This window comes from Ranitomeya variabilis, chromosome 6, assembly GCF_051348905.1.
Source record: "Ranitomeya variabilis isolate aRanVar5 chromosome 6, aRanVar5.hap1, whole genome shotgun sequence".
Classification (NCBI taxonomy): Eukaryota; Metazoa; Chordata; class Amphibia; order Anura; family Dendrobatidae; genus Ranitomeya; species Ranitomeya variabilis.
In genome coordinates this window covers 18,205,667-18,277,755 of record NC_135237.1, presented here as the reverse complement: position 1 = coordinate 18,277,755, position 72,089 = coordinate 18,205,667, and the positions used below count along the sequence as shown (strand labels likewise).

Genomic DNA, 72,089 nt, shown 5'->3' with positions numbered 1-72,089 from the left:
CTCAGCATAGCGGTGGTGCCCAAGGAAGGATTAGAAGCGAGATAGATTGTGCTGAGTGAGAAACGAGATCAAAGCGACAAGGAGAATACCAGTAGGAGTCGTGCTGTGAGACCGAGGCAAATCCTACTGAGGCGCACAACCGGCGGCAGGAACGCCGAGGAAGTATTTATAAATCTAGCTTCAAGCAATACTTTAAACCAACGGCAGGACAGTCAGTCATAGGCGGGCTGTCTCACCTAAATCACCTACGAAGACATAGGGGGCAACCTGTGGAGAGGGGCGACTCTAGGGTCCCGGAAGAGCTCCGAGCCTACCCGTTATACGGGTGCCGTCCTAACCGTAACATCAGGGAGGGACGGAAGATTAGCAGAACATCATCTAATCGAGTTGTGAGGGAACTTAAGAAACAGACACAACAGTTGTGGGGACTTTCCGTAAGCACAGCAGGGAAGGACCACAACACATAGCGCTAGCAGGAAGGCACAGATTTCCACCTGCAAAGGGAACTCTGGAGGTGCCATTGGACCGGCCGGACTTGCGCAGCCTGGTTAACCGTATTCCGGATGGAGGACCCAGAGATCTTCAGTAAAGAGGTAAAGAGACTGCAACCTGGTGTCCTCGTTATTTACTGCACCACACCACCACCACCATCCACATCCATCATATCATTTACTGTACGCCCCTCAGCAGGGTCACGGACCGGGCCTAGCCACCGTGACAACCCCAGAGCAGAGACTCACAGGCCCGGTACCGGGTACCCCTCGGCCCTGCGGCAGTGGGGGCGCTACAACTTGGCGTCACGAACAGGATCTACTTAAGCCTGAAGAATCAGGTCATGTGTGCCTTGGAACTGTGATTTATTATACTTGGACTGTACTATATTGCAAAGACTGTGCCGCGCCATTTACCGCCAAAATCCGCCGCCATTACAGCGCCGAGGAGAGCGCAGGAAGAGAAGAGGGGCGTGGAGTAGGCATGGACAAGCTGAAGAGCGCGAAGGACAATGGCCGCCCAGTCTAAATATTTCTGCACTGTGAGGACGTGTCCGTCAGCAGCAGAGATCCGCCTCCTGATCCTCAATGGAGGGCGGAGATCGAGAAAACGACACCGCCCACGAAGGAGAGAGCGGGAAAAAGACCCGGAAGCGACCCATGTGGGGGACGCCATGGCCAGCAGCTCTGAACCCGAAAGTGGGGTTGAAGCGGGAGTCTTCCCCAACTACCCGGAAGAGCGCAGCAGCCAGTTCTTCGTGGACAGCACCGAACTCCTGCAGGTCGAGATGGAAAGCTTGCTCGACCAGCTCCTTCAACTGAATGTGAAGGCCCAGGCTCCGCACCAGGCGGCGCCGGACAGCAGCCTTCCAGCATCGGATCTTATACTGCTGCGGAAGTCCTCACTGACACCGCCAGAGGAACCCGCCGCGGAGGAAGAGCCTGCATCGGCTGGTGAGTCCGCCGACCCTGTCCCGCCGGCCGAGGGCTTGCTGGTAGGCCCCGTTGCGGCACCCCCTCTCCCTGGGACCCATAGACTTCAGCGCCTGTTGCTATGGGAGGAGCCCACGGGTATGGACCACCGCCTGAAAGCCCCGCTTCGACCCACTGCTCTGCTGTGTGAGGTCCGTGCAGAGCGCACAGTGTGCCGCTGGGTGAACCCAGGATCTAACCTTATGGGGTTCCCCGGGGTGAAGACCCAGGAGGGAGAGATGGTACAGGCCCTAAGCTGGGAGGAATACCAGGTCCAGCTAGAGCAGCAATGGGAGGAGAAGCAGAAAGAATACCAGGCCGGGCTAGAGACCTACCACCAGAAAGATTTGGCGGTCAAGGATCGGGCCCGCAAGGACCCCGCCGCTCACCAGGCCCCACGCAGGCAGGGCACCATCGTCACTTTCAGGCTCCGCGGAGGTTGGGGCTTCATCAAAGAACCGGGCCTGTATGCGGAAGTGTTTGTTAATCGGAGGGATGTCGAGTCTCACTTGAGGGAGGGTCACCCAGATCGGGACCTCCACCCCGGGGATGAAGTTACCTACACCCGGCACTTTGGGGAGAAGGGATGGTTCGCTTTAAATGTCCACAAGAAGAAGCTGGTGGAACCCCCGACTAAGGTGCCGGAGAAGATCTCTCCCGTAGCCAAGGTGCCCCCTTGTGGTCGGCCCACGAAAACCACTGAGGCCACCATGGTCACCCCGACGGGCATGATCATGAAGGCTACGACTTGCCGCGTTATAACCTCCACCGCTGTCGGGGCCACGCAGGTGCCTCCTCAGGTGACCCGCGTGTCTACTGCCCCAGAACTGAAGACTGTGGGTACACAGACCCCCAGCTGGGATAACAGACTCCCTTATGCAGTGCCGGGCGGTTCGCAATACCCAAAGGGGTTGCCTCCGCCGGTACTGCCTCCTGAATGGTTCAAATAAATGTTCTAGTATTCTGAACATGTACATAGTTCTTTAGACTGTTTGTTTCCTGCCTTTGCTGCTAAACCCGTTTAGGGTTAACTCTTAAAGGGATCCCTTTGTTGACCCGGGATCCCTATTGTTTCTGCTTTTTGGTTGTTTTCTATTTTCTTCTTCGCTACCAAGAACTGCCGCAATCATGAACAGTGCATGATACAAACTGCTTGTAAATAGTTTGCACCTTCTTAAAGGTGCTCCCTACTGGTTTTACTTAAAGAAGGACTCTTTGCGAAGATACCGCACCGGAGCCTTTGCTGAGTACGGACTGGTAGCTTGAGAAGATGTGCTACCTCATACAGACTGGATCCCCTCTTAAAGGGGATGTTCACTTGTTGCACTTAAAGAATGGTATTGCTTTAAGACAGATAGATAGCAATAATGTCTTGACAAAAAGAAAGTGATGATGATGCTTACGTGTAAAAGTTATATGTATCCAACTAGTTGATTGTAAGAAATGTTTGATAACGTTGAAAGAAAAATGAGGACAGAAAGTGAACCCGTACGGGGTTAGTCAGTGAGTCCTTAGGAGCCATGTAGGGATGGCTCAGTGATTTCAAACTGAAAGTAAATGTTATGTTCTATACTGTGTATAGTAGTTGAAAAGGCAGTAAAGGGGCGGTCCTGTAAAGAAAGGAGAGGCAGCAGGCCTGGAGCAGTTAGGACAGGCGGTCCTGCAGATTTAACGAAGGAGAATGAAAGAGAAAGAGTTAATTAATATTATAATGTTCAGAATAATTCTTTAGTGGATAGGAAGTGTACGTCCTTAAGGACAATGTTAACTTATTATTCAAAAGTTTGCACAGAGTAGGATACCCGGTTGGGTAACAGGAGTTGTTTATAGCCTGTAATTTATAATGTTTAACCATGTTTGTAACGTTCAAGTGTCCTCACCTCCCATAAAGGGAAGCTCTGTTCAAGCTTACTTATTGTTATTGCATTTTTAAAATTGTATGTCTTTTTGCTAACCTGTATTGTTGTTTTCTTCCCAGTCCAGGAGTACTGGATTTAACCGGGGGGGGGAGTGCAGCGCCCCAGAGTCCTGGTCGTTGCAGTACTGTGGCTCCGCCACTAAGGGGGGCTATGGTACGTCTGATGGCACTGAAGGAGTTCATCTGACCAGGTATCACATACACCAATACATTTCACAGCCGGGCCTCCAGGGGGAGCTAAGGGTGCTATTTATTAGGCCGCTCCTCACCGTGTGGGTAAACTGGGGGTCAGGCAGGAAGTTAGACAGAAAGCTGACTGGGTTGGAACCAGGCAACACCTTGTGGCAGAGGGTGTTGTGGGGGAAGATTCGGTAGGGTCCCTGTCAGGGGTGGGATCCTGACAGAGGCCTGGCAACTTTATTATTATTATTATTATTATTATTATTTATTATTATAGCGCCATTTATTCCATGGCGCTTTACATGTGAGGAGGGGTATACATAATAAAAACAAGTACAATAATCTTGAACAATACAAGTCACAACTGGAACAGGAGGAGAGAGGACCCTGCCCGCGAGGGCTCACAATCTACAAGGGATGGGTGAGGATACAGTAGGTGAGGATAGAGCTGGTCGTGCAGCGGTTTGGTCGATTGGTGGTTACTGCAGGTTGTAGGCTTGTCGGAAGAGGTGGGTCTTCAGGTTCTTTTTGAAGGTTTCGATGGTAGGCGAGAGTCTGATATGTTGTGGTAGAGAGTTCCAGAGTAGGGGGGATGCACGAGAGAAATCTTGTATGCGATTGTGTGAAGAGGAGATAAGAGAGGAGTAGAGAAGGAGGTCTTGTGAGGATCGGAGGTTGCGTGCAGGAAAGTACCGGGAGACGAGGTCACAGATGTATGGAGGAGACAGGGTGTGGATGGCTTTGTATGTCATGGTTAGGCTTTTGTACTGGAGTCTCTGGGTAATGGGGAGCCAGTGAAGGGATTGACAGAGGGGAGAGGCCGGGGAATAGCGGGGGGACAGGTGGATTAGTCGGGCAGCAAGGTTTAGAATAGATTGGAGGGGTGCGAGAGTGTTAGAGGGGAGGCCACAGAGCAGGAGGTTACAGTAGTCGAGGCGGGAGATGATGAGGGCATGGACTAGGGTTTTTGCAGATTCTTGGTTTAGGAATGTACGGATCCGTGAAATATTTTTGAGTTGGAGGCGGCAGGAAGTGGAAAGGGTTTGGATATGTGGTTTGAAGGAGAGATCAGTGTCAAGGATTACCCCAAGACAGCGGGCTTGTGGGACTGGGGAGAGTGGGCAGCCGTTTACTGTAATGGATAGGTTCGTTGGGGAGGTCGCGTGAGATGGGGGAAAGACGATGAATTCTGTTTTGTCCATGTTAAGTTTTAGAAATCTAGCGGAGAAGAAGGATGAAATAGCGGATAGACATTGAGGGATTCTGGCTAGAAGGGTGGTGATATCTGGTCCAGAGATGTAGATCTGTATGTCTTGAGAGAACGTCACGGGACCGTGCCTGCTCAGCATAGCGGCGGTGCCCAAGGAAGGATTAGAAGCGAGATAGATTGTGCTGAGTGAGAAACGAGATCAAAGCGACAAGGAGAATACCAGTAGGAGTCGTGCTGTGAGACCGAGGCAACATCCTACTGAGGCGCACAACCGGCGGCCGGAACGCCGAGGAAGTATTTATAAATCTAGCTTCAAGCAATACTTTAAACCAACGGCAGGACAGTCAGTCATAGGCGGGCTGTCTCACCTAAATCACCTACGAAGACATAGGGAGCAACCTGTGGAGAGGGGCGACTCTAGGGTCCCGGAAGAGCTCCGAGCCTACCCGTGATACGGGTGCCGTCCTAACCGTAACATCAGGGAGGGACGGAGGATTAGCAGAACATCATCTAATCGAGTTGTGAGGGAACTTAAGAAACAGACACAACAGTTGTGGGGACTTTCCGTAAGCACAGCAGGGAAGGACCACAACACACAAGCGCTAGCAGGAAGGCACAGATTTCCAGCTGCAAAGGGAACTCTGGAGGTGCCATTGGACCGGCCGGACTTGCGCAGCCCGGTTAACCGTATTCCGGATTGAGGACCCAGAGATCTTCAGTAAAGAGGTAAAGAGACTGCAACCTGGTGTCCTCGTTATTTACTGCACCACACCACCACCACCATCCACATCCATCATATCATTTACTGTACGCCCCTCAGCAGGGTCACGGACCGGGCCTAGCCACCGTGACAACCCCAGAGCAGAGACTCACAGGCCCGGTACCGGGTACCCCTCGGCCCTGCGGCAGTGGGGGCGCTACATACACACATCTGCTTTATATACAGATACATCCACATCTATATACACACCTACTATATATACAGCTACACACATCTATATACACACCTCCTGTATATACAGATACACACATCTACTATATATACAGATTCATCCACATCTACAGTGGGTACGGAAAGATGCAGACCCCTTTAAATTTTTCACTCTTTGTTTCATTGCAGCCATTTGGTAAATTCAAAAAAGTTCATTTTCTTCTCATTAATGTGCACTCCGCACCCCATCTTGGCTGAAAAAAACAGAAATGCAGAAATTTCTGCAAATTTAATAAAAAGAAAAACTGAAATATCCCATGGTCATAAGTCTTCAGCCCCTTTGCTCAGACGCTCATATGTAAGTCCCATGCTGCCCATTTCCTTGTGATCCTCCTTGAGATGGTTCTTCTCCTTCATCGGCGTCCAGCTGTGTGTAATTAATCTGATAGGACTTGATTTGGAAAGGCGCACACCTGTCTATATAAGACCTCACAGCTCACAGTGCAGGTCAGACCAAAGGAGAATCATGAGGTCAAAGGAACTGGCCAAGGAGCTCAGAGACAGAATTGTGGCAAGGCACAGATCTGGCCAAGTTTACAACAGAATTTCTGCAGTACTCAAGGTTCCTAAGAGAACAGTGGCCTCCATAATCCTTAGATGGAGGAAGTTTGGGACCACCAGAAGTCTTCCTAGACCTGGCCGTCCAGCCAAACTGAGCAATCGTGGGAGAGGAGCATTGGTGAGAGAGGTAAAGAAGAACCCCAAGATCACTGTGGCTGAGCTCCACAGATGCAGTAGGGAGATGGGAGAAAGTTCCACAAAGTCACCTATCACTGCAGCCCTCCACAAGTCAGGCCTTTATGGCAGAGTGGCCCGACGGAAGCCTCTCCTCTGTGCAAGACATATGAAAGCCGCATAGAGTTTGCTAAAAAACACATGAAGAGCTCCCTGACTATGAGGAATAAGATTCTCTGGTCTGATGAGACGAAGATAGACCTTTTTGGTGATAATTCTAAGCGGTATGTGTGGAGAAAACCAGGACCTGATCATCAGGCCCAATACAATCCCAACAGTGAAACATGGTGGAGGCAGCATCATGCTATGGGGGTGTTTTTCAGCTGCAGGGACAGGACGACTGGTTGTCATTGAAGAAAACATGAGTGCGGCCAAGTACAGAGATATCCTGGATGAAAACCTCTTCCAGAGTGCTCTGGACCTCAGACTTGGCCGAAGGTTCACCTTCCAACAAGACAATGACCCTAAGCACACAGCTAAAATAACAAAGGAGCGGCCTCAGAACAACTCTGTGACCATTCTTGACCGGCCCAGCCAGAGCCCTGACCTAAACCCAATTGAGCATCTCTGGAGAGACCTGAAAATGGCGTCCACCAACGTTCACCATCCAACCTGACGGAACTGGAGAGGATCTGCAAGGAAGAATGGCCGAGGATCCCCAAATCCAGGGGTGGAAAACTTGTGGCATCATTCCCAAGAAGACTCATGTCTGTACTAGCTCAAAAGGTGCTTCTCCTCAATACTGAGCAAGGGGTCTGAAGACTTATGATCATGGGAGATTTCGGTTTTCTTTTTGAATAAAGTTGCTAATTATTTCTACATTTCTGTTCTTTTTTTGAGTCAAGATGGGGTGCAGAGTGCACATTAATGTGAAAAAATGAACTTTATTGAATTTACCAAATGGCTGCAATGAAACAAAGAGTGAAAAATGTAAAGGGGTCTGAATACTTTCCGTACCCACTGTATATACACACCTCCTATATGTACAGATACATACACCTCTACACTTACCACCAATACATCGGTATCAGGGGTGAACATATAATTGGTGCAGCCATGACATGTATCACCACATACAAGGGCGACTCCAGTCTGTGGCTGCTATACTGGATCCTCTTACCTGCCGGGGTCCGCAGTTCTCGGGGGTCCTCTGTATTTTACCCCTGGTGGTTTATTATTGACCTTATCACATTATTTCACACCATCAGGATATGTAAGAGGGGTTCTCGCTCTGTTCATTTCTTTTCCGCCATCAGTGCGCCGTTAAGTGTTCCGCGCTGTGGACGCGCCATCATGCCGTACCGCCATTCATACAGTGAGAATAATCGAGAGGCCGGGGGTCTGTTAGTACAAGCTTATTTTATTCAAAAATCATCCCCAATATATTTACAATACTGACGTGAGGGATAATGACAGAACATGGCAGCTAATCAGGAGAACCATCCTACAGCAATCAGTCCTACTGTATCCCGGCAGCTGTTGCTGAGCAGCGACCGTACGAGAACTGCAGCCTCATCCTGAGAAGTTTATGGTCACATTCACACCAGTATCCTGGAATGTACAACTAAAGGAAAGAAAGTTCTACGGGTTCTATCTGCAGCCGGAGGATCGCTCTGTGATTACTCCAGAAACAGCTCAGATATTATAATTAATGTCGTTAGGTTTTTATATATATATTGTATCTATCTGTTTTTTTCCAGTAAATTCATAAGAAAATGTACAATTTTTTTTATACTTCCTGATTTTTCTTATCCTGCCCATATCCAGAGACGCGCCTCTCACATTCTGGACCGGTCCATCCTTATCTCATAACTCTACTTTTGTGCAAAAATTCAAGTAAAATGAAAAATAAAATGTAATTTACTCCAGTCACAGCCAAAGGGGCATTCAAAATGTGGAATGTAACTGGCTGCCGTTACTCAGAACGTCCTATTCTGTCAATCAGGCTTTTGGGTTCAATGCATTTTTTTTAAATACCGTAATCTGTATTAAAAAAACAGTCTTGCAGTTTTTACACTGGTCACTGGGGCTATTTTTGATTCATAGTTCCTATTCTTTCCAAAAAAAACTTTTCAAAAGTGTGATTACACTGGTCAACAGCATTTTTGGTGCCAAAGATATTTCATCGAATTTAGGGTATTTTTGGGGTGCTGATTCTGAATATGTCATCAGTTTTGCCAGATTGGCTCAAGTTTTTGAGATTTTTGGTATCTTATTTATAGCACTTGTTGGTAAATGCGACGCATCATCTCATTAATTTCTTTGGATTAGTACTTGAACTGAGCAGTTCTCAATATAGTTTTGTGTTAATTAGTGTTCTAAAAGTTTGTTCATAGCTTGATTTTTGCACTAACTTTATGTTGTTGTCTGTTTTCCAGTGAAAAGCATGAACTCATCAAGAAGAAGTTGTCTTAACGATCCAGACTCATTCTGTTACATTTGTGGTGAATACACACTGCCAAAACATAGAAGAAACATAACAGACTTCGTAAAAAAAGTGTATTTTGCCTATTTTGGGGTTATGCTTGGGGACAAGTTTTGGGCACCACACATAGTGTGCAAAGCATGTATCGAATTATTACGAAAATGGAGCAAAGGACAAAGAAAAAGCTTCAAATTTGGTGTTCCAATGGTGTGGAGAGAGCCAAAAAATCATCATGATGACTGTTATTTATGGTAAACACAGGTACAGGCACATCTTCACAATGAGGGACAGGCCTTCTTGCAGATTCCATGTTACTCCCATTTTCGTTTCTTATGCTTATTGAATCCTTGCACTTGCACTGCACAGAAATAACAGTCATCATGATGATTTTTTGGCTCTCTCCACACCATTGGAACACCAAATTTGAAGCTTTTTCTTTGTCCTTTGGTCCATTTTCGTAATAATTCGATACATGCTTTGCACACTATGTGTGGTGCCCAAAACTTGTCTTGGTCCCCAAGCATAACCCCAAAATAGGCAAAATACACTTTTTTTACGAAGTCTGTTATGTTTCTTCTATGTTTTGGCAGTGTGTATTCACCACAAATGTAACAGAATGAGTCTGGATCGTTAAGACAACTTCTTCTTGATGAGTTCATGCTTTTCACTGGAAAACAGACAACAACATAAAGTTAGTGCAAAAATCAAGCTATGAACAAACTTTTAGAACACTAATTAACACAAAACTATATTGAGAACTGCTCAGTTCAAGTACTAATCCAAAGAAATTAATGAGATGATGCATCGCATTTACCAACAAGTGCTATAAATAAGATACCAAAAATGTCAAAAACTTGAGCCAATCTGGCAAAACTGATGACATATTCAGAATCAGCACCCCAAAAATACCCCAAATTCATTAAAATATTTTGGACACCAGAAAAAAATTTTTTTTTTGTTGACCTGTGTTATCATCACAGACAGGATTGCAATGACACCTCTATATACAGCTGATAACACAGGATCGACCATTCACAATAGGGAATGTCACAGCTCACCTCCTCCTCCTGTACAATGACTGATAACACCTGCATATACAGTAGATAACACAGAATCCACCATTCACAATAGGGGATGTCACAGCTCACCTCCTCCTCCTCCTGTACAATGACTGATAACACCTCTATGTAAAGTAGATAGCACAGGATCCACCATTCACAATAGGTGATGTCACAGCTCACCTCCTCCTCCTCCTGTACAATCACTGATAACACCTCTATGTAAAGTAGATAGCACAGGATCCACCATTCACAATAGGTGATGTCACAGCTCACCTCCTCCTCCTCCTGTTCAATGACTGATAACACCTCTATGTACAATAGATAACACAGGATCCACCATTCACAATAGGTGATGTCACAGCTCACCTCCTCCTCCTGTATAATGACTATAATACCTCTATATACAGCAGATAACACAGGATCCACCATTCATAATAGGTGATATCACAGCTCACCTCCTGTTCCTGTACAATGACTGATAACACCTCTATATACAGTAGATAACACAGGATCCACCATTCACAATAGGTGAGATCACAGCTCACCTCCTCCTGTACAATGACTGATAACACCTCTATATACAGTAGGTAACACAGGATCCACCACTCACAATAGGTGATGTCACAGCTCACCTCCCCCTCCTGTACAATGACTAATAACACCTCTATATACAGTAGATAACACAGGATCCACCATTCATAATAGGTGATGTCACAGCTCACCTCCTCCTCCTGTACAATGACTAATAACACCTCTATATACAGTAGATAACACAGGATCCACCATTCATAATAGGTGATGTCACAGCTCACCTCCTCCTCCTGTACAATGACTGATAACACCTCTATATACAGTAGATAACACAGGATCCACCACTCACAATAGGTGATGTCACAGCTCACCTCCTCCTCCTGTATAATGACTGATAACACCTCTATATACAGTAGATAACACAGGATCCACCATTCATAATAGGTGATGTCACAGCTCACCTCCTCCCCCTGTACAATGACTGATAACGCCTCTATATACAGTAGATAACACAGGATCCACCATTCACAATAGGCGATGTCACAGCTCACCTCCTCCTCCTGTACAATGACTGATAACACCTCTATATACAGTAGATAACACAGGATCCACCATTCATAATAGGTGATATCACAGCTCACCTCCTCCTCCTGTACAATGACTGATACAAATCTATATAAAGCTGATAACACGGGACACGCCATTCACAATAAGTGAAGTCACAGCTCACCTCCTCCTTTGTTCACAATACCATTTGCACGCTGTCATTCGATGCTTCAATGCTAAAGATAAGGTCTTCGTTAGTCTATTGATGCTAATACACATGCAAATTTCCAAAAAGTTCATGAAGTTTGAGTCTAGATTGGCCCCAGTGATCACTCTAGAAATTGCAAGATTTACATTTTTTTAATACAGATCGTGATGTGAAAAATAAAAAAAATTTGCCAAAAATATATATAGAAAGACAATTAACATAAAAACCCAATTTAATAAAATAAAACCCCAGTAAAAAATGTCTGTATTTTTTACTAGCTCTACAGATACATAGGATCAGCTTGTTTTCCAATCTCATGACTTAAATGAAGATCGTTTTTAATTTATTGTGTGTAATACCCTTTTTGACCATTTCTCTCAGTGGGGGCGCTGTTTTGTCATGTTTTTACACTGTGATTCTATTAGATCAAGTAATATCGGATTCCCACCTCCTAATATATCTTATGATTGAGCAAATATCTATATAAGTGCATCTGTATTACTTATAACCCAAAAATAGTTTTCTGCTTCCTCCCACCCTCACCCAGGTTAGTGGCCCTCTATTGGTACTGCAGTGTCAGCCATATGTAGCGCAGCATGCAATCACCTATGAGAAGCATAAAATCTTACAGTACGTCTTGTATGTGTTCATGGGGTTAGGAAATAAACTGCAAAAGGCAAAAAGAAGCACAAAAAAGAGAAACAAAAGATGCAAATAACAAAACTCATTTTGGAATATTTTCGTCTCTTTTTTTTTTTGTACAAATAAGTCCATAATACTGACGTCTCCTGAAGTTTTTTTACATATTTTTTTTTAAACGTTTCTTTATTTTGGTTTCATCTCCATGCGGGCGTTGTCGTCTCCGTCCAGCTCGTACTCTTCCACCTGTCCGTTGGTCCACACTTTTAGGCGGTCTGTTAGGTCGCTGGTTCGTGGCGCTAAGATGAAGTCATAAATAATGGCGGCGGCCGCTCCTCCGATCATTGGTCCAACCCAAAATATCTAGTTAGAAAAAAGTGAAAAGTTTAGTTGACTTTAGGCCTCCTTCACAAGTCCATGTCTCCGGTACGTGTGGTGACAGTTTTCACACGTACCGGAGACACGTACACACGTAGCCACATTCAAATGAAAGGGTCGGTGCACGTCAGTGTGTTTCCATGGACCGTGTGTCCGTGAGCAAAACACGCTGACATGTCCGTTTTTTACCGTCAGTAAGGACAGCAAAACGTCCCGCACACGAGGACACGGAGAACACACATTGATGTCCTCTGTGTGACACGCACCGTCAGCGGGGAAGAAGCGCTACAGTAAGCGCTGTTCCCCGGCGGCAGGTGCTGAAGCCGGCTCTCATCATTCTCCCCTGCTCTGCCGGTGATCAGCGCGAGCAGAGGAGAATGATGAGAGTTACCGTATATACTCGAGTATAAGCCGAGATTTTCAGCCCACTTTTTTAGGCTGAAAGTAACCCTCTCGGCTTATACTCGAGTCATACCCAGGGGTTGGTAGGGGAGGGGGAGCCGAGCTGTGTAATAATACTCACCTGCTCCTGGCGTGGTCCCTGCACGTCCCTGGCTCCCTGGCGCTGGCAGCTTCTTCCTGTAGTGAGCGGTCACATGGTACCGCTCATTACAGTAATGAATATGGACCCAACTCCACTCCCATAGGGGTGGAGCCGCATATTTATTACTGTAATGAGCGGTAACGGTGACTGCTCACTATAGGAAGCTGCCGGCGCCGGGGAACAGACGTCCAGGGACCACGCCAGGAGCAGGTGAGTATAACTCAGTGCATGATATTCACCTGCTCCTCATTCCACCGTCAGCGCCGCTGTGTCTTCTGCATCCTCTGCACTGACGCTCAGGTCAGAGGGCGTGATGACGCAATTAGTGCGCGCCGCCCCCTGCCTGAACAGTCAGTGCACAGGACAGGGAAGACACAGCGGCGCTGATGGTGGAACGGGAAAGGTAAATATAGCAAGTGCCGGGGGCCTGAGAGGTGATTTTTTAATTTTTTAATCGCAGCAACAGCATATGGGGCAAATGTCTGTACGGAGCATCTTATGAGGCCATGTGCAGCATTATATGGGGCAAATATCTGTATGGGGCCATGTGCAGCATTATATGGGGCAAATATCTGTATGGGCCATGTGCAGCATTATATGGGGCAAATATCTGTATGGAGCATCTTATGGGGCCATGTGCAGCATTATATGGGGCAATTATCTGTATGGGGCCATGTGCAGCATTATATGGGGCAAATATCTGTATGGGGCAATGTGCAGCATTATATGGGGCAAATATCTGTATGGGGCAATGTGCAGCATTATATGGGGCAAATATCTGTATGGAGCATCTTATGGGGCCATGTGCAGCATTATATGGGGCAATTATCTGTATGGGGCCATGTGCAGCATTATATGGGGCAAATATCTGTATGGGGCCATGTGCAGCATTATATGGGGCAAAAATCTGTATGGGGCCATGTGCAGCATTATATGGGGCAAAAATCTGTATGGGGCCATGTGCAGCATTATATGGGGCAAATATCTGTATGGAGCATCTTATGGGGCCATGTGCAGCATTATATGGGGCAATTATGTGTATGGGGCCATGTGCAGCATTACATGGGGCAATTATCTGTATGGGGCCATGTGCAGCATTAAATGGGGCAATTATCTGTATGGGGCCATGTGCAGCATTATATGGGGCAAATATCTGTATGGGGCCATGTGCAGCATTATATGGGGCAAATATCTGTATGGGGCAATGTGCAGCATTATATGGGGCAAATATCTGTATGGGGCCATGTGCAGCATTATATGGGGCAAATATCTGTATGGGGCCATGTGCAGCATTATATGGGGCAAATATCTGTATGGAGCATCTTATGGGGCCATGTGCAGCATTATATGGGGCAATTATGTGTATGGGGCCATGTGCAGCATTATATGGGGCAAATATCTGTATGGAGCATCTTATGGGGCCATGTGCAGCATTATATGGGGCAATTATCTGTATGGGGCCATGTGCAGCATTATATGGGGCAAATATCTGTATGGGGCCATGTGCAGCATTATATGGGACAATTATCTGTGTGGGGCCATGTGCAGCATTATATGGGGCAAATATCTGTATGGGGCCATGTGCAGCATTATATGGGGCAAATATCTGTATGGGGCCATGTGCAGCATTATATGGGGCAAATATCTGTATGGGGCCATGTGCAGCATTATATGGGGCAAATATCTGTATGGGGCCATGTGCAGCATTATATGGGGCAAATATCTGTATGCAGCATCTTATGGGGCCATGTGCAGCATTATATGGGGCAATTATGTGTATGGGGCCATGTGCAGCATTATATGGGGCAAATATCTGTTTGGAGCATCTTATGGGGCCATGTGCAGCATTATATGGGGCAATTATGTGTATGGGGCCATGTGCAGCATTATATGGGGCAAATATCTGTTTGGAGCATCTTATGGGGCCATGTGCAGCATTATATGGGGCAATTATCTGTATGGGGCCATGTGCAGCATTATATGGGGCAAATATCTGTATGGGGCCATGTGCAGCATTATATGGAGCAAATATCTGTATGGAGCATCTTATGGGGCCATGTGCAGCATTATATGGGGCAATTATGTGTATGGGGCCATGTGCAGCATTATATGGGGCAAATATCTGTTTGGAGCATCTTATGGGGCCATGTGCAGCATTATATGGGGCAATTATCTGTATGGGGCCATGTGCAGCATTATATGGGGCAAATATCTGTATGGGGCCATGTGCAGCATTATATGGGGCAAATATCTGTATGGAGCATCTTATGGGGCCATGTGCAGCATTATATGGGGCAATTATGTGTATGGGGCCATGTGCAGCATTATATGGGGCAAATATCTGTATGGGGCCATGTGCAGCATTATATGGGGCAAATATCTGTTAAGGGCCATGTGCAGCATTATATGGGGCAAATATCTGTATGGAGCATCTTATGGGGCCATGTGCAGCATTATATGGGGCAATGTGCAGCATTATATGGGGCAAATATCTGTATGGAGCATCTTATGGGGCCATGTGCAGCATTATATGGGGCAATTATCTGTATGGGGCCATGTGCAGCATTATATGGGGCAAATATCTGTATGGGGCCATGTGTAGCATTATATGGGAAAAATATCTGTATGGAGCATCTTACGGGGCCATGTGCAGCATTATATGGGGCAAATATCTGTATGGGGCCATGTGCAGCATTATATGGGGCAAATATCTGTATGGGGCCATGTGTAGCATTATATGGGAAAATATCTGTATGGAGCATCTTACGGGGCCATGTGCAGCATTATATGGGGCAATTATCTGTATGGGGCCATGTGCAGCATTATATGGGGCAAATATCTGTATGTTGCCATGTGCAGCATTATATGGGGCAAATATCTGTATGGAGCATCTTATGGGGCCATAATCAACATTTGTGCAGCATTATATGGGGCATATTTTAATATGAAGCATCTTATGGAGCCCATCATACACTGTATGGAGCATTATATGGGGTGTATTTTGTATGGAGCATCTTATGGGCCCATCATGAACAGTATGGAGCATTATATGGGGCTCCTGATTCAATATGGATATTCAAAGACACTTAACCTACTGATGTCTCAATTAATTTTACTTTTATTGGTATCTATTTTTATTTTTGACATTTACCAGTAGCTGCTGCATTTCCCACCCTAGGTTATACTCAAGCCATTAAGCTTTCCCAGTTTTTTGTGGCAAAATTAGGGGGGTCGGCTTATACTCGGGTCGGCTTATACTCGAGTATATACGGTATATTAAAGTCCGAACGACAGCAGGTGGGGGCTTTTGGGACTCTTACCTCATCATCAGACACCTGCTGCCGCTAATAACAGTGACAGTAGGTGCGGATGAACGGGGTATTCCACAGTCGCCGGCTGCGATCTAAGGAAATAAATGAATAAAAAACCTGACGTGGGTCCCCCCTTATTTTCTGGAACCAACCAGGCAAAACTCACAGCTGGGGGCTGCAATCCTCAGCTGACAGCTTCTGCAAGGTTGCTTATCAAGAATAGAGGGGTCCCCTTGCTATTTTTTTAATTATTTAAATAAATAATTTAAAAAAATGGCATGGGGTCACCCCCTTTTTCGACAACCAGCCTTGCTAAAGCTCACAGCTGGGGGCTGCTACTCTCAGGCTGGTAAGGGACCATTGATATAGGCCCCCCAGCCTAAAAACAGCAGCCTGCAGCCGCCCAGAAAAGGTGCATCTCTTACATGCGCCTTTTCTGGCGCTTTGCCCGGCTATTCCCAATTGCCCTGTAGCGGTGGCAAATGGGGTAATATTTGTGTGGTTGATCATGGCTTAGTAATGGAGAGGCATCTATAAGACACCCTCATTACTAATCCTATAGTTGTATTGTTTGTAAATAAAGATACGGCCAGAATAAAATCCTTTATTTGGAAAAATTACACAGACTCTTTTAATATTCTAAATTAAACCATACTTACTGCAACACCTAATTCCCCCGACGCCGTCGATCTCCTGTAATAAAAGTAAAATAATAATCCAACAATATACTATACATGTTCCTCGTTGTGTCTCACGCCGTAATCCATGTCTGGGGGCTAAATAGTTTTCAACCTGGACGGTGCCAATATGCGACCGCCCCGGCTGAAAACCACTGGTGTATGAGATGCTGAGGGCGCAGCATCATTCACCAGTGGTGACATCATCACCGGATTTTTCCCACGGTCCTGAGGTCACCGCAGTTCAGCCCAGCCTCGATGATGTCACCTCTGGTCAATAATGCTGCACTCTCAGCAGCTCATTCACCAGTGGTTTTCAGCCTGGACGGTCGCATCCTGGCACCGTCCAGGTGGAAAACTATTTAGCCCCCAGACATGAATTACGGCGTGGGACACAATGACGGAAAGATATGGTATAATGTTGGTTTATTATTTTACTTTTATTACAGGAGATCAAGGGCGTCGAGGAATTACGTGTTGCAGTAAGTATGGTTTAATTTAGGAGGAGTCTGTGTAATTTTTTTCAAATAAAGTAGGTGTTGGATGATGGGGTAACAGTCCCAAAATCCACCACCTGCTGTTGTTCGGACTTTAATATAACGCTCATCATTCTCCTTTGCTTGCCGGCAGACCAGGGGAGAATGATTAGAGCCGGCTTCAGCACCTGCCACCGGGGAACAGCGCTTACTGTAGCGCTTCTTCCCCGGCGGCCGTCTGTGTTCTGTTGATCCGGCACACGAGTGCCACACGTAGTACACACACGGACACACGGACATGGATATCTCCGGTACCATTTTTTCCGTACCAGAAATAAACAGATGTGTGAAAACGGCCTTATATTGAGTCCATTGTTCACATATGAAAACAGGATAAATGTAAACAGATTAGGTGATTGCTACTTAAGCACTTGTCTCATATGTTGTTGTAGGGGAACCAAGGTCAGAGATAACCGTAGCGCAGGTGGAGTCTTACCCAGTGATACTGGAAGTTTTTAGCGATTACTGCAGAACCGAAAGACCTTGCAGGGTTCATTCCGCATCCAGTGTAATCGATCTGAAATAAAAAGGACACAACAATATCACACCAAATCCTGGATCCACAGGGAAAGCCGCTGCCGTCTGTGTAGTCTGTGCCTCATTCAGGTGCCATGTATGTGATCTGCTCGTAATTGCCTCAGACAAAACACAAACCCATTATTGTGTATCAGTCTGTTCACATGTCTACAACTCAGTGATCAACATACATCATTCACATCAATAGTTATCATCTACATAAGGGCAGTATTATATTAGTTATATTCTTGACATAGGAGCAGTATTATAGTAGTTATATTCTTGTACATAGGGGCAGTATTATAGTAGTTATATTCTTGTACATAGGGGCAGTATTATAGTAGTTATATTCTTGTACATAGGGGGCAGTATTATAGTAGTTATATTCTTGTACATAGAGGCAGTATTATAGTAGTTATATTCTTGTACATAGGAGCAGTATTATAGTAGTTATATTCTTGTACATAGGAGCAGTATTATAGTAGTTATATTCTTGTACATAGGAGCAGTATTATAGTAGTTATATTCTTGTACATAGGAGCAGTATTATAGTAGTTATATTCTTGTACATAGGGGCAGTATTATAGTAGTTATATTCTTGTACATAGGAGCAGTATTATAGTAGTTATATTCTTGTACATAGGAGCAGCATTATAGTAGTTATATTCTTGTACATAGGGGCAGTATTATAGTAGTTATATTCTTGTACATAGGAGCAGTATTATAGTAGTTATATTCTTGTACATAGGGGCAGTATTATAGTAGTTATATTCTTGTACCTAGGGGCAGTATTATAGTAGTTATATTCTTGTACATAGGGGTAGTATTATAGTAGTTATATTCTTGTACATAGGGGTAGTATTATAGTAGTTATATTCTTGTACATAGGGGTAGTATTATAGTAGTTATATTCTTGTACATAGGGGCAGTATTATAGTAGTTATATTCTTGCACATAGGGGTAGTATTATAGTAGTTATATTCTTGTACATAGGGGTAGTATTATAGTAGTTATATTCTTGTACATAGGGGCAGTATTATAGTAGCTATATTCTTGTACATAGGAGCAGTATTATAGTAGTTATATTCTTGTACATAGCAGCAGTATTATAGTAGTTATATTCTTGTACATAGGGGCAGTATTATAGTAGTTATATTCTTGTACATAGGGGTAGTATTATAGTAGTTATATTCTTGTACATAGGAGCAGTATTATAGTAGTTATATTCTTGTACATAGGAGCAGTATTATAGTAGTTATATTCTTGTACATAGGGGCAGTATTATAGTAGTTCTATTCTTGTCCATAGGAGAGGATAGACGTGTGTTTGTGAGCTCCCAGCGGGGCGGAGGCATGGCTTCTGACCCAGGTGGAGGGGAGGGAAGCTGGGCTGATGATCCAGGGGAAGCTCCCAGCCTGGAGTGTGGCCTGCAGCATGGACCTGATGGTAATGGAAAGCTGGAAATGGTGGCTGGTGAGTCTTCTAGACCTGCTTGCTATGGTGCTGGATTGAGTGATGAAGTTACAAGGCAAAGTATTTTTAAGCTTAAATTGCAAATCAGCAAATTAAAAGATGAAATTAGGAATGAAACTGATCCAAAGCTAAAATTGATGAAAAGTGAGAGACTGGATGATTGCAAACGAAAGCTGGTGAAAGATGTACAGTCTGTGCCCAGAAAGGTAACTTGCACTATGAAGAAAAAGAGGCGATCCAGAGCCCCGAAGGTGAGTGGAAAAAGCTTCATTGATAAAAAGGACATTAAAAATAAAACTGTGCAGAGTGTGGAGCAAGGAAGTCCAGAAAGAAATGCAGCACTTATATCAGCCGCACAATGTGAGGGGTCTGAGGCAGCAGATAATGCAGGGATCGCTGCAGAGGAAAATGTCTCGGCAAACGAAGGGTTAACTGCAGTGGACTCTGTATGCAGCAATGAAGTGAGCACAGCTCCTGTGTATGATGAAGAAAGTGCCCCCTGTACTGACTTTGTATGTGAGACCCCGCTAAGTGCTGTGTGTGAGACCCCGCTCAGTGCTGTGTGTGAGACCCCGCTAAGTGCTGTGTGTGAGACCCCGCTCAGTGCTGTGTGTGAGACCCCGCTCAGTGCTGTGTGTGAGACCCCGCTCACTGGTGCTTGCCTGCCTGCAACAGACACAAACATTATAATGGAGTCTGAACCCTCCATGTCAGTGAATGGAGACAATATTGTACATCAGTCAGTGGTAATAATGAAGTCTATGTCATGCATGTCAGTGAATGGAGACCACACTGCAGTAATAATGGACTGTGAGTCGTCAGTGGTAATGGACTCTGAACCCTCCATGTCAGTGAATGGAGACCGCATTGTACAACAATCAGTAGTGGATCTGGGCGTTTTTGCAGCACAAACAGGTGTCAGTGATCATGGGGCTGGGGAAAGCTCCAGCACTGACCCACCTCTACCTGGGGAGAGCTCCAGCACTGACCCACCTCTACCTGGGGAAAGCTCCAGCACTGACCCACCTGCGGCTGGGGAAAGCTCCGGCACTGATCCACCTGTACCTGGGGAAAGCTCCAGCACTGATCCACCTGCGGCTGGGGAAAGCTCCGGCACTGATCCACCTGTGGCTGGGGAAAGCTCCAGCACTGATCCACCTGTGGCTGGGGAAGGCTCCAGCACTGATCCACCTGCGGCTGGGGAGAGCTCCAGCACTGATCCACCTCTACCTGGGGAGAGCTCCAGCACTGATCCACTTCTACCTGGGGAAAGCTCCGGCACTGACCCTTCTGCTGACCAACATCGGTTCAGGAGACTGTTCTCCAATGTCACAAGACTAGTGAACCCTCCACCTCAGAGGAGGAACGCAGTCAGGATAAAGTACACAGGACCAGAGGAGAAGATCCCATCCAGACTCTATGTTGGAAAAGTTCTCCTGAAAGAGTTTATGAAGTTTAAGGCGTCTGAGGTCTATGCTCTGATCCATGTCCCATCCAGCAGGATCTATGACATCAGCTTTAAGCTCCAGTGTGATCTAGATATGTTCTGGACCATCTATAATGACACCAGAGGAGATGAGATCTGGGATCATCTCCAGTGTATCCAGCTGTCTAAGCCGCAGGAAATAACGGCCACTGTTCTGTTCCAGTCTGAGGTGGTGGCGCTGGCGGATCTGCAGCACTGGCTGAGCCGGCAGTGCATGGTGAGAAGTCATCCCGAGAAGATCTATGATGAGGAGCATATATGGAATGGAGGATATTCTGTGAAAATCCAGCTTCTACAAGAGAATGGTGTAACCAGACATCTGCCCCACTCCTTCTACCTGGGCTCAGAGCGGGGGATATGCTACTACCCCGGTCAGCCACGTCTGTGCCATAGATGTGGGGGCAGGCACCTCGCCATGAACTGCTCTCGTATCACGTGCTCATTGTGTGGACAGTCCGGGCATACAAGGGATACATGCACAGGGCCCGTTATCTGTAACTTGTGCTCAGGACCCGGACATACGTTCCGGAATTGCCCTCATGCAGAACACAATAAATATAATGGCCAGACCTCCTTGGAAATTATGAAAGATGTCACCAGAGGTGCAGATGTTGTCCAAGAAGCCGGCACTGATGAGGTGACAAGCCATAGTAGCAGCCAACATGCTCCAAAGAGTGGGATATTACTAACGGATGCTGCACTACTAGGACCACCAGCCACTGAAGAACCATATAAAGTACCACCAGCCACTGAAGGACCATATAAAGTACATTCAGTCGTTAAGGAAAGACGTAAATTACCATCATTGACCATGAAACTAAGATCTAAACAATGTTCAGCCCTTAAAGTAGGGTCTAAAATACCAGTAACTAAAGAGAGACCTACAGTGTCCAGAAAACCTGTCTCCAAACCGCCTGAGCAGCAGCCCAGTACATCTGTAGAAGCCGTTAATCTGTCCGCAGTGTCCAGTGTGGCTGTGGACGGGTATGTGACTGTAAGAAGGAAAAAACCCTTTGTGGATTCCATCAGAAAAATCATAGCAGAGCAGAAAACCTCTGAGTCTCCAGTGCTGGAGGTAAGTCCCGGACGTTACAATGTATTGGGAGAAGACAAAGATGAGGAGGCACAGATGGAGCAAGGTCCTTCATACACCATAGAAAATGCCTCTGATGAGATGGATCCTGACCCTCCCGTGTCCACGAAGAGGTGGGGCACTGCAGGTGACAGCAGTGGAAGGAGGAAGAAGACCAGAAAGTCTAAGTGACCAGGATGTGGCAGAGAATAAGCTCCAGTAATGTGAACAGTGTCTGAAGGACAATGCCCATGTGGCTGCAGCAAAGAGAGATTAAAGACTGGGTCCGTCATTCTGGTCCTTCGGGCTGGAGAGAAATGACGGCGTGTGGATTCTGTGTAATACCATGGAAGTCCAAGTGGACAGAGTCCTGGAGATATGTCCGGCCGCTGTCTGATGCTGAACTTTATAGTGGACTCCGTCCATTATAGAGAGATAAACATTTATGTTCCATAGACCATGAAAAAGCGGAGGAAACTGTTGGGATTTGGTAATGTTGCGATTTCAGTGTAAATATTCTGTAATATATGGTTGTCAGTTTTTAAATAAAAAGATCATTATAGTAGTTATATTCTTGTACATAGGGAGCAGTATTATAGTAGCTATATTCTTGTACATAGGAGCAGTATTATAGTACTTATATTCTTGTACATAGGGAGCAGTATTATAGTACTTATATTCTTGTACATAGGGATAGTATTATAGTAATTATATTCTTGTACATAGGGGCAGTATTATAGTACTTATATTCTTGTACATAGGGAGCAGTATTATAGTACTTATATTCTTGTACATAGGGATAGTATTATAGTAATTATATTCTTGTACATAGGGGCAGTATTATAGTAGTTATATTCTTGTACATAGGGGGCAGTATTATAGTAGTTATATTCTTGTACATAGGGGCAGTATTATAGTAGTTATATTCTTGTACATAGGAGCAGTATTATAGTAGTTATATTCTTGTACATTGGAGCAGTATTATAGTACTTATATTCTTGTACATAGGGAGCAGTATTATAGTACTTATATTCTTGTACATAGGGATAGTATTATAGTAATTATATTCTTGTACATAGGGGCAGTATTATAGTAGTTATATTCTTGTACATAGGGGGCAGTATTATAGTAGTTATATTCTTGTACATAGGGGCAGTATTATAGTAGTTATATTCTTGTACATAGGAGCAGTATTATAGTAGTTATATTCTTGTACATTGGAGCAGTATTATAGTAGTTATATTCTTGTACATAGGGGCAGTATTATAGTAGTTATATTCTTGTACATAGGAGCAGTATTATAGTAGTTATATTCTTGTACATAGGGGCAGTATTATAGTAGTTATATTCTTGTACATAGGGGCAGTATTATAGTAGTTATATTCTTGTACATAGGAGCAGTATTATAGTAGTTATATTCTTGTACATAGGGGCAGTATTATAGTAGTTATATTCTTGTACATAGGAGCAGTATTATAGTAGTTATATTCTTGTACATAGGGGCAGTATTATAGTAGTTATATTCTTGTACATAGTGAGCAGTATTATAGTAGTTATATTCTTGTACATGGGGCAGTATTATAGTAGTTATATTCTTGTACATAGGGGGCAGTATTATAGTAGTTATATTCTTGTACATGGGGCAGTATTATAGTAGTTATATTCTTATACATAGGGGGCAGCATTATAGTAGTTATATTCCTGTACATAGTGAGCAGTATTATAGTAGTTATATTTTTGTACATGGGGACAGTATTATAGTAGTTACATTCTTGTACATAGGGGCAGTATTATAGTAGTTATATTCTTTTACATAGGCAGCAGTATTATAGTAGTTATATTCTTGTACATAGGAGCAGTATTATAGTAGTTATATTTTTCTACATGGGGCAGTATGATAGTAGTTATATTCTTGTATGTAGTGAGCAGTATTATAGTAGTTATATTCTTGTACATGGGGCAGTATTATAGTAGTTATATTCTTGTACGTAGTGAGCAGTATTATAGTAGTTATATTCTTGTACATAGGAGGCAGTATTATAGTAGTTATATTCTTGTACGTAGTGAGCAGTATTATAGTAGTTATATTCTTGTACATGGGGCAGTATTATAGTAGTTATATTCTTGTACATAGGGGGCAGTATTATAGTAGTTATATTCTTGCACATAGGAGGCAGTATTATAGTAGTTATATTCTTGTACATAGGCAGCAGTATTATAGCAGTTATATTCTTGTACATAGTGAGCAGTATTATAGTAGTTATATTCTTGTACATAGGAGCAGTATTATAGTAGTTATATTCTTGTACATAGGGGGCAGTATTATAGTAGTTATATTCTTGTACATAGGAGGCAGTATTATAGTAGTTATGTTCTTGTACATAGGAGCAGTATTATAGCAGTTATATTCTTGTACATAGGGGGCAGTATTATAGTAGTTATATTCTTTTACATAGGGGCAGTATTATAGTAGTCATATTCTTATACATAGGCGCAGTATTATAGTAGTTATATTCTTGTACATAGGGGAAGTATTATAGTAGTTATATTCTTGTACATAGGAGCAGTATTATAGTAGATATATTCTTGTACATAGGGGCAGTATTATATTAGTTATATTCTTGTACTTAGGGGCAGTATTATAGTAGTTATATTCTTGTACATGGGGCAGTATTATAGTAGTTATATTCTTGTACATAGGGGGCAGTATTATAGTAGTTATATTCTTGTACGTAGTGAGCAGTATTATAGTAGTTATATTCTTGTACATAGGAGGCAGTATTATAGTAGTTATATTCTTGTACGTAGTGAGCAGTATTATAGTAGTTATATTCTTGTACATGGGGCAGTATTATAGTAGTTATATTCTTGTACGTAGTGAGCAGTATTATAGTAGTTATATTCTTGTACATGGGGCAGTATTATAGTAGTTATATTCTTGTACATAGGGGGCAGTATTATAGTAGTTATATTCTTGCACATAGGAGGCAGTATTATAGTAGTTATATTCTTGTACATAGGCAGCAGTATTATAGCAGTTATATTCTTGTACATAGTGAGCAGTATTATAGTAGTTATATTCTTGTACATAGGAGCAGTATTATAGTAGTTATATTCTTGTACATAGGGGGCAGTATTATAGTAGTTATATTCTTGTACATAGGAGGCAGTACTATAGTAGTTATATTCTTGTACATAGGAGCAGTATTATAGCAGTTATATTCTTCTACATAGGGGGAAGTATTATAGTACGTATATTCTTGTACATAGGGGCAGTATTATAGTAGTTATATTCTTGTACATAGGAGCAGTATTATAGTAGTTATATTCTTGTACATAGGGGGCAGTATTATAGTAGTTATATTCTTGTACATAGGAGGCAGTATTATAGTAGTTATATTCTTGTACATAGGAGCAGTATTATAGCAGTTATATTCTTGTACATAGGGGGCAGTATTATAGTAGTTATATTCTTTTACATAGGGGCAGTATTATAGTAGTCATATTCTTATACATAGGCGCAGTATTATAGTAGTTATATTCTTGTACATAGGGGAAGTATTATAGTAGTTATATTCTTGTACATAGGGGGCAGTATTATAGTAGTTATATTCTTGTACATAGGGGGCAGTATTATAGTAGTTATATTCTTGTACATAGGAGCAGTATTATAGTAGATATATTCTTGTACATAGGGGCAGTATTATATTAGTTATATTCTTGTACTTAGGGGCAGTATTATAGTAGTTATATACTTGTACATGGGGCAGTATTATAGTAGTTATATTCTTGTACTTAGGAGCAGTATTAAAGTAATTATATTCTTGTACATAGGAACAGTATTATAGTAGTTATATTCTTGTACTTAGGGACAGTATTATAGCAGTTATATACTTGTACATAGGAGCAGTATTATAGTAGTTATATTCTTGTACTTAGGGGCAGTATTATAGTAGTTATATTCTTGTACTTAGGGGCAGTATTATAGTAGTTACATTCTTCTACATAGGGGCAGTATTATAGTAGTTATATTCTTGTACTTAGGGGCAGTATTATAGTAGTTATGTTCTTGTACATAGGGGGCAGTATTATAGTAGTTATAGTCTTGTACATAGGGGCAGTATTATAGTAGTTATATTCTTGTACATAGGGGCAGTATTATAGTAGTTATATTCTTGTACATAGGAGCAGTATTATAGTAGTTATATTCTTGTACATAAGGGCAGTATTATAGTAGTTATATTCTTGTACATAGTGAGCAGTATTATAGTAGTTATATTCTTGTACATGGGGCAGTATTATAGTAGTTATATTCTTGTACATAGGGGGCAGTATTATAGTAGTTATATTCTTGTACATGGGGCAGTATTATAGTAGTTATATTCTTATACATAGGGGGCAGCATTATAGTAGTTATATTCCTGTACATAGTGAGCAGTATTATAGTAGTTATATTCTTGTACATAGTGAGCAGTATTATAGTAGTTATATTTTTGTACATGGGGGCAGTATTATAGTAGTTACATTCTTGTACATAGGGGCAGTATTATAGTAGTTATATTCTTGTACATAGGCAGCAGTATTATAGTAGTTATATTCTTGTACATAGGAGCAGTATTATAGTAGTTATATTTTTGTACATGGGGCAGTTTGATAGTAGTTATATTCTTGTACGTAGTGAGCAGTATTATAGTAGTTATATTCTTGTACATAGGAGGCAGTATTATAGTAGTTATATTCTTGTACGTAGTGAGCAGTATTATAGTAGTTATATTCTTGTACATGGGGCAGTATTATAGTAGTTATATTCTTGTACGTAGTGAGCAGTATTATAGTAGTTATATTCTTGTACATGGGGCAGTATTATAGTAGTTATATTCTTGTACATAGGGGGCAGTATTATAGTAGTTATATTCTTGCACATAGGAGGCAGTATTATAGTAGTTATATTCTTGTACATAGGCAGCAGTTTTATAGTAGCTATATTCTTGTACATAGTGAGCAGTATTATAGTAGTTATATTCTTGTACATAGGCAGCAGTATTATAGCAGTTATATTCTTGTACATAGTGAGCAGTATTATAGTAGTTATATTCTTGTACATAGGAGCAGTATTATAGTAGTTATATTCTTGTACATAGGGGGCAGTATTATAGTAGTTATATTCTTGTACATAGGGGGCAGTATTATAGTAGTTATATTCTTGTACATAGGGGCGGTATTATAGTAGTTATATTCTTGTACATAGGGTCAGTATTATAGTAGTTATATTCTTGTACATAGGAGCAGTGTTATAGTAGTTATATTCTTGTACATAGGGGCAGTATTATAGTAGTTATATTCTTGTACATAGGGGCAGTATTATAGTAGTTATATTCTTGTACATAGGGGCAGTATTATAGTAGTTATATTCTTGTACATAGGAGCAGTATTATAGTAGTTATATTAATGTACATAGGGGCAGTATTATAGTAGTTATATTCTTGTACATAAGGGCAGTATTATAGTAGTTATATTCTTGTACATAGGAGCAGTGTTATAGTAGTTATATTCTTGTACATAGGGGCAGTATTATAGTAGTTATATTCTTGTACATAGGGGCAGTATTATAGTAGTTATATTCTTGTACATAGGGGGCAGTATTATAGTAGATATATTTTTGTACTTAGGGGCAGTATTCGTTCTGTTGATGGTATACACTCATACCTGTGCTGCCTTCTCTGTTTATAGCTGGACCTTGCGTTTTCTTACCGCAATTAGATGTCCTAGAGCAACAGAAAGTCCTATCGCCAGAGGAACAGATCCTGAAATATCGTGTCTTCTTCTGTCTGTGACAGCAACTACACATAGTACCAACTGGAAAGTGACCATAATCTCGACCCCTAGACCTTGTCCTGCTGTCACTCCATTATTTAGCTGAAAGACAAGATCGTAAAGACAAGTTTAATAGTATCACATATTGGGAATATGGGAAACTGTATCACACAGTTTAGATACAACAGAGTATAACAATTGATGGACTTTAGCATTGCAAGCAGTCGTTCTATCAGAGATGTATGACATCTGACATTATTTCATGCTATTTGACCATATGTTCCATTTTTCTGGATGTGATAAATGTTTTCCATCCTGAGACGTCTTGCATTATTTATCTGGACACTGATTACGGTATGTATCTAGTCATGTGTGGTGCTCTCTTTATAGGCATTATCTGCAGTTTGTGTGCATCATTCACATTATCTGTGTAGTTTATGTTACAACTATAATGCAATTCTGGGCATAGTATATAGTAAAGATTGATGGATACAGATTTCTAGATGCCTGGATGGATGATGGATTGATGGACTGATAGATAGAAATTGATACGGGGTTTTATAATTATTGTAAAAATAAAAATCTGAAAATTGTGAGGTACATTTGTATTCAGTCCCCTGTAGTCCGATTCCCTTAAATAAAAACCTGAGTGACCAATCACCTCCAGAAGTCACATAATTAGTACATTGCTTCCACCTGGGTGTGATTTCTTCAGTATAACTACAGCTGTTCTGTGAAGGCTTCACAGGTTTGTGTGAGAACATTAGATATCAAATAGCATCATGAAAACCAAGGAGCTCATCAGACAGGTCAGGGATAAAGTGGTGGAGAAGACGAAAGCAGGGTTAGGTTATAAAAAATAGCATGAGCTTAAGCACTGAGCATGGAGAACTGTTCAAGCCATCATCCAAAAATGGAAGGAGTATGGCACAAGAGTAAACCTATCAAGACATGGTCGGCCACCTAACTTGACATCCCAAGCAAGGAGAGCACTAATTAGAGAAGGAGCCAAGAAGCCCATGGTCAGTCTGGAGGATCTGCAAAGATTCACAGCTCAAGGGGAGAATCTGTTCACAACTATTAAGTCATGTTCACATGTTCAGTTTTTGGTTAGTATTTTACATCAGTATTTGTAAGCCAAAATCAGGAGTGGAACAATGAGAGGACTGTAATATAAACATGAGCGTATTTCTGTATTCTTTACCCACTACTGGTTTTGGCCTACAAATACTGATGCAAAACAACACTGACCAAATACTGATTGCGTGAATGTGGCCTAAGTCGTATACTGCACCAATCTGGCCATTATGGAAGAGTGGCAAGAAGAAAGTCATAAGAATTCCCCTTTGCAGTTTGCAAAAACCAAGAAGGGGACCCAGCGAGCATATGGAAGAAGGTAATCTTGTCAGATGAGACCAAAGTAGAACTTTTTGGACTAAATGCAAAACGCCATGTATAGTGGAAAACTAACACTACACATCACGCTGAAAACATCATCCCCACCGTTATGCATGGTGGTGGCAGCATCCTGCTGTGGGGAGGCTTTTCTTCAGCAGGGGCAGGGAAGCTGGTCAGAGTTGATGGGAAGATGGATGGATCTAAATACAGGGCAGTCCTGGAGGAAAACCTGTTTGAAGCTGCAAAAGACCTGAGTCTGGGGTGCAGGTTCACCTTCCAGCCCCTTCATCTTCTTAGTTTTCAGTAATTATTAGCTTCTTGTACAAGCTCCATCTCTGTAATCTGAGTCACATCGCCTCGGAGCTCGTGGCCGGTATTCGCCACTGACGCTCCCATCTCTGGGGACCATGGTGCTGCAGACACATGACGGCGTCTTGGACATTACACATCGTTTATGGGGCAGTCAGATAACTCTGCAGAATTCCATCACCATGGCGTCCATTATGTGACCTGCCTGTACCCAGCTCATTAATAATCAGCCTTTTATATACTTTTTTTACTTTGTGAATGATTCAGCGGCACGATGTGAAGTATCACAATAACACTGGAAAATCTCCCCGTAAGATTAGGAATGTCTGTCCCCTCCTGCATAAGCGAGAGTGGACGCCATAGCGACTGCATCGAAATGCTTAGCGCCGCTTTTAGACATTTTTTCTGTTGAGGTTCTTTGAATAGAATTTTTTTCTTAATTCCTAGTGAAGTTTCCACCCCCGAGATGGTAACGCACGTTTACATCCAATGGGGGTTTTGTGCATTAAATGAGGGTCTCATGATTTCACCGGGGAGGGTTTTTATTTCGAGCCGTCGCTCCTGTTGTTTATATGGAGCACGAGGACAGAATCTGGATAAGCCACTCTTTCATCACCAGGGCGGGTGTGATCGCCGCGCATACACACTATGGCCAATGTCCCGGCACAGCGAGAGGCTGTAGGAAAGCTCGGACTGAAGGCGTCTATTCATGGCAGCCTTGCTCTGCATTCCTCCGCTAACCTTTACAAAGCGTCGCCTGCTATAGGTATTCTGTCCGCCATTTATCACACATATCAAGCACATTAAAGGCCATTCACGCATCAAACACTCAACAAAAATCTAGCGGCAGAGATCCCAGGGTCCTGAACTTTATCCAATGTAACAAAATGTAATATGAGCACAAAGCAATAATTTATCTACAGATGGAGGGATAGATAGATAGATAGATAATATATGATAGATGAGATAGATAATAGATAAATAATAGATAGATAATAAATAGATAATAGATAATATATGATAAATAATAGATAAATATTAGATAATACATACACTACCGTTTAAAAGTTTAGGGTCACTTAGAAATGTCCTTATTTTTTGAAAGAAAAGCACAGTTTTTTCCAATGAAGCTAACATTAAATGATTCAGAAATACACTCTATACATTGTTAATGTGGTAAATGACTATTCTAGCTGCAAACGTCTGGTTTGTAATATAATATCTCCATAGGTGTATAGAGGACCATTTCCAACAACCATCCCTCCAGTGTTCTTATGATACTTTGTGTTTGCTAACTGTGTAAGAAGCCTAATGGATGGTTAGAATACCCTTGAAAACCCTTGTGCAAGTATGTTAGCACAGCTGAAAACAGTTTGGCTGATTAGAGAACCTATAAACCTTTGAGCTAGTTGAGAATCTGGAGCATTAAATTTGTTGGTTCCATTAAACTCTCAAAATGGCCAAAAAAAAAAGAACTTTCATGTGAAACTTGACAGTCTATTCTTGTTCTTAGAAATGAAGGCTATTCCATGCGAGAAATTGCCTAGAAACTGAAGATTTCCTACAACGGTGTGTACTACTCCCTTCAGAACAGAGCACAAACAGGCTCTAACCAGAGTAGACAGAGAAGTGGGAGGCCGCGCTGCACAACTGAGCATCAAGACAAGTACATTAGAGTCTGTAGTTTGAGAAATCGACGCCTCACAGGTCCTCAACTGGCAGCTTCATTAAATAGTACATGCAAAATGCCTGTGTCAACATCTACAGTGAAGAGGCGACTCCGGGATGCTGGCCTTCAGGGCAGAGTGGCAAAGAAAAAGCCATATCTGAGACTGGCTAATAAAAGGAAAAGATTAATATAGGCAAGAGAACACAGACATTGGACAGAGGAAGATTGGAAAAAAGTGTTATGGACAGAAGAATCCAAGTGTGAGGTGTTCGGATCACACAGAAGAACATTTGTGAGACGCAGAACAACTGAAAAGATGCTGGAAGAGTGTGACGCCACCTGTCAAGCATGGTGGAGGTAATGTGATGATCTGGGGTTGCTTTGGTGCTAGTAAAGTGGGAGATTTGTACAAGGTAAAAGGGATATTGAATAGGGAAGGCTATCACTCCATTTTGCAGCGCCATGCCATACTCTGTGGACAGCGCTTGATTGGAGCCAATTTCATCCTACAACAGGACAATGACCCAAAGCAAACCTCCAAATTATGGAAGAACTATTTAGGGAAGAAGCCGGCAGCTGGTATTCTGTCTGTAATGGAGCGGCCAGTGCAGTCACCGGATCTCAACCCCATTGAGCTGTTGTGGAAGCAGCTTGACATCTTTTGTGGAACAGTTGATGAAATGTTGAAGTCTTGAATGTCATTCTCTCCCGTGACGGTTCTTCGGTCGACAGTCTATTAGGTTTTGGCGCTTCTGTGAGATGAATGTGTCTTCTGCATCGCTCAGTAACCTGCACTTACTGTATTACAGATCCAGACAACCTCCTAAAACAAGTCTATGACTTATGTAAGCTCCATTATCTCCCCTAGCTCCCTATGCATATAACAATGCCATAGACAGGCCCAGAAATACCGCCGTAAAGTGCGCCAAATATATTGTGCTACAGTGCTGTATATGGTGCATTATAATCCCACCGCCCAGTATATCTATACTATATGGTGCTCAGGAATACTCGGGCACACAATGCCCGCTGCCCATTTCTCTACGCACACCACAGGTTATATTACACGAGATTGTAGATTGTACATCGCTCCGGACTCGTAGATCTGTGCTCGGCGTTCGCCATTGTTAATACCAGAAATTCCTGTATATTCTGCTTCTGTAGGAAAACATCTGACCTTTCCTAAAGGTGTCATCACATTCTACTATTGCAATTTCCTGGCTCTACCAGTAAAGAACATTTCATGATTTGATATAATAATATCCCCTTTTATCTGCAGAGGAAACAACATTACCTAGCAGGTGACACTTCATATGGATGCAAACATTTGCCAAATGGTGCTGGGAATAAAACTAATTTCCACCAAGGCGCCAATCCAAGCCATCTCATCACCACTGCTGTAATGTGCATACAGTATAGACGGTGTATATAGGGCGAAGGCGCAAAGAGTGAAGGCTTATGGGTAATTAGATCTGCCTGTGTGTGGTCATGGTTGTAATACCGTTATCCATCACAGGCCACCGGAGGATCAGCCTGATGGTCGCAGCAGGGAAAGCAATCCAGCGTGTACGTGCAGCACGAGAGGAATCTGGGAGTCTGGGAGATATTTAGAGCTCAGGTGCAAAAGTAAATTCTTTTACATTTTTTTATGAGAATATGTTTAGTTTTACTATAACTTTGCTCAGTTGTAACGGCATAAAATAAACTCTTAGCTGATTTAGAAATCCTCATGGCGCACGACTTACAGTGTCTCCGTCAGGAGCCTTATCAGTTATGGGAAAATCCCTGAAATTTGTCTCCGACCTCCTGGATGAGAGAAAACACCTGGGCAATTTCCAAAGCGCAATCTAGAAGCTGTCAAGTGCAGCATAAACATCGCCTGGGCCTCTATATGTGGAGAAGAAAGGCCCCAAAATCTAGAACATTCCTCCATGACGGTTCACCACAACACACAGAGTCTAACAAGGTATAGAACCTGGAAACAACTTACCCACTAAGAGAAGGGGGTACTATAACCTTCAGGGCAGTTCCTCCCGTATACAATAAAGTTGGGGGGTCTATGGGGAAGGGAGGCTCAGCAGAGCTCCTGAAAACGTACAAAACTCCCCCCTGACAACAGATGTTAGTAGGATGGAAGAATGGGACTTGGGATTATCAAATACCCCTACCTCTGTTCAAGGGATGAGTCTGTGAAATCAGAGGAGGGAGAAGTCTGTGGAGTCAGAGGAGGGAGAAGTCTGTGGGGTCAGAGGAGGGAGAAGTCTGTGGGGTCAGAGGAAGGAGAAGTCTGTGGGGTCAGAGGAGGGAGAAGTCTGTGGGGTCAGAGGAAGGAGAAGTCTGTGGTGTCAGAGGAGGGAGAAGTCTGTGGTATCAGAGGAGGGAGAAGTCTGTGGTGTCAGAGGAAGGAGAAGTCTGTGGGGTCAGAGGAAGGAGAAGTCTGTGGGGTCAGAGGAGGGAGAAGTCTGTGGGGTCAGAGGAAGGAGAAGTCTGTGGTGTCAGAGGAGGGAGAAGTCTGTGGTATCAGAGGAGGGAGAAGTCTGTGGGGTCAGAGGAGGGAGAAGTCTGTGGGGTCAGAGGAAGGAGAAGTCTGTGGGGTCAGAGGAGGGAGAAGTCTGTGGGGTCAGAGGAAGGAGAAGTCTGTGGTGTCAGAGGAGGGAGAAGTCTGTGGTATCAGAGGAGGGAGAAGTCTGTGGGGTCAGAGGAAGGAGAAGTCTGTGGTGTCAGAGGAGGGAGAAGTCTGTGGTATCAGAGGAGGGAGAAATCTGTGGGGTCAGAGGAGGGAGAAGTCTGTGGGGTCAGAGGAGGGAGAAGTCTGTGGGGTCAGAGGAAGGAGAAGTCTGTGGGGTCAGAGGAGGGAGAAATCTGTGGGGTCAGAGGAGGGAGAAGTCTGTGGGGTCAGAGGAAGGAGAAGTCTGTGGGGTCAGAGGAGGGAGAAGTCTGTGGGGTCAGAGGAAGGAGAAGTCTGTGGGGTCAGAGGAGGGAGAAGTCTGTGGGGTCAGAGGAAGGAGAAGTCTGTGGGGTCAGAGGAGGGAGAAGTCTGTGGTGTCAGAGGAGGGAGAAGTCTGTGGGGTCAGAGGAGGGAGAAGTCTGTGGGGTCAGAGGAGGGAGAAGTCTGTGGGGTCAGAGGAAGGAGAAGTCTGTGGGGTCAGAGGAGGGAGAAGTCTGTGGTGTCAGAGGAGGGAGAAGTCTGTGGTGTCAGAGGAGGGAGAAGTCTGTGGGGTCAGAGGAGGGAGAAGTCTGTGGGGTCAGAGGAAGGAGAAGTCTGTGGTGTCAGAGGAGGGAGAAGTCTGTGGGGTCAGAGGGGGGAGAAGTCTGTGGGGTCAGAGGAGGGAGAAGTCTGTGGGGTCAGAGGAGGGAGAAGTCTGTGGGGTCAGAGGAGGGAGAAGTCTGTGGGGTCAGAGGAAGGAGAAGTCTGTGGTGTCAGAGGAGGGAGAAGTCTGTGGGGTCAGAGGAAGGAGAAGTCTGTGGGGTCAGAGGAGGGAGAAGTCTGTGGGGTCAGAGGAAGGAGAAGTCTGTGGTGTCAGAGGAGGGAGAAGTCTGTGGGGTCAGAGGAGGGAGAAGTCTGTGGGGTCAGAGGAAGGAGAAGTCTGTGGGGTCAGAGGAGGGAGAAGTCTGTGGGGTCAGAGGAAGGAGAAGTCTGTGGTGTCAGAGGAGGGAGAAGTCTGTGGTATCAGAGGAGGGAGAAGTCTGTGGGGTCAGAGGAAGGAGAAGTCTGTGGTGTCAGAGGAGGGAGAAGTCTGTGGTATCAGAGGAGGGAGAAATCTGTGGGGTCAGAGGAGGGAGAAGTCTGTGGGGTCAGAGGAAGGAGAAGTCTGTGGGGTCAGAGGAGGGAGAAGTCTGTGGGGTCAGAGGAGGGAGAAGTCTGTGGGGTCAGAGGAAGGAGAAGTCTGTGGGGTCAGAGGAGGGAGAAATCTGTGGGGTCAGAGGAGGGAGAAGTCTGTGGGGTCAGAGGAAGGAGAAGTCTGTGGGGTCAGAGGAGGGAGAAGTCTGTGGTGTCAGAGGAGGGAGAAGTCTGTGGTGTCAGAGGAGGGAGAAGTCTGTGGGGTCAGAGGAGGGAGAAGTCTGTGGGGTCAGAGGAAGGAGAAGTCTGTGGTGTCAGAGGAGGGAGAAGTCTGTGGGGTCAGAGGGGGGAGAAGTCTGTGGGGTCAGAGGAGGGAGAAGTCTGTGGGGTCAGAGGAGGGAGAAGTCTGTGGGGTCAGAGGAGGGAGAAGTCTGTGGGGTCAGAGGAAGGAGAAGTCTGTGGTGTCAGAGGAGGGAGAAGTCTGTGGGGTCAGAGGGGGGAGAAGTCTGTGGGGTCAGAGGAGGGAGAAGTCTGTGGGGTCAGAGGAGGGAGAAGTCTGTGGGGTCAGAGGGGGGAGAAGTCTGTGGGGTCAGAGGAGGGAGAAGTCTGTGGGGTCAGAGGGGGGAGAAGTCTGTGGGGTCAGAGCAGGGAGAAGTCTGTGGGGTCAGAGGGGGGAGAAGTCTGTGGGGTCAGAGCAGGGAGAAGTCTGTGGGGTCAGAGGGGGGAGAAGTCTGTGGGGTCAGAGGAAGGAGAAGTCTGTGGGGTCAGAGGAGGGAGAAGTCTGTGGGGTCAGAGGAAGGAGAACTCTGTTGGGTCAGAGGAGGGAGAAGTCTGTGGAGTCAGAGGAGGGAGAAGTCTGTGGGGTCAGAGGAGGGAGAAGTCTGTGGAGTCAGAGGGGGGAGAAGTCTGTGGGGTCAGAGGAAGGAGAACTCTGTTGGGTCAGAGGAGGGAGAAGTCTGTGGAGTCAGAGGAGGGAGAAGTCTGTGGGGTCAGAGGAGGGAGAAGTCTGTGGAGTCAGAGGGGGGAGAAGTCTGTGGGCTCAGAGGAGGGAGAAGTCTGTGGAGTCAGAGGAAGGAGAAGTCTGTGGTGTCAGAGGAGAGAGAAGTCTGTGGTATCAGAGGAGGGAGAAGTCTGTGGGGTCAGAGGAGGGAGAAGTCTGTGGGGTCAGAGGAAGGAGAAGTCTGTGGAGTCAGGGGAGGGAGAAGTCTGTGGGGTCAGAGGGGGGAGAAGTCTGTGGGGTCAGAGGAGGGAGAAGTCTGTGGTGTCAGAGGAGGGAGAAGTCTGTGGTGTCAGAGGAGGGAGAAGTCTGTGGGGTCAGAGGAGGGAGAAGTCTGTGGGGTCAGAGGAGGGAGAAGTCTGTGGGGTCAGAGGAGGGAGAAGTCTGTGGGGTCAGAGGAGGGAGAAGTCTGTGGAGTCAGAGGAGGGAGAAGTCTGTGGGGTCAGAGGAGGGAGAAGTCTGTGGGGTCAGAGGGGGGAGAAGTCTGTGGGGTCAGAGGAGGGAGAAGTCTGTGGGGTCAGAGGAGGGAGAAGTCTGTGGGGTCAGAGGAGGGAGAAGTCTGTGGGGTCAGAGGAGGGAGAAGTCTGTGGGGTCAGAGGGGGGAGAAGTCTGTGGGGTCAGAGGAGGGAGAAGTCTGTGGGGTCAGAGGAGGGAGAAGTCTGTGGGGTCAGAGGGGGGAGAAGTCTGTGGGGTCAGAGGAGGGAGAAGTCTGTGGGGTCAGAGGAGGGAGAAGTCTGTGGGGTCAGAGGGGGGAGAAGTCTGTGGGGTCAGAGGAGGGAGAAGTCTGTGGGGTCAGAGGGGGGAGAAGTCTGTGGGGTCAGAGGAGGGAGAAGTCTGTGGGGTCAGAGGGGGGAGAAGTCTGTGGGGTCAGAGGAGGGAGAAGTCTGTGGGGTCAGAGGAGGGAGAAGTCTGTGGGGTCAGAGGAGGGAGAAGTCTGTGGGGTCAGAGGAGGGAGAAGTCTGTGGAGTCAGAGGAGGGAGAAGTCTGTGGGGTCAGAGGAGGGAGAAGTCTGTGGAGTCAGAGGAGGGAGAAGTCTGTGGGGTCAGAGGAGGGAGAAGTCTGTGGGGTCAGAGGGGGGAGAAGTCTGTGGGGTCAGAGGAGGGAGAAGTCTGTGGTGTCAGAGGAGGGAGAAGTCTGTGGTGTCAGAGGAGGGAGAAGTCTGTGGGGTCAGAGGAGGGAGAAGTCTGTGGGGTCAGAGGAGGGAGAAGTCTGTGGGGTCAGAGGAGGGAGAAGTCTGTGGAGTCAGAGGAGGGAGAAGTCTGTGGGGTCAGAGGAGGGAGAAGTCTGTGGGGTCAGAGGGGGGAGAAGTCTGTGGGGTCAGAGGAGGGAGAAGTCTGTGGGGTCAGAGGAGGGAGAAGTCTGTGGGGTCAGAGGAGGGAGAAGTCTGTGGGGTCAGAGGGGGGAGAAGTCTGTGGGGTCAGAGGAGGGAGAAGTCTGTGGGGTCAGAGGAGGGAGAAGTCTGTGGGGTCAGAGGGGGGAGAAGTCTGTGGGGTCAGAGGAGGGAGAAGTCTGTGGGGTCAGAGGGGGGAGAAGTCTGTGGAGTCAGAGGAGGGAGAAGTCTGTGGGGTCAGAGGAGGGAGAAGTCTGTGGGGTCAGAGGAGGGAGAAGTCTGTGGGGTCAGAGGGGGGAGAAGTCTGTGGGGTCAGAGGGGGGAGAAGTCTGTGGGGTCAGAGGAGGGAGAAGTCTGTGGGGTCAGAGGGGGGAGAAGTCTGTGGGGTCAGAGGAGGGAGAAGTCTGTGGGGTCAGAGGGGGGAGAAGTCTGTGGGGTCAGAGGAGGGAGAAGTCTGTGGGGTCAGAGGAGGGAGAAGTCTGTGGGGTCAGAGGAGGGAGAAGTCTGTGGAGTCAGAGGAGGGAGAAGTCTGTGGAGTCAGAGGAGGGAGAAGTCTGTGGGGTCAGAGGGGGGAGAAGTCTGTGGTGTCAGAGGAGGGAGAAGTCTGTGGGGTCAGAGGAGGGAGAAGTCTGTGGGGTCAGAGGAGGGAGAAGTCTGTGGGGTCAGAGGAGGGAGAAGTCTGTGATGTCAGAGGAGGGAGAAGTCTGTGGGGTCAGAGGAGGGAGAAGTCTGTGGAGTCAGAGGAGGGAGAAGTCTGTGATGTCAGAGGAGGGAGAAGTCTGTGGAGTCAGAGGAGGGAGAAGTTTGTGGGGTCAGAGGAGGGAGAAGTCTGTGGGGTCAGAGGAGGGAGAAGTCTGTGGGGTCAGAGGGGAGAGAAGTCTGTGTGGTCAGAGGAGGGAGAAGTCTGTGGTATCAGAGGAGGGAGAAGTCTGTGGGGTCAGAGGGGGGAGAAGTCTGCGGAGTCAGAGAAGGGAGAAGTCTGTGGAGTCAGAGGAGGGAGAAGTCTGTGGGGTCAGAGGAGGGAGAAGTCTGTGGGGTCAGAGGAGGGAGAAGTCTGTGGGGTCAGAGGAGGGAGAAGTCTGTGGGGTCAGAGGGGGGAGAAGTCTGTGGGGTCAGAGGAGGGAGAAGTCTGTGGGGTCAGAGGGGGGAGAAGTCTGTGGTGTCAGAGGAGGGAGAAGTCTGTGGAGTCAGAGGGGGGAGAAGTCTGTGGTGTCAGAGGAGGGAGAAGTCTGTGGGGTCAGAGGAGGGAGAAGTCTGTGGGGTCAGAGGAGGGAGAAGTCTGCGGAGTCAGAGAAGGGAGATGTCTGTGGGGTCAGAGGAGGGAGAAGTCTGTGGGGTCAGAGGAGGGAGAAGTCTGCGGAGTCAGAGAAGGGAGATGTCTGTGGGGTCAGAGGAGGGAGAAGTCTGTGGGGTCAGAGGGGGGAGAAGTCTGTGGGGTCAGAGGAGGGAGAAGTCTGTGGGGTCAGAGGAGGGAGAAGTCTGTGGGGTCAGAGGGGGGAGAAGTCTGTGGTGTCAGAGGAGGGAGAAGTCTGTGGAGTCAGAGGGGGGAGAAGTCTGTGGTGTCAGAGGAGGGAGAAGTCTGTGGGCTCAGAGGAGGGAGAAGTCTGTGGGGTCAGAGGAGGGAGAAGTCTGCGGAGTCAGAGAAGGGAGATGTCTGTGGGGTCAGAGGAGGGAGAAGTCTGTGGGGTCAGGGGGGAGAAGTCTGTGGGGTCAGAGGAGGGAGAAGTCTGCGGAGTCAGAGGAGGGAGAAGTCTGCGGAGTCAGAGGAGGGAGAAATCAGTGGAATCAGCAGCTTTTTCCCTTCTATTGCAAATTTATGCTCACTTAGCTGAGTGTGCATGTATGTACATGGAGGGATGGGGAGTGACAGCTTTTGGCTGAATGAGCCAGAGACAGGCAGTTTGAGGTTTGTCGTCCCCTTTAGCTTTTGAACCATTCTTCTGGTGAAGAGAGGAGCGAATTGATTCTCAGGACCCCGATCAGGGACCAGGTCAGTATTTTGTGGCCTCTGGACAGGCGTACAGCAGACCACGTCCTACCTCCCTGCATCCCTGGCTCCTGGTTTTTTGATTCTTCAGCATAGCATGACATTGTTGCAGCGTGACACTCACACCATGTCCTGCTGGAGGTGGTCTGCTGGGCTCCTGTCTGGCGGACATGGAACTCTGACTTTGAGGACAATAAAACATTGGACATGTTAAAATTCAATATGCCCATTTTTCCCCCAATATCTGCCATTGGAGGAGAGTCTGAATAGCCCCAAACAGGCCAATTGAATGTCCAGTCTCTGGATGACCAACATTAATTAATTTTGCATGGCCACCATAAGAATACGACCAAAGGATCTGCTAATGTCAGACACTCATCTAGAGACAGATGTGTTTGGTCTTCTTACACCTCATCAGCACCTATCAGGAATCTGGTGCTCTATCAGATACCATATCCCTTAATTAGTGACCGGACGAGTAGTAGGAGAAGAGAAGTTCTAAGACGTCTGTAATAGTCCGTACCCCAGAGACTCAACACAGACCCACACATCGTAGCAGAAATTTTAACCTGTGCTGATGAGATACAAAAAGTCAGGACAGAGCGGTCCACAGATGAGTGTCTGTCGTTAGCTGCTTCTTGGTCAGGTTCTGGAGTTCCTTCTAACTTGACATAAGTATTTTGCCTGTAATCTTTACTGAAGGTTCTCCTCGAGGATTTCCATGTGCTCTGTGTAATTATGGGCAGCCAGTGCCACCTTCACGAACCACAACGCCAACACAACATCTGGAAGATCTGCCAGGTCTGTGTGAAAACTGTTCCATCACCCGTCAGCCGCAATGTTATGAGACAATAGGAAACAGTTGTGGGCGATGGATCTCCCGTGGGTGGTGAATGACAGACGCATGAAATGAATTCCATCCACTTGTTTGCGGCAGACTTGGCAACATCTGTTTCCCAGCTGGGTTGGAACGGAGTTGGACCAGCAATGAGTTGGCAGAGTATGCCAAGGCGCACAAACCCCTGCAAGCCCTCACAACTCGGACAGAAAATTTATTTCTGTTAATGTTGATGATTATGGCTTACAGCCAATGAAAACCCAAAAGTCATTATCTCAGTAAATTAGAATACTTTATAACAGCAGCTTGAAAAATGATTTTAACACCTGAAATGTTCCCTACTGAAATGTCTGTTCAGTAAATGCGCTCAATGCTTGGTCGCGGCTCCTTTGGCTTCAATTACTGCATCAATGCGGAGTGGCATGGAGGCGATCAGCCTGTGGCGCTGCTGAGGGGTTATGAAAGCCCAGGTTGCTTTGATAGCAGCCTTCAGCTCGTCTGCATTGTTGGCTCTGGTGTCTCATCTTCCTCTTGACAATACTCCATAGATTCTCTATGGGGATAAGGTCAGGTGAGTTTGCTGCCAATCAAGCCCAGTGATACTGTTGTTTTTACACCAGGTATTGGTACTTTTGGCAGTGTGGACAGGGGCCAAGTCCTGCTGGAGAATGACATTTCCATCTCCAAAAATCTTGTCGGCAGAGGGAAGCATGAAGAGCTCTAAAATGTCCTGGTAGACGGCTGCGCTGACTTTGGTCTTGATAAAAAACAGTGGACCTACACCAGCAGATGACATGGCTCCCCAAACCATCACTGATTGTGGAGACTTCACACTAGACCTCCAGCAGCTTGGATTGTGGCCTCTCCGCTCTTCCTCCAGACTCTGGGACCTTGGACCACTGACAACAGTCCGGTTCTTCTTCTCCTTGGCCCAGGTAAGAGGCTTCTGGCGTTGTCTATTGGTCATGAGTGGCTGACACAAGGAATGTGACACTTGTAGCCCATGTCCTGGATACATCTTTGTGTGGTGAAGCAATGACTCCAGCAGCAGTCCACTCCTGGTGAATCTCCCCCACATTACAGTATTGAATGGCCTTTTATTAACAATCCTTTCCAGGCTGCGGTTGCTTGTGCACCTTTCTCTACCACACTTTTTCCTTCCACTCCACTTTCCATTACAATGCTTGGATCCAGCACTGTGTGAACAGCCGGCTTCCTTAGCAATGATCTTTTTGAGACTTCCCCTCCTAGTGAAGTGTGTCAGTGACGCCTTCTGGACATCTGTCAGTCAGCAGTCTTCCCCATGATTGTGGAGCTACTGAAACAGACTAAGGACCTTTATAAACACTTAGGAGCCTTTGTAGGTGTATTTTGTTAATTATTCTAATTTACTGAGATTATGACTTTTCATTGGCTGTAAGACATAATCATCAACATTAATAGAAATAAACACGTGGAATAGATCACTCTGTGTGTATTGACTCTATAGAATATAGAATATAGGAGATCCACTTTTAATATTGAGGAACTGAAATAAATTCACTTTTTGATGATATTCTAATGTTGTGAGAAGCTCCTCTATATACAGTATATGCTGCACAGTCACAAGGAGGAATCGCCCCGATACAAGCCGGAGGCTGTCACCCAGAATTTGCTACAATTACCTGGATCTGTAAATGATGACGTTATTGGATGTAATACATGGCTGTGCTAATCATGCGCGGCGGAGAAGAGCCTGAAATTCTTCCCTAGAGAACTGCACAAACCGAGCAGCTGACAGGAATAATAATAAGTGCGATGTGAGCGCCGCAGCCTTGACCACAAAGTGTTATCTGCTGCAGCGAGAGGCGGCTGCTGATAACAGAGAACACAGGCGGAGTCACACCGACATATGTATACATGTGACTAATGGGCATACGTGTCATCAGTGGTGTTACATGGGACTGCAGGTGACATCTACAACATTATCTGTACTCAGAGAGTTATCACTGTTGTCTGTGCTGTTACATGGGACTGCAGGTGACATCTACTGCATTATCTGTACTCAGAGAGAAATCACTGTGTTATCTGTGGTGTTACATGGGACTGCAGGTGACATCTACTGCATTATCTGTACTCAGAGAGAAATCACTGTGTTATCTGTGGTGTTACATGGGACTGCAGGTGACATCTACTGCATTATCTGTACTCAGAGAGTTATCACTGTGTTATCTGTGGTGTTACATGGGACTGCAGGTGACATCTACTACATTATCTGTACTCAGAGAGTTATCACTGTGTTATCTGTGGTGTTACATGGGACTGCAGGTGACATCTACTGCATTATCTGTACTCAGAGAGTTATCACTGTGTTATCTGTGGTGTTACATAGGGCTGCAGGTGTCATCTACTACATTATCTGTACTCAGAGAGATATCATTGTGTTATCTGTAGTGTTACATAGGACTGCAGGTAGACAAGTATACCCCTGAGAAGGCAGGAATTGCTTTGTGATATTTGCTCTGTGGATCTCTGGATGCTCTGGTGTTTTGCCGGCACAGGACCAGAAATCATCCATTGGAGGCAGCGGATTGTACGGACAGTGTTTCTCCTGGTACAGCAGAGCTGAGAGAAGACAATGTCTTACAGTCACACTGTGATTGCTGGAGTACAGGTAGTTCAGTGGGTGTCACCAGCAGTCCTATGTAACATCACAGAAAATGCAAAGAAACAAAAACACACCAGCACCTGCATACACATACTGGCCAGTGCGTGAGAGCCCACCAGCCACAACAAGGCGTCCTCTAAAGCGGGAGCCTCACCTTCTCTAACAGACGTGATTCTCCTGGGCCCAAGTTACAGTCCGACCACAGAAAGAAACTTCACATTGTGCCTAAGACGGCAGTCATTATAACTGATGTCACCTGCAGTCCTATGTAACACCACAGATGACACAGTGATATCTCTCTGAGTACAGATAATGTAGCAGATGTCACCTGCAGTCCTATGTAACACCACAGATAACACAGTGATTACTCTCTGAGTACAGATAATGTAGTAGATGTCACCTGCAGTCCCATGTAACACCACAGATAACACAGTGATAACTCTCTGAGTACAGATAATGTAGTAGATGTCACCTGCAGTCCTATGTAACACCACAGATAACACAGTGATAACTCTCTGAGTACAGATAATGTGGTAGATGTCAACTGCAGTCCCATGTAACACCACAGATAACACGGTGATACCTCTCTATATACAGATAATGTAGTAGAGGTCACCTGCAGTCCCATGTAACACCACAGATAACACGGTGATACCTCTCTATATACAGATAATGTAGTAGAGGTCACCTGCAGTCCCATGTAACACCCCACAGATAACAGTGATGACTCTCTGAGTACAGATAATGTAGTAGATGTCACCTGCAGTCCTATGTAACACCACAGATAACACAGTGATATCTCTCTGAGTACAGATAATGTAGTAGATGTTACCTGCAGTCCTATGTAACACCACAGATAACACAGTGATAACTCTCTGAGTACAGATAATGTAGCAGATGTCACCTGCAGTCCTATGTAACACCACAGATAACACAGTGATATCTCTCTGAGTACAGATAATGTTGTAGATGTTACCTGCAGTCCTATGTAACACCACAGATAACACAGTGATAACTCTCTGAGTACAGATAATGTAGTAGAGGTCGCCTGCAGTCCTATGTAACACCACAAATAACACAGTGATATCTCTCTGAGTACAGATAATGTTGTAGATGTCACCTGCAGTCCTATGTAACACCACAGATAACACAGTGATATCTCTCTGAGTACAGATAATGTTGTAGATGTCACCTGCAGTCCTATGTAACACCACAGATAACACAGTGATAACTCTCTGAGTACAGATAATGTAGTAGATGTCACCTGCAGTCCTATGTAACACCACAGATAACACAGTGATGACTCTCTGAGTACAGATAATGTAGTAGAGGTCACCTGCAGTCCTATGTAAACCCGTCAGGCTAGCCTATGGAGCACTTGCAGTCTATGATCTCGCCTCGGTTGCTCCTGTCCATTAGGATCTGTGGTTCCTCAGGAATATTACATATACAATGTTACCAGTTCTGACATAATCATATACAGTTACATTGTCTCCGGCGGTTCGGGAGGTGGCGAGATCTTACCCCGTTCAGCCCTAGAGTGTTGCCCTCGAGGTTGCTGGTGACGCCGGACAGGATGGCGGTGGCGACCACGGCGCCCAGGCACTGCGCAATGATGTACATGACGGCCTTCAGGATGCTGATCTGACAGCTGAGCAGGCAGCCCAGGGTGACGGCGGGGTTCAGGTGGGCCCCACTGATGTGCCCCACACTCTGCGCCATGGTGGCAATGGACAGCCCAAACGCTAGAGACACCTTCACGATGTCTTGTGTCCGGCCCGCGGTCTCATTGGTTTTGTCTTGGATGGGAAAATTGACCCCAAGAGCGGCGCCGATACTAATAAAAACGAACAAAATCATCGCTAAGAACTCGGCCACCACCGCCCTCCAGAACGCCTTCTTCTTCAATTCACTGGCCATTTTTTTACAATTTTTTTATCCAATTGGAAAAAAAAACTTGTTAATTTTTTTTTAAATGAAAAAAAATAAATAAATAAATAAAAATGTTCTAATGGATAAAGTTTTTGTTTGCGTCCTAGAAAGTGGAAGAAGGATTGTGAGTGAAAAGTTATAGTGTTGTGTTATTTATAGGGGTTGGGTGGTCTGGGTCGGAGGAAAGGGGTGTTCCACAAAAGAAGGAAGGAACATTTACATAGAGGCCGTTGTAAGAAAAAAAAAAGCTGCCACCACCGGCTGCCAAGTTCTCCCAGCACTTTCCATCAATTCTTCTTTCCCTCCTGTCTTTCTCTCAGTTAAAAAAAAAAAAAAAACTATAAAAAAAAAAATGCATTCACTGCACTGAGCCCTCACTGTACAGCACATTCCAGCCCCATCGGACGCTCGCACTACAAGCTGCAGGCTCAGGGGGTTCTAGTGTGGTTGATACATCATCTTTTTATTTTTCGTGTTTATTTATTTATTTTTCTGCTCTTTGTCCATTCATTTTAGGAAAAAAAAAAATTCTAAAAAGTTTTGTGACTTTTTTTTCTAAAAAGTTTTGTAACTTTTTTGTTTGTGCTCCAAGAAGATAACAGTTTGTCGTTCTTACTTTGTTGTTGTGTCTCTTTTCAAAAAAAATTTTTTACTTTATATATTTTTTTAAAGTTCCTTACACACGCAAACTTTTTTTTATTTAACATATATTTTCCTTATTAAACACATATAGATTTTTTATTATTATTATGAATTTTTTTTCATATATAATTATTTTCATGCATATATATTTTATTTTGCATATTTTTATGTAGATTTTTTCATATATATATTTTATTTTGCATATATATATTTTTCATGTATATATTTTTTATGAATATATATACGGATTTTTTTCATGTATAAATCTAGATTTTTTTTCATGTATATATATATATATATATATATATATATATATATATATATATATACTTATGCTCCATTTGTGCAAACATTTGCAGCTTCTTGCGATTTTATGTTGGACTTGACACTTTTTTAAAAAGAGCAGTAGGTGTAGCAACGCAGATAAGGTTTGAGTCTGATTTGTGACTTTTGGAAACGTTGCATAAAAAGTAGATGCTTGGAGTAAAAACTGAAAAATCCCCTCCAGAGAAAAGTGCTGTATCTAACGAGGCAATAAATGTATCACATTGGGCAAAACTTTAATAAAAATTAGTGCAAATAACGGTAACAAAGTCACAAGAAAAGGTGATTTCAAAAGTTCCCCTTCTGATAAATTCTGCATCAATGTGTTTTTTTTATGCATATTCCCATCTGTGCATTATGTCTAATTGATGGAAATGCCATAAATGTGTCCTCATCTTTCTGGAGATTCTCCCACTCTCGTACATTTTCAGGAGCCGCACATGTTAGCCCACCTCTGCCTTCCTTGAGAGTGAGGCGGTCCAGCAGTGAGATCCGCTTTTATCCCATAAATGTTACAGATGGGACAACCCCTTTAAGCACTTTACATTATTCAGTGACACCTCTTTAAGGGGACGGTCTTCTGTCCACATACAAAGTATTAGGTGGAACTATTATTCCAAAAAAAGAGGACTTTTTTTGATGTCAGAATTTTTCATACTTTTGTTACCTTTGTTTTTTTTTAAAGTGGTGAGAGTGACATAAAGTAGCAAAAAAAGGCGCAAATGTTTGTGAAAAAAAACTTATGTGTCAATAGCTGCGCCTTTTTATGCCAAAAATGGCACAAACTGATAAATTCTGTGTATTTTTTATTTGTGTTGCTTGTTTTTCATTATATATGTAGAGTACTGCTATATTTTACTTATTTTATGTTCTACACATAAAATTGTGCTCCTTGCAAGTCTTTTACATTTATTTTATATGCCCCATACACATTTAATGGATCGTTTTGTGGGAGTGTAAAAATATTTTATTTTTCATGTATATTCTAATTTTTAATTTGATGAATTAATTATTTTGAATATTTAATTACAAGTTATATATAAATATATTTTAATTTTGAGTTTCCTATGATTGAAATGGACCTGAATGATACAAATTTCTCCCGCGAGGGAAAGTAATTGTTGGATCAGTTCTCACACTCCTCAGAAATGGGCGTGGATGTGACCCCACATGATAAATGCAGAAACAATGGAAATGCTGGGAATGTAGAACTGGTTTTCGCTATCTGATGGCACGATATATTTCCTGACACATTGTGTGACAATACTGTAAATCATTTTCAATGGTTGGCTGGTATTTTTAATTTCTGATCAGGAGATGGTGACACCTCAAGAGAATCGAGCGATGATGGAGATCCTGTTCCTCAAAGGAAAGACGAGGCAAAAACATCCTTGCTAATCAACTGTGCAAAACAGAACATTCCTACAATCAAGATAATTGGCATTTTCTTCCTAAAAGATAGGGCAGATATTTGCAAACTGAAATGTAAAATTTGCAAAAGGTCTTTGCAGCTATGTGCAGGATTCATCATCTATAAGGACGCCCGCTTAGATCTGAACTGTGACTCTTCGATTTCTCAAACCTTTTGGGTTCTTTACAATTGTTCACTTGGTATATGCATGAACCAAGAACTGGAGACACACGGGACAACTTTGTCCTAAAAGATTTAAGTCTACCTTTGGAAGAAATTAAAATTTTTAGATGACCAATCTTAATGGTTTCAGACATGAAGAAGGTAGCAGTCTCGAATTGGTGGAGGAAAATATTTAAGGGACATTGCATCTCAAACACATCTGCAGATATTAGTTGATCTGATCACCTGCTCCATTCACCTGTTCTGTTCCATTCATACAGCAACATGGGAGGATGGAGAAATGTTGGACCATTTGAGGATCTTGTACCTGGGAGGGAGGATGAAGAAATGTTGGACCATTGAGAATCTCATAACTGTGAGGGAGGATGGAGAAATGTTGGACGATTTGAGGATCTTGCACCTGTGAGGGAGGATGGAGAAATGTTGGACCGTTGAGGATCTCATACCTGTGAGGAAGGATGGAGAAATGTTGGACCATTTGACGATCTTGTACCTGGGAGGGAGGATGGAGAAATGTTGGACCATTTGATGATCTTGCACCTGTGAGGGAGGATGGAGAAATGTTGGACCGTTGAGGATCTCATACCTGTGAGGAAGGATGGAGAAATGTTGGACCATTTTAGGATCTTGTACCTGGGAGGGAGGATGGAGAAATGTTGGACCATTGAGAATCTCATATCTGTGAGGGAGGATGGAGAAATTTTGGACCATTGAGGATCTTGTGCCTGAGATTGAGGAATGTTGTGCTATAGAGGATCCTGTACATAGGAGGGAGAATGGAGAGATGTTGGACCATCCAGGATTTCATATCTGCAAGGGAGGATGGAGAAATGTTGGACCACTGAGAATCTCATATCTGTGAGGGAGGATGGAGAAATGTTGGTCCGTTGAGAATCTCATATCTGTGAGGGAGGATGGAGAAATGTTGCGCCGTTGAGAATCGTATATCTGTGAGGGAGGATGGAGAAATGTTGGACCATTAATTATCTTGTACCTGGAAAGGAGAATGGAGAAATGTTGAACCATTGAGGATCTCATACCTGTGAGGATGGAGAAATGTTGGACCTTTGAGGATCTCATAACTGGGAAGAAGGATGGAGAAATGTTGGACCATTGAGAATCTTATATCTGTGAGGGAGGATGCAGAAATGTTGGACCGTTGAGAATCTCATATCTGTGAGGGAGGATGGTGAAATGTTGGTCCGTTGAGAAGCTCATATCTGTGAGGGAGGAGGGAGAAATGTTGGACCACTGAGAATCTCATATCTGTGAGGGAGGATGGAGAAATGTTGGTCCGTTGAGAATCTCATATCTGTGAGGGAGGATGGAGAAATGTTGCGCCGTTGAGAATCTTATATCTGTGAGGGAGGATGGAGAAATGTTGGACCATTAATTATCTTGTACCTGGAAAGGAGAATGGAGAAATGTTGGACCACTGAGAATCTCATATCTGTGAGGGAGGATGGAGAAATGTTGGACCTTTGAGGATCTCATAACTGGGAAGAAGGATGGAGAAATGTTGGACCATTGAGAATCTCATATCTGTGAGGGAGGATGGTGAAATGTTGGTCCGCTGAGAATCTCATATCTGTGAGGGAGGAGGGGGAAATGTTGGACCACTGAGAATCTCATATCTGTGAGGGAGGATGCTGAAATGTTGAACCGTTGAGAATCTCATATCTGTGAGGGAGGATGGAGAAATGTTGGACCATAAAGGATCTCATAAATGAGAGGGAGGATGGAGAAATGTTGGATCATAAAGGATCTCATAAATGAGAGGGAGGATGGAGAAATGTTGGACCGTTGAGAATCTCATATCTGTGAGGGAGGATGGTGAAATGTTGGTCCGTTGAGAATCTCATATCTGTGAGGGAGGATGGTGAAATGTTGGTCCGTTGAGAAGCTCATATCTGTGAGGGAGGAGGGAGAAATGTTGGACCGTTGAGAATCTCATATCTGTGAGGGAGGATGGTGAAATGTTGGTCCGTTGAGAAGCTCATATCTGTGAGGGAGGAGGGAGAAATGTTGGACCACTGAGAATCTCATATCTGTGAGGGAGGATGGAGAAATGTTGGACCTTTGAGGATCTCATAACTGGGAAGAAGGATGGAGAAATGTTGGACCATTGAGAATCTCATATCTGTGAGGGAGGATGGTGAAATGTTGGTCCGCTGAGAATCTCATATCTGTGAGGGAGGAGGGGGAAATGTTGGACCACTGAGAATCTCATATCTGTGAGGGAGGATGCTGAAATGTTGAACCGTTGAGAATCTCATATCTGTGAGGGAGGATGGAGAAATGTTGGACCATAAAGGATCTCATAAATGAGAGGGAGGATGGAGAAATGTTGGATCATAAAGGATCTCATAAATGAGAGGGAGGATGGAGAAATGTTGGACCGTTGAGAATCTCATATCTGTGAGGGAGGATGGTGAAATGTTGGTCCGTTGAGAATCTCATATCTGTGAGGGAGGATGGTGAAATGTTGGTCCGTTGAGAAGCTCATATCTGTGAGGGAGGAGGGAGAAATGTTGGACCGTTGAGAATCTCATATCCGTGAGGGAGGATGGTGAAATGTTGGTCCGTTGAGAAGCTCATATCTGTGAGGGAGGAGGGAGAAATGTTGGACCGTTGAGAATCTCATATCTGTGAGGGAGGATGGTGAAATGTTGGTCCGTTGAGAAGCTCATATCTGTGAGGGAGGAGGGAGAAGTTTTGGACCACTGAGAATCTCATATCTGTGAGGGAGGATGGAGAAATGTTGGACCATTAATTATCTTGTACCTAGAAAGGAGAATGGAGAAATGTTGAACCATTGAGGATCTCATAACTGGGAAGAAGGATGGAGAAATGTTGGACCATTGAGAATCTCATATCTGTGAGGGAGGACGCTGAAATGTTGGACCGTTGAGAATCTCATATCTGTGAGGGAGGATGGTGAAATGTTGGTCCGCTGAGAATCTCATATCTGTGAGGGAGGAGGGGGAAATGTTGGACCACTGAGAATCTCATATCTGTGAGGGAGGATGGAGAAATGTTGGACCATAAAGGATCTCATAAATGAGAGGGAGGATGGAGAAATGTTGGACCGTTGAGAAGCTCATATCTGTGAGGGAGGAGGGAGAAATGTTGGACCACTGAGAATCTCATATCTGTGAGGGAGGATGGAGAAATGTTGGACCTTTGAGGATCTCATAACTGGGAAGAAGGATGGAGAAATGTTGGACCATTGAGAATCTCATATCTGTGAGGGAGGAGGGGGAAATGTTGGACCACTGAGAATCTCATATCTGTGAGGGAGGATGCTGAAATGTTGAACCGTTGAGAATCTCATATCTGTGAGGGAGGATGGAGAAATGTTGGACCATAAAGGATCTCATAAATGAGAGGGAGGATGGAGAAATGTTGGATCATAAAGGATCTCATAAATGAGAGGGAGGATGGAGAAATGTTGGACCGTTGAGAATCTCATATCTGTGAGGGAGGATGGTGAAATGTTGGTCCGTTGAGAATCTCATATCTGTGAGGGAGGATGGTGAAATGTTGGTCCGTTGAGAAGCTCATATCTGTGAGGGAGGAGGGAGAAATGTTGGACCGTTGAGAATCTCATATCCGTGAGGGAGGATGGTGAAATGTTGGTCCGTTGAGAAGCTCATATCTGTGAGGGAGGAGGGAGAAATGTTGGACCGTTGAGAATCTCATATCTGTGAGGGAGGATGGTGAAATGTTGGTCCGTTGAGAAGCTCATATCTGTGAGGGAGGAGGGAGAAATGTTGGACCACTGAGAATCTCATATCTGTGAGGGAGGATGGAGAAATGTTGGTCCATTGAGAATCTCATATCTGTGAGGGAGGATGGAGAAATGTTGCGCCGTTGAGAATCTTATATCTGTGAGGGAGGATGGAGAAATGTTGGACCATTAATTATCTTGTACCTAGAAAGGAGAATGGAGAAATGTTGAACCATTGAGGATCTCATAACTGGGAAGAAGGATGGAGAAATGTTGGACCATTGAGAATCTCATATCTGTGAGGGAGGACGCTGAAATGTTGGACCGTTGAGAATCTCATATCTGTGAGGGAGGATGGTGAAATGTTGGTCCGCTGAGAATCTCATATCTGTGAGGGAGGAGGGGGAAATGTTGGACCACTGAGAATCTCATATCTGTGAGGGAGGATGGAGAAATGTTGGACCATAAAGGATCTCATAAATGAGAGGGAGGATGGAGAAATGTTGGACCGTTGAGAAGCTCATATCTGTGAGGGAGGAGGGAGAAATGTTGGACCACTGAGAATCTCATATCTGTGAGGGAGGATGGAGAAATGTTGGACCTTTGAGGATCTCATAACTGGGAAGAAGGATGGAGAAATGTTGGACCATTGAGAATCTCATATCTGTGAGGGAGGAGGGGGAAATGTTGGACCACTGAGAATCTCATATCTGTGAGGGAGGATGCTGAAATGTTGAACCGTTGAGAATCTCATATCTGTGAGGGAGGATGGAGAAATGTTGGACCATAAAGGATCTCATAAATGAGAGGGAGGATGGAGAAATGTTGGATCATAAAGGATCTCATAAATGAGAGGGAGGATGGAGAAATGTTGGACCGTTGAGAATCTCATATCTGTGAGGGAGGATGGTGAAATGTTGGTCCGTTGAGAATCTCATATCTGTGAGGGAGGATGGTGAAATGTTGGTCCGTTGAGAAGCTCATATCTGTGAGGGAGGAGGGAGAAATGTTGGACCGTTGAGAATCTCATATCCGTGAGGGAGGATGGTGAAATGTTGGTCCGTTGAGAAGCTCATATCTGTGAGGGAGGAGGGAGAAATGTTGGACCGTTGAGAATCTCATATCTGTGAGGGAGGATGGTGAAATGTTGGTCCGTTGAGAAGCTCATATCTGTGAGGGAGGAGGGAGAAATGTTGGACCACTGAGAATCTCATATCTGTGAGGGAGGATGGAGAAATGTTGGTCCATTGAGAATCTCATATCTGTGAGGGAGGATGGAGAAATGTTGCGCCGTTGAGAATCTTATATCTGTGAGGGAGGATGGAGAAATGTTGGACCATTAATTATCTTGTACCTAGAAAGGAGAATGGAGAAATGTTGAACCATTGAGGATCTCATAACTGGGAAGAAGGATGGAGAAATGTTGGACCATTGAGAATCTCATATCTGTGAGGGAGGACGCTGAAATGTTGGACCGTTGAGAATCTCATATCTGTGAGGGAGGATGGTGAAATGTTGGTCCGCTGAGAATCTCATATCTGTGAGGGAGGAGGGGGAAATGTTGGACCACTGAGAATCTCATATCTGTGAGGGAGGATGGAGAAATGTTGGACCATAAAGGATCTCATAAATGAGAGGGAGGATGGAGAAATGTTGGACCGTTGAGAATCTCATATCTGTGAGGGAGAAGGGAGAAATGTTGGAACACTGAGAATCTCATATCTGTGAGGGAGGATGAAGAAATGTTGGACTATTAATTATCTTGTACCGGGAAAGGAGGATGGAGAAATGTTGGACCATTGACGATCTCTTGCCTTCAGTGACCCAACCTTTTGATGAATTGTATAATCTGGATATATACAGTTGGATAAATTGTAGAATTTTTGACATTTTATCAATGTGAAGTCCATTGCCTATAATAAAAAAAAGTCAAAACCTGAAATAGAAAAATAAAAAATTATTGTAATATTCTGGTAGACCTTCTTGCCTGTAGCAGGAGACATTTTTATAGAAAACAGTTGTCCCTTAGGTTATTGGCAGGGCCTTTGCCAGCAGCGAGTCATCTCACTTGTTGCTATTTCCATTGTCTCTCGGTTTTCTCCGTGATGTGTCTGAGCTATTTCTGTTGAGGAGAGCCATAAGATCAAATACTTAATTAACCTCAACACATAAGGTAATTGTGGGAAGCAACCTATAACATGTATTGTTTAACCTTACATAAGTTTTCCTCAGACAAAGTAAGACACTTAAGATGGCTGTCATCTCCTGTATCAGAGCCATGTGCTCTGGTATATGAACAATGAAGACACTGAAGATGACTGCCATTTCCTGTTTCACCAGACCATGCGGTCTGGTATCCAAGATGACGCCCACTCTGATGACCTCATGGATCCACCCACAGCGACGCCCACTCTGATGACCTCACGGACCAACCCACCTAGATGACCTCATGGATCCGCCCATGGACTTGCTCATGCCCAACCCACTAACCAATGGAATACATCCGATCACTCCCATTTTAGAACTAACCGAGCCCCCTTACAGGAGATATATAACATTGTGTTTGACTAATAAACTTCCCTTCTTGGAGCTGAGCCACATTGATCAAGGAGAGTTACAGCTGACTGTGTCTGGTGTATTTCTTTAGTGCACATGATCAATATACATTAGGCCAGGAGTAGGCAACTAGAGAATTGAACATTTATATTAATTGTTCAACCCTAATATTTGGCCGCCCAACGGGGGGCCAGCAGAGGAAGAGCCCTGAACCCTGTAGAACCGGCGACTGGAACGGCTGGATGCACTGAGTACCCCGAACCTGGAGACTGATCAACTCCTTAACAGAACACGGTAAGTCTGCTGATTTTTATAATCTGTAGTCTTTACCTGTGTCCTTCGGGGTATCCTGTGCAGATTGCCTGACCGTGCCCGGTTTTCTTGGTATCTGTAAGACGGCAGAAAGGGTATCTCCGCTGCTGGTCATTTAATTGCAAGAACCGTCACGTTTTAGTTGCCTACTGCCTGTTACATGTTGTGAAGAGGGGAGATGATTGGTAGTAAAGAAGAGAAATATTGTGTAAGGACAGTCAAAGCAGGTTAGTGTTTACAGAGGGCTAGAGGCAAGTGATAAGACAAGAAAAACTGGTTTTTACAGAGGGGTATGACTGGTAGTCATTGTGTTTGGAACAGAACGGGTTTCTAGGAAAGTCAAAGCAAGTGTTTACAGAAAGCAAAGCATGTGGTAGGATGAGAAAAACAGGTTTTGTTTTTAAAGAAGGAAAGAAAGCAAGTGTAGGAAAAAAAAAATAAAATAATTTTTGTCTGTGGTATACGGTTGTCGCCTGTGATAAGATTTTCAGTTCTGTACAAGAGGACTAGGACCTGGAGTGAATTGACTCGGCCTAGGGGGACCCGGTAAATCTTGGAGCGAATTGGCTCAGTTCGGGCATAATAAATTGTGTAGCGGCTCATTGAAACTTGGAGCAATTGGCTCAGTTTGGGCCAATTAAATTTATAGTTTTTCTTTTTTTGCCCCGTGACATCGAGTAATTGACTCTGCACGGGGACCGGTAAGTTAGGGAGCAATTTGACAAAGTAGGGAATAATTGGTTTGTAAAGTACGGAGCACGGAAGTCAGACAGGGACCACGTGACAAGAAGGCATAGGAGCTGAGTACTGCAGACTCAGTTCCCTTTTAGAATCTCAGGTTTGAGTCATCTCCCCCGTCTTATTGTTTGTTTGGTGTTTGTTATCTTGATAGATAGATATATATATACTGTATATCTATAGAAAGATGAAGAAATTAATGCAGTTCTGCCGTATGGGCACTAAGCCAAATTCAGATGGCAAGTTAGACTCATGCAAATTAGTGGAAATTGTGTGGAATGCCAGAAGGGGGGATGGTTACAGCCCCTGGAGTGGAAGCTTGTCTTGAGATAAAAGAAAAGGTATCCTAGAAGATAATGGATTGTTGTCTATTGCTAGGGCAGGAGAAAGAGTCTCTGAAAGTACATATATATAAAAAAAAAAAAAAAAAAAAAAAAAGGAAAAATTGGAAATTGGGTAGAAGAGAAAAGGAATACAAAGAATAGAGTTTTGAGTTGTGTATTACAAAAATATATCCTGTGAGCGGCCACCACCGTATAATGGTGGCTCAGAGCCATGTGGTAAATGTAATGGTCGCCATTTTGTTAATGGCCAATGTGTTAAATGTGATAGCAGCCAAAATGGTGGCTCAGAGCCATGTGGTAAATGTAATGGTCGCCATTTTGTTAATGGCCAATGTGTTAAATGTAATAGCAGCCAAAATGGTGGCTCAGAGCCATGTGGTAAATGTAATGGTCGCCATTTTGTTAATGGCCAATGTGTTAAATGTAATAGCAGCCAAAATGGTGGCTCAGAGCCATGTGGTAAATGTAATGGTCGCCATTTTGTTAATGGCCAATGTGTTAAATGTGATAGCAGCCAAAATGGTGGCCCAGAGCCAGGTGCTAAATGTAACGGCAGCCATCTTGGTGGTGGTAAATATAATTCTGATAGCGGCCATCTTGGTGGTGGTAAATATAATTCTGATAGCGGCCATCTTGGTGATGGTAAATATAATTCTGATGGCAGCCATCTTGGTGGTGGTAAATATAATTCTGATAGCGGCCATCTTGGTGGTGGTAAATATAATTCTGACGGCAGCCATCTTGTTGGTGGTAAATATAATTCTGACGGCAGCCATCTTGTGGATGGCAAAGGTGTTAATTCTGACGGCAGCCATGTTGTGGATGGCGAATGTGCTGCTCCTGGTGGTGAACATCTCAGATTAAGGCTACACGCCACATCACCAAATCCTTGTTACCCAGTAATGACCACTAACGGCCAATACTATATTCCTTCGGGAAGTGAACAGGCTTTACCCATGTTTCCTATCTCTGTTGTTTCCAATGGGGCACCAACCCTTTCCTCTATCACTCCTGTTGTGAATCCAGCAGTCCTCCCACCTGGATCGTCCCCAGCACCTACCCTTTCTACTGTCACTTCCACTGCCAATTTAGCCGCACACCCACATGAGATGCTCCAAGCAGCGGCCTCTCCTCCCAATGCTTCCACAACAGCACTCTCACGCAGCCTACATAACCCTATGCCCAGTACCTCACAGGCTGTCTCGCAGCCAAGCGCACACCTGTATGGGACGGTGGCGACTGTATCAAGGGGGGGCTCAATGTGGGAGGGGGATACCAATAGCACAGGAAGCACAAAGAGGAGGGAATGGTGGCAACCTATTTTTGAAAAAGGAACTTCCTGAGGGACCCTTGTTAGTGGTGGGAAAGGGTGACATTACAACAGTGGAGACAGACGCTATTGTTAATGCTGCCAATTCTCGGTTAGAACACAATGGAGGTGTAGCTAGAGCTATAGTGGAAGCAGGAGGGGCGACTATTCAAGCTGACAGTCATATCATTGTTGAGTCACGTGGTCAGATAGCTGTTGGGGACATAGCGGTGACTAAAGCTGGCAGTCTCCTGTGTAGAATGATCATACACACTGTGACCCCTACTTATGACCCTATTCATCCAGACGTTAGTGCTCAGCAACTTCATGCAGCAATAACTCGCATTAATGAGGACAGGACTGTTAAAGCTTTTAAGACTGCCTGCGTCACCTGGAGCCCATACCATGATACTGGAGCTGCCCAAATAGAGCCCTTCATTCCAGGACTGTTACCTCCTCCGGCTCCTCATACACAAGGGACTACATCTGCACTCACGGTGCCATCTCTACTCCCGCTTCAGGTGCCACCGCCAACAGTGCCAATGCTCATGTCTGAGGAGCCCACCATCTGTGTCAAGTTTACACCCCGGCACGCTGCTACTCTGTTGAACCAAGTTCTAGATCCAGAAAAACAGCCGATGCCTTTCTACAGGAGCATGACGAGACATGGGACTCTGGTGTTGAGTTCTGCCAAGAACCTAAGACAAGGGCCTCGGATGAGTTGGCTGACCTATCAATTATTATTGTTGCCAAAGGTTTCCAGATGCCTCAAAGCTGATGCAGCCATTGTACGATGACCTCAAGACGTCAGCGTTTCCACTATGTACTAAATCCGTGGAAGCTTTCTACGCTCTTAAACAGGCCATACAGTCTGCACCAGCTCTTGGAATCCCAAATTATCAACTACCTTTTTACTTGTTTGTCAGTGAAGTAGCAGGACATGCTTCCGGAGTCCTAGCACAAAAACATGGGGGAAGAACAAGACCAATCGGCTACTACTCTGCCCGCCTGGACTCTGTGTCTCAAGCTTCCTCGACTTGCCTCAGAGCTGTTCATGCTGCACATATGCTTCTGGACAAAACTTCTGATATCATCTGAGGACATCCAGTTCTCTTAATGGCTCCACACGACATAATTGCTATTGTTGGAACCTAAACATCTGCTGGTACAGCATCATATGAGACTCCTATGTTGGCTCTTGGTTCCGGATAATGTCACTCTTGTCCGCTGCAGCATCTTCAAACTGTCCACGCTGCTTCCTCTTTCCAGGGGGGATGTGGATGATACTGATGCTCTCGGAGAAGATGCCTCTACACACTCAGAGGATCATGACTGTCTTGAACAAATGCATGAAGAAGTAGCCTCCCAGAAAAGCGTGTCTGAAGACCCACTCCCACATGCTGACCTGACGTTCTTCACTGATGGTTCCAGATTTGCAGATGAAACAGGAAGATTCCATACGGGATATGCCATGGTTACACATGACCAGATCATCTCAGCTGGATCGCTACCACCGCACATGTCTGCACAAGAAGCGGAACTTAAAGCTTTGACACTGGCTTGTCAGGAAGCGACGGAGAAGGTGGTCAACATCTATACGGATTCAAGATACGCTTTTGGAGTGGCTCATGACTTCGGCAGTATCTGGGCAGCCAGAGGATGCCTAACGTCCAGTGGAACTCCTGTAAAACATGCTGCTACCATGCAAGAACTTGTAGTCACTCTGAATCTACCTTCAAAGGTTGCAGTGATCGAGATCAAAGCTCACGGGAGACTGGATTCTCCAGAAGCAAGGGGGAACTTCTTTGCTGACAAAACAGAAAAAACCTATGCTGTGGATCCATTTAGGAAAGAGAAAGCAGCGATGTACGTGTCACAAGACACTGAAGAAGGGACTAAAGCCTCTCTTATGAGGATTATCCATCTACATCAAGACAAGACATCAGATGATGAAAAGAAGTCATGGCAAGAAGGAGGAACTAAAAAAAGATGAAGATGGAGTCTGGAGGGTAAACACAAAGGTCTACCCCGTAATCTGTACCCCTCAGTGACAGAATGGGCACATGGTATCACCCACAGAGGCAAGAATCGGATGAATGACCTGATTTGAAAGATTTATATGGCACCTGGAATTTCTACAGTCACCCAAAAATATTTCAAGTCCTGCCTTGTGTGTGCAACATGCAATCCAGCACCGCCTCAGAAACATTTGGCTAAACCACTCTATCCCTTTCAGAGAATTCAGATCGCTCGTATTCAAATGCCAAAAGAAGGGAAGTACGAGTATGTACTGGTAGTGACTGACATGTTCTCAGGATGGCCCGAAGCCTATCCAGTAACCAACATGACTGCCAGAGTGACTGTTAAGAGACTGATGACTGAAGTAGTCTGCAGATATGGGGTCCCAGAGGTAATTGAGAGTGACCAAGTACCTGCGTTCATTGCAGCACTGTCTAAGGAACTATGAACATTAGTGGGAGCGGATTTGGGTTTACATACTCAATATCACCTACACAGCAGTGGGAAAGTAGAAACACTGAATGGCACCTTGAAAAATAAAATACTGAAAGCCAGTTAGGAGGTCAGACTTGGGACAGACATTTTGCACGTTGCCTTATACTCAGTCAGAAACACTACAAGGGGTCCCATTAAACTCACACCATACGAGATTCTTTTTGGGGGGCCTCCAAGATTGGGTCAATATTTTCCACAACAGCTAGCCTTAGGAAGTGATACTCTTGTAAAATATGTAATTGTTGTTACTAAAGAACTGTCAATAACACATGTACAAGTTTTATCATCCATTCCAGGTCCAGATTCCAGTGAAGGTACCCATACTTTCCAACCTGGTGACTACGTGCTTGTAAAGAAGTTCATCAGAAAAGACATTCCTGGAGTCGAGATTTAAGGGTCCCTACCAAGTGCTCCTGACTACTCCTACTTCGGTCAGGATTGCTGAGCGCCTCCTGGATCCATCTCTCACATTATAAACTTGTTAGACAGTTAGGGACAGAGTAGGATCTGACCTGCTTGTCAAAGTCCAGCTACAAAGGGAGGTTTTCCACAAGGGAAAACTTGTCTCAAACTGGTGAAAACTCCAATTCCCCCTCCCGGGCAAGACGGTCGGATCTAGGATGTGTACAACAGGGTTAGTCGCACATGTGTATTTTACTCTAAGTAACCATGGAGATGGGAGATTGGAGAGTAATAGATCCAGCAGGTTGGGAAGTCCCGAGGACACTGGTAACACGCTCCGATATACCTCCTCAGTATACCCATAATCGGTCACACATTCTCTGGTGTCTATAGCATCCATATTGTCATGAAGCCTCTGATGTCATAATAACACTTAACATCGATGGGTTAGGGAACCACGGTGGGATCAAGATAAAAGAAAAGGTTAATAAAGTATTTAGGGGGGACTGTTGAGGAGAGCCATAAGATCAAATACTTAATTAACCTCAACACATAAGGTAATTGTGGGAAGCAACCTATAACATGTATTGTTTAACCTTACATAAGTTTTCCTCAGACAAAGTAAGACACTTAAGATGGCTGTCATCTCCTGTATCAGAGCCATGTGCTCTGGTATATGAACAATGAAGACACTGAAGATGACTGCCATTTCCTGTTTCACCAGACCATGCGGTCTGGTATCCAAGATGACGCCCACTCTGATGACCTCATGGATCCACCCACAGCGACGCCCACTCTGATGACCTCACGGACCAACCCACCTAGATGACCTCATGGATCCGCCCATGGACTTGCTCATGCCCAACCCACTAACCAATGGAATACATCCGATCACTCCCATTTTAGAACTAACCGAGCCCCCTTACAGGAGATATATAACATTGTGTTTGACTAATAAACTTCCCTTCTTGGAGCTGAGCCACATTGATCAAGGAGAGTTACAGCTGACTGTGTCTGGTGTATTTCTTTAGTGCACATGATCAATATACATTAGGCCAGGAGTAGGCAACTAGAGAATTGAACATTTATATTAATTGTTCAACCCTAATATTTCTAGATTCTGGCGGAGATGGAAGACTGATTCACCGCAGAATATTCCATCCTTATAGGTCTCTCAGACGCATGTTAGATGGAGACATGGATGAACACCAAGAAGTCCACACTTGACTTCACATTGGATCTCCTTGAGGTTTGTCCTCGTTCTTTTCTACTGGTAGGAGGACAATTTTTTTTTTTAAGTTTTTTTAATTTTTTGTAGCTTTGTATCCTTATGTTTTCTGTATCATTTTGGTTACACCCTTGGAGACGTCTTATAATGTGGAGGTGGATCTGAGTCATATAGGATGCCGAAAATAGTCTTTCATTTCAGATCCAACTTTAGGAATAATTTCCGAGAAAACTCTTTTTATCCAGAAACGTTATACTCCCAGAGACTTTCAGAGTTCTGGAGGGGCAACAGCAAGTTCTCTACAACAATTATTTTGAGCCAAGTACCCCCTAACCAATGTACCCCCGAAGCTTTGATCACACACTGTGCCTCCCTTCGGGAGGGGAAGATTGGGTACACGGTGTGGACCCCTGCAGGACAATTATCACAGAGCAGGAATGAAGCTCCTACAACTCAACGCCTTGGGGGGGGGTCCAGGTTTTTGAAGGCACTTCAGTCTTATATGGGTCTTATATGGATCACATTATGGCCATTTTTGGGAACATGTGGCACTATTTTAGCACTGTGTTACGCTATTGGGCACCAACTGGCTCTATGTGAGCAGATAATAGCACAATGTGGGCACTATTTAGCTGTATGTGGGCAAAGCATGGCTGAGGCCCCCTCTTGGCGTTATATAGTTATGTGTCCAGCTATTGTTCTGGGCATGGAGCAAATATGTTGGGATATGAGAACGAATAATTGAATTTGCCTCACAGTTCCCTTTAATAAATGTATAAATGGTAATATACTGATATACAGTCATGGCCGAAAGTGTTGACACCCTTGAAATTGTTCCACAAAATGAAGTATTTTTCCCAGAAAATAATCGCAATTACACATGTTTTGTTAAACACAGGTTTATTTCCTTTGTGTGTATTGGAACAACACAAAAAAATCAGAAAAAATGCAAATTGGACATAATTTCACACAAAACCCCAAAATGGGCAGGACAATACTGTTAGCACCCTCAACTTAATATTTGGTTGCACCCTATGGAATAAATAACTAATCAATCGCCGCCTATAACCATCCACAAGCTTCTAGCATCTCTCAGCTGGAATTTTGGACGACTCTTCTTACAAACTGCTCCAAGTCTCTCATACGTGAAGACGTCTTCTCCCAACAGCAATTTTAAGATCTCCCCATAGGTGATCAATGGGATTTAGATCCGGACTCATTGCTGCCACTTCAGAACTCTCCAGCACTTTGTTTCCATCCATTCCTGGGGGCTTGTTGAAGTATATTTGGGGTCATTGTTCTGCTGGAAGACCCATGACGTAGGACACAAACCCAGCTTTCTGACACTGGACACTACATTGTCACCAAAAATCCTTTGGTAGTCTTCAGATTTCATGATGCCTTGCACACAGTCATGACACCCAGTGCCAGAAGAAGTAAAACAACCACAAAGCATCTGTGATCCTCCACCATGTTTGATTGTAGGAAAGGTTCTTTTCTTTGTTGGCCTCATTCCATTTTCGGTAAACAGTAGAATGATGTCCTAATTTATCAATAAATAAAAACTCATCAGCAAGACTGACCGTGTATAGATCTTCTGGTACTTTATGCTCTATAATCTAATCCAGTCCAGAGCTGCATTCAGAATTCTGCTGGACGCTCCGGTGAAAGATACAATTTATGTAGGTATAAAGCTAAAACGTCAAGGTGCATCCAGGAAATATTTGCAAACAGCTCTGGATGTGACTTTAGAATGAAACACAATGGAAAAAAAAATATTTGCCAAGTTACTCAATCAAGACTTAAATTATTTACACGGATTATCGATTTGCATCTGATTATTGCACCTGGAATAAAGGGAGGACCATAGGTGAAATGTGCAGAAACAAGACTGTTGTCAAAATGACGCCAAGCATCCCACATGCATTGGAACTGAAGAGATGTCAGATTCTTTCCTTTTGGTGAAGCTTTTGGAACTTAAAATCTGCAAAATTGCACAGCCAGATATTGTACGTTATGTCTTTGCCAACATGGCCAGCAGGGGGAAGCATCACTCTCCTGCGTTCCCAAGGAGAGGGGAGCGTTATAGGCGCGCGCACCCTGGAGGATGCATGGCACTGGCTGCGCACTATTAGGCACTTGTTAGCCACAATGTAGCACAATGTTGCCACAGTTTTGCTTTACATAAACAGGAACGTCACTGTCAGGGTGTTATGTTTGCAACAGTGGGCACTATATGGCCATGTTTGGCACCATATGAGCACCATAAGAGACTAAATAACTCAGTCCGGGCATTACGTGATAATATGTCCGGTGTGTCTCCGCATGTGCGCACAGTATGGCACTCCCTGCTCACCTTAGCTATATGCGGTGTTATTTGGCTTCATAATTAATTATGGCAGTCTTTAAGACAATTAATTACAGTTTTGCCTCCCATTTTTTTTTTTCTGGAATTTAATGAAAAATTAAATTAAAAAAATTGTGTACTCAAGGGGTTAAAATTATGGGATTTGGGAACTTTTTTTTTTTTTTTTAAGGACCAAAATTGTTTTCTTCCGAACTTATGTTCCATCTGTCATGTGAAGAGGACGCTGCAATCCTCATGACCGGCTGCCAGCCGCGCCCGTATCAGACCATCCTTTGCCCTCTCGTTATAGAATAGGAAAACTTTTCTGCTTCCCACAAAGGTTTGGCAGAAATCCCCGGGGTTACAAGCTCAAGGTATTTATAAATGTGAACTTGATGTTTTGGACGCGGGGGTCACACATCTGCATTGTGCATTTTTTCCCCTTGGCTTTAATCCAACATGAGTGAGAATAAATTGCTACATTACTACATTGTTCAACTGCCACAACCTGTTATGTGCACTGGCCCCTTAAATAATAACGTGGGCACTAGATGACTGCCCCAACCTGCCTGCCCTGAAGGAGAGACTTCACCTTCCCCTGATGAAGCCGCCCTTGTAACGGCGACACGCGTAGGGTTCGTCCCCACGCTGATCCCGGCCTCTTCTCTTTTCTCCGGTGGCTGTCTTTTAGGCTACTTTCACACTAGCGTCGGTACGGGGCCGTCGCGCTGCGTCGGCCCGACGTACTGACGCATACTGGGCAAGCGCCACACACCGGGGGCAGCGGATGCTGTTTTCCCGCGCATCTGCTGCCCCATTGTGAGGTGCGGGGAGGTGGGGGCGGAGTTCCGGCCGCGCATGCGCGGTCGGAAATGGCGGACCGTCGGCACCAAAAAACGTTACATGTAACGTTTTTTGCTGCTGGCGGTCCGCCACAACACGACGCAACCGTCGCACGACGGATGCAACGTGTGTCAATACATCGCTAATGTTAGTCTATGGGGAAAAAACGCATCCTGCAGACGACTTTGCAGGATGCGTTTTTTCGCCAAAACGACGCATTGCGACATATGCAAAAAAAACACTAGCGTGACAGTAGCCTTAGGTGTGGGATTCACACATGGCTGGATTCAGGTCTCTATTGGTGCCACATGGTTATACTCACAAACCAAGGGCACCACGCGCCCTGATACATTATTAGGCTTATGGTTGCGGTGGTTACCGCTGTGGCTGGGTTATTCTGCTGATAAATAACCCCTTGCTTTTCCATGTACATTGATACTTTTTGGGCATACAGGTACAGACTTTATGGGATATAGGGGTGTAGGCTCAATCACCCAGATTCGTCTGTGTTGATCCATCTATCCACACATGTGTTGCGCACGTTTCCAGCCCTGGGGAGTTGATTAGCTATTCATGCTATTTCATATGAGGTCATATGATATATAGTTATTGTGTATTATATTTTGTCATATTTGGATAACAATTGTCTTACACATGTAATTTTCTGACCTTGTGTTATTTTTGGCGGGATCATCTGGGTGATGGTGGGATTTTTTAGATGTTTTTAAATTGGTTGTACCAATAATAGTTTGCCTTTTTCATATTACATTTATCAGTGGTGTGCGGTATTCTAGAGTGGTTTCTTTGTTCTTTTTGTTTGCTATGTTACATTACCACGCTTCCGCACCCCTTTTAGCTTATATTGTGCAATAGTAGTGCGCCAGTGTTTGTTTCATGTCACTGAAGGAGAGACTGCGCGCATTAACCTTGTGCCCTCATTCATAGGCTAAAACCACTGCCCTTTCCTGTCTTAAGCTGAATAAAAATTTCAAAAAACTGACCGTCACATCCAAACATAGACTAAGTGTGAACAGGTGCTGAACCTAGAGTCACCAACTCATATACTGTCAAATAAATAAGACAGCACACTGCTGCGCTAAAACATGCAAACATGAAAACTGAACTGCATTACTGCACTAGAAATATGAAAAAATGAGAGCGTTTAGCGCATAAATTGGCCAATTCATGTGTACCTGGTAGCCACATTAGGGCATCTCTCGTATACCAGGACCTAAACTTTCCTTTCCTCGCTGAGAATAAATGTCTTCATCTGAATGGGAACCTGTGAATCCTCTTCTTAGACTAAATTTCTCTCTCTCTGTGGAGAGATAATGGAAAGGAAAGGAAAGTTTAGGACCTGGTATATGGGAGATGCCTTAATGTGGCTACCAGGTACACATGAATTGGCCAATTTATGCGCTAAATGCTCTCATTTTTTCATATTTCTAGTGCAGTAATGCAGTTCAATTTTCATTTTTGCATGTCTTAGCGCCGCAGTGTTCTGCCTTATTTATTTAAGCTGAATAAAGTAATTTAAATGTATTTCTGCCATATCTGTATTGGCCAGCCGGCCGTAAAGCAGAGCACAGCGGTGACGTCACCGCTCTGCTTTAGGGCCGGCGCTTACAGTGCAGGGAAGCGGACGCCGGGGGACGCGACAGACACCGGAATGTAAGTATGTAGTGTTTGTTTTTTTTTACATTTACACTGGTAACCAGAGTAAACATTGGGTTACTGTTATGACCCCAATGGCGAGGGTCTCAGAGATATCAGCAAGTCTGCGAAGTACAAAAATCCAGCTCATAGGGCAGTGGTAACTGGGTTGACCATATATCTACTCCTAACGCCAACCCTAGAAGTAGCCGGGGAACATGCCTACGTTGGTCGCTAGATGTCTCGCGCCAGCCGGAGAGCTAACTACCCCTAGAAGAGGAAAACAAAGACCTCTCTTGCCTCCAGAGAAAGGACCCCAAAAGTAGGATACGAGCCCCCCACAAATAATAACGGTGAGGTAAGAGGAAATGACAAACACAGAGATGAACTAGGTTTAGCACAGAGAGGCCCACTTACTAATAGCAGAATATAGTAAGATAACTTATATGGTCAACAAAAACCCTATCAAAAAATCCACGCTGGAGATTCAAGAACCCCCGAACCGTCTAACGGCCCGGGGGGAGAACACCAGCCGCCCTAGAGCTTCCAGCAAGGTCAGGATACAGATTATATACAAGCTGGACAAAAATAGCAAACAAAAACAAATTGCAAAAAGCAAAAAAACAGACTTAGCTTAATGAAGCAGGAACCAGTGGAGCGCCCCCACACCGCCGCAGGGCCTAGGGGCACCCGGAGCCGGGCCTCTGAGTCTCAGTCCTGGGGTTGTCACGGTGGCTAGACCCGGTCCGTGGCCCTGTCTGTCAGTGGGGGGACGTCCGGTGCAATAAGTCGTGTTGATGGTGCAGTAACGGTGGTGTAGCGGTGCAGTTGTGGGGTGCAGGTCGCGGTAAATAACGAGGACACCAGGTTGCAGTCTCTTTACCTCTTTACTGGAGATCTCTCAGTCCGCAGTCCAGAATACGGTTCACCAAGCTGCGCAAGTCCGGCCGGTCCAATGGCACCTCCAGAGTTCACTTCACAGGTGGAAATCAGTGCCCTCCTTCTTAGCGCTATGTGTTGTAGTCCTTCCCTGCTGTGCTCACGGAAAGTACCCCACAACTGTTGTGTCTGTTTCTTAAGTTCCCTCACAACACGATTCACTGATGTTCTTCTCGTATTCCATCCCTCCCTGTTATTCAGGTTGGAACGGCACCCGTTTGTCAGGTAGGCCTGGAGTTCTTCCGGGACCCTAGAGACGCCCCTCTCCCGCAATTGCCCCCCAAGACTTCATAGGTGATATGTGGTAGACAGCCCGCCTTAAACTGACTGCCCTGCCGCTGTTTGGAGTATGGCTTGAAGCTGTATGCTATTCCACTCCCTCGGCGTTCCGGCCACCGGTAATGCGCCTCAGTAGGATGTTGCTCCGGTCCTACAGCATGACCCCTACTGGTATTCTCCTTTTTGCTTGATCTCGTTTCTCACTCAGCACAATCTATCTCGCTTCTAGTCCTTTCTTGGGCACCGCCGCTTTGCTGAGCAGGCACGGTCCCGTTACGTTCTTTCTAATGCCAAGCCTCTGTCAGGATCCCACCCCTGACAGAGACCCTACTGTCTCTTCCTCCACAACACCCTCTGCCACAAGGTGTTGCTTCGTTCAATCCAGTCAGCCTTCTCCTCTAACTTCCTGCCTGACCCCCAGTTTACCCACTATGGTGGGGAGTGGCCTAATGAATAGCACCCTTAGCTCCCCCCGGAGGCCCTGCTGTGAAACATATTGGTGTCTGTGATACCTGGTCAGATGAACTCCTTCAGTGCCATCGAACGCACCATGGCTCCCCATAGTGGCGGATCCACAGTACTGCAACGACCAGGACTCTGGGGCGCTGCACTCCCCCCTGGTTAAACACAGTACTCCGGGACTGGGAAGAAAACAACAATACAAGTTAGCAAAAAGACATACAATTTTGTTGAGTGCAATGACAATAAGTATACTTGAACAGGCTTCCCTTTATGGGAGGTAAGGACACTTGAACGTTACAAACATAATTAAATATCATAGCAACAGGCTACAATTAACTCTCATTACCCAACCGGGTATTCTACTAAGTGCAATTTAATGAACAATAATTTAACATTGCCTTCAAGGAACATACACTCCTAGCTCGCTAAAGGCCTTCCCATAATCACATTACAGGGCAAGTTAACTTTTCATTCTCCTACTTTGAACCTGCAGGACCGCATGTCCCTATGGCACCAGACCTACTGCCTCTCCTTTCTTTTACAGGACCGCCCCGTTCAGCCAGGGCCTACTGCCTTTCTCTACTATACATGGTATAGATATAACATTCCTTTCAATTAGAGAACATGGAGCCGGCTCTACTTGGCTCCTATTAGGACTCACTCACTAACCCCTACGGGTTCACTTTCTGTCCTTAGTAACACATTATTAACTTTCTATGGGGACTCAGGGTTTACCTTCTATCCTAACTTTCTATCAGCATTATCAAAACATTTTCTATCGAACATTAAGCCTTCTCATTATCTTTCTTCCTTTCTTGCATGCTGGACACCCCATCTATCTCTACGGGCCCACTGCATCCTTCTTCTATCTTTCACCTTTCACTTCTCAGAGTACATTATCAGTATTTCTTTACATCTAACTAGTTAAAACACATACAACTTTTCTCATTCCAACATTATCATGGCATTACTGTTCTTAAAACAGTATCTCTCGTAAGTACGCTGTTGGACATCCCCTTTAAAAGAGGATCAAGTCTTTCTGAGGTAGCTCGTCTTCTCAGCCTACCAGTCTTTGTTCAGCAAAGGTTCCAGAACGGCATCTTCGCAAAGAGTCTTTAAATAAAACCAGTAGGAAGTGCCTTTAATAAGGTGCTAACTATTTACAAAGAGTTCGGATCATGCACTGTTCATGATTCAGCAGTTTGTAAAACTTGTGCAAAACTGTAGAAAAACAAACAATAAGGATCCCGGGTAAACAAAGGGATCCATAAAAGGGGTTAACCCTGGACGGGTTCAGTAACAAACAATCAGAAACAGTAACTATTTACATTTTCAAGCATTAAAATCTCAGAATCCCCCACGAGGTGCCACCTGGCGGGGGAACCCCTGCAATACAGGCAGTTCAGGTTCCAGGTTCACTCCCGCGGCCAGGTACACCCCATGGGTGCAGGTCTGTTGCACAACCAGATCGTGTGCGGTGATGAGGGTCTGCGTTCCTACTTCTTTCTGCGCTGGTACATCAGGAGCATCAGTTACTTGAAAAGACACTTCTTTGGCCGCTGCGGTGGTTGCGGGGATCATGTGGCAGATCGCAGGTTCCGTGATCAGACAGGTGGGAGTGACCAGAGTGGTTGCAGTTCGGTCACACGGGGGCACTTTAGCTACAGGGGCTGGTTTCTCTTTCTTGTAGACGTTCAGCGAGAACCACCCCTTTTCCCCAAAATGCCGGGTGTAAGTAACGCTGTCCCCCGGGTAGAGGTCTCGATCGGGGTGGCCCTCTCTGAGGTGCGACTCGACATCCCGTCGGTTAACAAAGACCTCCGCGTACAGCCCCGGTTCTTTAATAAAGCCCCAGCCTCCTCGGAGTTTAAAGGTGGTGACGATGCCCTGCCTGCGCGGGGCCTGGTGAGTGGTGGGGTCCTTACGGGCCCGGTCCTTAACTGCCAAATCCTTTTGATGGTGGGCCTCCCGCCCAGCCTGATATATTTTCTCTTCCTCTCGCCACCGTTGTTCTAGCTGGACCCGGTATTCCTCCCAGCTTAGGGCCTGTACCATCTCCCCCTTCTGGGTCTCCACCCCGGGGAACCCCATAAGATTGGATCCGGGGTTCACCCAGCGGCACACCGTGCGCTCCGCATGGACCTCACACAGCAAGGGAGTAGGGGTGATTGGGGCTCGCATACGGTGTTCCATACCCGTGGCTTCCTCCCATGGTAGCAGGCGCTGGAGTTTACGGGCTCCCGGGAGAGGTGGTGCCGCTACGGGACCCACTAACACACCCTCGGCTGGCGGGGCAGGATCGGCGGACTCACCAACTGGTACAAGTTCACTTTCTGCAGCAGGTCCTGCTGGTTCTTCCGGTGAGAACTCCGATGTCCGGGAACCCTCTGCCGGCACCACCGGGTGCGGAGCCTGGACTCTCACATTCAGTTGGAGGAGCTGGTTATATAAGTCCTCCATCTCGGCTCTCAGGAATCTGGTGTTATCCACGGAGGACGGGTTGCTGGGCTCATCCAGGTAGTCGGGGGAGACTTCCACTTCAACCCCACTATCGGGTTCGGAGCTGCTGGCCATAGCGTCCTCCACGTGGGTCACTTCCTGGTCTTTTTCCCGCTCTCTCCTTCGGAAGCGGTTTCGTTTTCTCTGCCTCCGCCCCCCATTAAGGATTAGGAGGCGGATCTCTGCTGCTGACGGACACGTCCTCACGGTGCAGAAATATTTAGACTGGGCGGCCATTGCTGTTCGCGCTCTCCAGCTTGTCTACGCCCCCTTCACGCCCCTCTTCTCTTCCTGCGCTCTCCTCAGCGCTACAATGACGGCGGATTTTGGCGGCAAATGGCACAACACACAGTCCTCTTAATAAAGTACAGTCCAAGCACAACAGATCACAGTCTCTAGGCACACATGACCTGATTCTTCAGGCTTAAGTAGATCCTGTTCGTGACGCCAAGTTTGGAGCGCCCCCACACCGCCGCAGGGCCTAGGGGCACCCGGAGCCGGGCCTCTGAGTCTCAGTCCTGGGGTTGTCACGGTGGCTAGACCCGGTCCGTGGCCCTGTCTGTCAGTGGGGGGACGTCCGGTGCAATAAGTCGTGTTGATGGTGCAGTAACGGTGGTGTAGCGGTGCAGTTGTGGGGTGCAGGTCGCGGTAAATAACGAGGACACCAGGTTGCAGTCTCTTTACCTCTTTACTGGAGATCTCTCAGTCTGCAGTCCAGAATACGGTTCACCAAGCTGCGCAAGTCCGGCCGGTCCAATGGCACCTCCAGAGTTCACTTCACAGGTGGAAATCAGTGCCCTCCTTCTTAGCGCTATGTGTTGTAGTCCTTCCCTGCTGTGCTCACGGAAAGTACCCCACAACTGTTGTGTCTGTTTCTTAAGTTCCCTCACAACACGATTCACTGATGTTCTTCTCGTATTCCATCCCTCCCTGTTATTCAGGTTGGAACGGCACCCGTTTGTCAGGTAGGCCTGGAGTTCTTCCGGGACCCTAGAGACGCCCCTCTCCCGCAATTGCCCCCCAAGACTTCATAGGTGATATGTGGTAGACAGCCCGCCTTAAACTGACTGCCCTGCCGCTGTTTGGAGTATGGCTTGAAGCTGTATGCTATTCCACTCCCTCGGCGTTCCGGCCACCGGTAATGCGCCTCAGTAGGATGTTGCTCCGGTCCTACAGCATGACCCCTACTGGTATTCTCCTTTTTGCTTGATCTCGTTTCTCACTCAGCACAATCTATCTCGCTTCTAGTCCTTTCTTGGGCACCGCCGCTATGCTGAGCAGGCACGGTCCCGTTACGTTCTTTCTAATGCCAAGCCTCTGTCAGGATCCCACCCCTGACAGAGACCCTACTGTCTCTTCCTCCACAACACCCTCTGCCACAAGGTGTTGCTTCGTTCAATCCAGTCAGCCTTCTCCTCTAACTTCCTGCCTGACCCCCAGTTTACCCACTATGGTGGGGAGTGGCCTAATGAATAGAACCCTTAGCTCCCCCCGGAGGCCCTGCTGTGAAACATATTGGTGTCTGTGATACCTGGTCAGATGAACTCCTTCAGTGCCATCGAACGCACCATGGCTCCCCATAGTGGCGGATCCACAGTACTGCAACGACCAGGACTCTGGGGCGCTGCACCAGGATAAGTGGACAAGAGCACTACAGATTAGCTCTGATATCAACGTTGCCAGGCATTGAACTGAAGGTCCAGGGAGCTTATATAGCAACACCCCTGACCTAACGACCCAGGTGAGCATAAAAGGAATGACAGACATACCCAGAGTCAAATCCCTAGTAGCCACTAGAGGGAGCCAAAAAGTAAATTCACAACAGTACCCCCCCCTTAGTGAGGGGTCACCGAACCCTCACCAAGACCACCAGGGCGATCAGGATGAGCGGCGTGAAAGGCACGAACTAAATCGGCCACATGCACATCAGAGGCGACCACCCAGGAATTATCCTCCTGACCATAGCCCTTCCACTTGACCAGGTACTGAAGCCTCCGCCTGGAGAGACGAGAGTCCAAGATCTTCTCCACCACGTACTCCAACTCGCCCTCAACCAACACCGGAGCAGGAGGCTCAGCAGAAGGAACCACAGGCACAACGTACCGCCGCAACAAGGACCTATGAAATACGTTGTGAATGGCAAACGACACCGGAAGATCCAGGCGAAAAGATACAGGATTAAGGATCTCCAATATCTTGTAAGGACCAATAAATCGAGGCTTAAATTTGGGAGAGGAGACCTTCATAGGAACAAATCGAGAAGACAGCCATACCAAATCCCCAACGCGAAGTCGGGGACCCACACCGCGGCGGCGGTTGGCAAAACGCTGAGCCTTCTCCTGTGACAACTTCAAGTTGTCAACCACATGATTCCAGATCCGCTGCAACCTATCCACCACAGAATCCACCCCAGGACAGTCAGAAGGCTCCACATGTCCCGAGGAAAAACGAGGGTGGAAACCAGAGTTGCAGAAAAATGGCGAAACCAAGGTGGCAGAACTAGCCCGATTATTAAGGGCAAATTCAGCCAACGGCAAGAAGGTCACCCAATCATCCTGATCAGAAGAGACAAAACACCTCAAATACGCCTCCAGAGTCTGATTAGTTCGTTCCGTTTGACCGTTAGTCTGTGGATGAAAAGCGGACGAAAACGACAAATCTATGCCCATCCTACCACAAAAGGATCGCCAGAACCTGGAAACAAACTGGGATCCTCTGTCCGACACAATATTCTCAGGAATGCCGTGCAAACGAACCACGTTCTGGAAGAAC

At 45.3% G+C, this 72,089-nt stretch overlaps 1 protein-coding gene across 1 annotated transcript; it reads right to left on the bottom strand.

Annotated features, from left to right (window-relative positions):
- Positions 1-12,074: 12,074 nt before the first annotated feature.
- On the bottom strand, positions 12,075-44,736 carry AQP1 (aquaporin 1 (Colton blood group)). The gene is made up of 4 exons (XM_077267982.1): positions 44,195-44,736; positions 27,652-27,816; positions 17,790-17,870; positions 12,075-12,270 (listed from the first exon to the last, which is right to left on the bottom strand). The coding sequence occupies exons 1-4, from the start codon at positions 44,588-44,590 to the stop codon at positions 12,094-12,096; spliced, it is 819 nt and encodes a 272-aa protein (XP_077124097.1). The 5' UTR covers positions 44,591-44,736; the 3' UTR covers positions 12,075-12,093.
- Positions 44,737-72,089: the final 27,353 nt, after the last annotated feature.

Excerpts from the sequence above, each read along its gene's own strand:
- AQP1 (XM_077267982.1), bottom strand. The coding sequence starts at position 44,590 with ATGGCCAGTGAATTGAAGAAGAAGGCGTTCTGGAGGGCGGTGGTGGCC. Across the intron at positions 17,871-27,651 it reads CTCTAGGACATCTAATTGCG|ATCGATTACACTGGATGCGG; the intron begins GTAAGAAAACGC and ends TTTTTATTTCAG. Across the intron at positions 12,271-17,789 it reads AAAACTTCCAGTATCACTGG|ATATTTTGGGTTGGACCAAT; the intron begins GTAAGACTCCAC and ends TTTTCTAACTAG.